The sequence below is a fragment of the Patiria miniata genome, unplaced genomic scaffold (assembly GCF_015706575.1).
Source record: "Patiria miniata isolate m_02_andy unplaced genomic scaffold, ASM1570657v1 HiC_scaffold_7, whole genome shotgun sequence".
NCBI lineage: Eukaryota > Metazoa > Echinodermata > Asteroidea > Valvatida > Asterinidae > Patiria > Patiria miniata.
In genome coordinates this window covers 2100550-2172638 of record NW_024037074.1, presented here as the reverse complement: position 1 = coordinate 2172638, position 72089 = coordinate 2100550, and the positions used below count along the sequence as shown (strand labels likewise).

The window sequence follows — 72089 nt, the reverse complement described above, 5'->3', positions numbered from 1 at the left end:
TTTATAGTTAATTTGTAACCACTAAAAAAGTGTGAAATTATGCTTAGTCCAACGTTACGGACTGCTGACTCTAAATCTGAAGGTTGCGGGTTCAAATCCAGGGTGGAAATTTTAGATTTTAAAATTCTATGTCTTTTGGGGTAAATTGAAACTTTATAGTTAATTTGTAACCACTAAAAAAGTGTGAAATTATGCTAAGTCCAATGGTACGGACAGCTGACTCAAATTCTGAAGGTTGTGGGTTCAAATCCAGGGTGGAAATTTTAGGTTTTAAAGTTTGATGTCTTTTTGGGTGAATTTAAACTTTATAGTTAATTTTGTAACCACTAAAAAGTGTGAAATTATGCTTAGTCCAATGGTATGGACTGCTGACTCTAAATCTGAAGGTTGTGGGTTCAAATCCAGGGTGGAATTTTTTGATTTTAAAATGTTATTTCTTTTTGGGTAAATTAAAACTTTATAGTTAATTTGTAACCACTAAAAAAAGTGTGTGAAATTATGCTCTAAATCTGAAGGTTGCGGGTTCAAATCCAGGTTGGAAATTTTAGATTTAAAATTTTATTTCTTTTTGGTTAAATTGAACATTTATTGTTTATTTGGTAAGAACTAAAAAGTGTGAAATCATGCTTAGTCCAGAGGTACGGACTGCTGACTCTAAATCTAAAGGTTGCAGGTTCAAATCCAGGGTGGAAATTTTAGATTTTAAAATTCTTTGTCTTTTAGGTTAAATTGAAACTTTATAGTTAATTTCTTAACCACTAAAAAGTGTGAAATTATAAAAGTCCAATGGTATGGACTGCTGACTCTAAATCTGAAGGTTGCGGGTTCAAATCCAGGGTGAATATTTTAGATTTTAAAATTCTATGTCTTTTTGGGTAAATTGAAACTTTATAGTTAATTTGTAACCACTAAAAAGTGTGAAATTATGCTTAGTCCAACGGTACGGACTGCTGACTCTAAATCTGAAGGTTGTGGGTTCAAATCCAGGGAGGAAATTTTAGATTTTAAAATGTTATTTCTTTTTGGATAAATTGTAACTTTATAGTTAATTTGTAACCACTAAAAAAGTGTGAAATTATGCTTAGTCCAACGGTACGGACTGCTGACTCTAAAGGTTGCAGGTTCAAATCCTGGGTGGAAATTTTAGATTTTAAAATTCTTTGTTTTTTACGTTAAATTGATACTTTATAGTTAATTTCTTAACCACTAAAAAGTGTGAAATTATAATAGTCTAAGGGTATGGACTGCTGCATTGAAAGCTGAAGGTTGTGGGTTCAAATCCAGGGTGGAAATTTTAGATTTTAAAATGTTATTTCTTTTTGGATAAATTGTAACTTTATAGTTAATTTGTAACCACTGAAAAAGTGTGAAATGATGCTTAGTCCAATGGTATGGACTGCTGACTCGAAATCTGAAGGTTGTGGGTTCAAATCCAGGGTGGAAATTTTAGATTTTAAAATTGTATTTCTTTTAAGGTAAATTGAAACTTTACAGTTAATTTGTAACCACTAAAAAGTGTGAAATTATGCTGTGTGCAATGGTATGGACTGCTGACTCTAAATCTGAAGGTTGCGGGTTCAAATCCAGGGTGGAAATTTTAGATTTTAAAATTTTATTTCTTTTTGGGTAAATTGAAACTTAATAGTTAATTTGTAACCACTAAGAAAGTGTGAAATTATGCTTAGTCCAATGATATGGACTGCTGACTCTAAATCTGAAGGTAGTGGGTTCAAATCCAGGGTGGAAATTTTAGATTTTAAAATACTATTCTTTTTGGATAAATTGTAACTTTATAGTTAATTTGTAACCACTAAAAAAGTGTGAAATTATGCTTAGTCCAACGGTACGGACTGCTGACTCTGAATCTAAAGGTTGTGGGTTCAAATCCTGGGAGGAAATTTTAGATTTTAAAATGTTATTGCTTTTTGGATAAATTGTAACTTTATAGTTAATTTGTAACCACTAAAAAAGTGTGAAATTATGTTAGTCCAACGGTACGGACTGCTGACTCTAAATCTGAAGGTTGTGGGTTCAAATCCAGGGTGGGAAATTTTAGATTTTAAAATTCTTTGTCTTTTTGGTTAAATTGAAACTTTATAGTTAATTTCTTAACCACTAAAAAGTGTGAAATTATGCTTAGTCCAACGGTACGGACTGCTGACTCTAAATCTGAAGGTTGCGGGTTCAAATCCAGGGAAGAAATTTTAGATTTTAAAATGTTATTTCTTTTTGGATAAATTGTAACTTTATAGTTAATTTGTAACCACTAAAAAAGTGTGAAATTATGCTTAGTCCAACGGTACGGACTGCTGACTCTAAATCTGAAGGTTGTGGGTTCAAATCCAGGGAGGAATTTTAGATTTTAAAATGTTATTCTTTTTGGATAAATTGTAACTTTATAGTTAATTTGTAACCACTAAAAGTGTGAAATTATGCTTAGTCCAACGGTACGGACTGCTGACTCTCAATCTAAAGGTTGCAGGTTCAAATCCTGGGTGGAAATTTTAGATTTTAAAATTCTTTGTTTTTTACGTTAAATTGATACTTTATAGTTAATTTCTTAACCACTAAAAAGTGTGAAATTATGCTATAATAGTCTAAGGGTATGGACTGCTGCATTGAAAGCTGAAGGTTGTGGGTTCAAATCCAGGGTGGAAAGTTTAGATTTTAAAATGTTATTTCTTTTTGGATAAATTGTAACTTTATAGTTAATTTGTAACCACTGAAAAAGTGTGAAATGATGCTTAGTCCAATGGTATGGACTGCTGACTCGAAATCTGAAGGTTGTGGGTTCAAATCCAGGGTGGAAATTTTAGATTTTAAAATTGTATTTCTTTTAGGTAAATTGAAACTTTACAGTTAATTTGTAACCACTAAAAAGTGTGAAATTATGCTGTGTGCAACGGTATGGACTGCTGACTCTAAATCTGAAGGTTGCGGGTTCAAATCCAGGGTGGAAATTTTAGATTTTAAAATTTATTTCTTTTTGGGTAAATTGAAACTTAATAGTTAATTTGTAACCACTAGAAAGTGTGAAATTATGCTTAGTCCAATGATATGGACTGCTGACTCTAAATCTGAAGGTAGTGGGTTCAAATCCAGGGTGGAAATTTTAGATTTTAAAATACTATTTCTTTTTGGATAAATTGTAACTTTATAGTTAATTTGTAACCACTAAAAAAGTGTGAAATTATGCTTAGTCCAACGGTACGGACTGCTGACTCTGAATCTAAGGTTGTGGGTTCAAATCCTGGGAGGAAATTTTAGATTTTAAAATGTTATTGTTTTTGGATAAATTGTAACTTTATAGTTAATTTGTAACCACTAAAAAAGTGTGAAATTATGGTTAGTCCAACGGTACGGACTGCTGACTCTAAATCTGAAGGTTGTGGGTTCAAATCCAGGGTGGGAATTTTAGATTTTAAAATTCTTTGTCTTTTTGGTTAAATTGAAACTTTATAGTTAATTTCTTAACCACTAAAAAGTGTGAAATTATGCTTAGTCCAACGGTACGGACTGCTGACTCTAAATCTGAAGGTTGCGGGTTCAAATCCAGGAAGAAATTTTAGATTTTAAAATGTTATTTCTTTTTGGATAAATTGTAACTTTATAGTTAATTTGTAACCACTAAAAAAGTGTGAAATTATGCTTAGTCCAACGGTACGGACTGCTGACTCTAAACCTGAAGGTTGTGGGTTCAAATCCAGGGTGGACATTTTAGTTTTAAAATTCTATGTCTTTTGGGGTAAATTGAATCTTTATTGTTAATTTGTAACCACTAAAAAGTGTGAAATTATGCTTAGTCCAACAGTACGGTCTGCTGACTCTAAATCTGAAGGTTGCGGGTTCAAATCCAGGGTGGAAATTTTAGATTTTAAAATTCTATGTCTTTTGGGTAAAATGAAACTTTATAGTTAATTGCGTAACCACTAAAAAGTGTGAAATTATGCTTAGTCCAATGGTATGGACTGCTGACTCTAAATCTGAAAGTTGTGGGTTCAAATCCAGGGTGGAAATTTTACATTTTAAAATTTTATTTCTTTTTGGGTAAATTGAAACTTAATACTTAATTTGTAACCACTAAGAGAGTGTGAAATTACGCTTAGTTCAATGATATGGACTGCTGACTCTAAATCTGAAGGTTGTGGGTTCAAATCCAGGGTGGGAATTTTAGATTTTAAAATTTTATTTCTTTTGGGTGAAATGAAACTTTATAGTTAATTGCGTAACCACTAAAAAGTGTGAAATTATGCTTAGTCCAATGGTATGGACTGCTGACTCGAAATCTGAAGGTTGTGGGTTCAAATCCAGGGTGGAAATTTTAGATTTTAAAATGTTATTTCTTTTTGGATGAATTGTAACTTATAGTTAATTTGTAACCACTAAAAAGTGTGTGAAATTATGCTTAGTCCAACGGTACGGACTGCTGACTCTAAATCTGAAGGTTGTGGGTTCAAATCCAGGGAGGAAATTTTAGATTTTAATATGTTATTGCTTTTTGGATAAATTGTAACTTTATAGTTAATTTGTAACCACTAAAAAAGTGTGAATTATGGTAAGTCCAACGGTACGGACTGCTGACTCTAAATCTGAAGGTTGTGGGTTCAAATCCAGGGTGGAAATTTTAGATTTTAAAATTTTATTCTTTTTGGGCAAATTGAAACTTTATAGTTAATTAGTAACCACTAAAAAGTGTGAAATTATGCTTAGTGTAATGGTATGGACTGCTGACTCTAAATCTGAAGGTTGTGGGTTCAAATCCAGGGTGGAAATTTTAGATTTTAAAATGTTATTTCTTTTTGGATGAATTGTAACTTTATAGTTAATTTGTAACCACTAAAAAGTGTGAAATTATGCTTAGTCCAACAGTACGGACTGCTGACTCTAAATCTGAAGGTTGTGGGTTCAAATCAGGGGAGAAAATTTGAGATTTTAAAATGTTATTGCTTTTTGGATAAATTGTAACTTTATAGTTAATTTGTAACCACTAAAAAAGTGTGAAATTATGGTTAGTCCAACGGTACGGTTTGCTGACTCTAAATCTGAAGGTTGTGGGTTCAAATCCAGGGTGGACATTTTAGATTTTAAAATTTATTTCTTTTTGGGTAAATTGAAACTTTATAGTTAATTTGTAACCACTAAAAAGTGTGAAATTATGCTTAGTGCAACGGTATGGACTGCTGACTCTAAATCTGAAGGTTGCGGGTTCAAATCCAGGGTGGAAATTTTAGATTTAAAAATTTATTTCTTTTTGGGTAAATTGAAACTTATAGTTAATTTGTAACCACTAAAAAGTGTGAAATTATGCTTAGTCCAATGATATGGACTGCTGACTCTCAATCTGAAGGTTGTGGGTTCAAATCCAGGGTGGAAATTTTAGATTTTAAAATGTTATTTCTTTTTGGGTAAAATGAAACTTTATAGTTAATTTGTAACCACTAAAAAAGTGTGAAATTCTGGTTAGTCCAACGGTACGGACTGCTGACTCTAAATCTGAAGGTTGTGGGTTCAAATCCAGGGTGGAAATTTTAGATTTTAAAATTTTCTTTCTTTTGGGTAAAATGAAACTTTATAGTTAATGCGTAACCACTAAAAAGTGTGAAATTATGCTTAGTCCAATGGTATGGACTGCTGACTCGAAATCTGAAGGTTGTGGGTTGAAATCCAGGGTGGAAATTTTAGATTTTAAAATGTTATTTCTTTTTGGATAAATTGTAACTTCATAGTTAATTTGTAACCACTAAAAAAGTGTGAAATTATGCTTAGTCCAACGGTACGGACTGCTGACTCTAAATCTGAAGGTTGCGGGTTCAAATCCAGGGTGGAAATTTTAGATTTTAAAATGTTATTTCTTTTTGGATAAATTGTAACTTTATAGTTAATTTGTAACCACTGAAAAAGTGTGAAATGATGCTTAGTCCAATGGTACAGACTGCTGACTCGAAATCTGAAGGTTGTGGGTTCAAATCCAGGGTGGAAATTTTAGATTTTAAAATTGTATTTCTTTTAAGGTAAATTGAAACTTTACAGTTAATTTGTAACCACTAAAAAGTGTGAAATTATGCTGTGTGCAACGGTATGGACTGCTGACTCTAAATCTGAAGGTTGCGGGTTCAAATCCAGGGTGGAAATTTTAGATTTTAAAATTTTATTTCTTTTTGGGTAAATTGAAACTTAATAGTTAATTTGTAACCACTAAAAAGTGTGAAATTATGCTTAGTCCAATGATATGGACTGCTGACTCTAAATCTGAAGGTAGTGGGTTCAAATCCAGGGTGGAAATTTTAGATTTTAAAATACTATTTCTTTTTGGATAAATTGTAACTTTATAGTTAATTTGTAACCACTAAAAAAGTGTGAAATTATGCTTAGTCCAATGGTATGGACTGCTGACTCGAAATCTGAAGGTTGTGGGTTCAAATCCAGGGTGGAAATTTTAGATTTTAAAATGTTATTTCTTTTTGGATAAATTGTAACTTCATAGTTAATTTGTAACCACTAAAAAGTGTGAAATTATGGTTAGTCCAACGGTAAGGACTGCTGACTCTAAATCTGAAGGTTGTGGGTTCAAATCCAGGGAGGAAATTTTAGATTTTAAAATGTTATTGCTTTTTGGATAAATTGTAACTTTATAGTTAATTTTGTAACCACTAAAAAAGTGTGAAATTATGCTTAGTCCAACGGTACGGACTGCTGACTCTAAATCTGAAGGTTGCGGGTTCAAATCCAGGGTGGAAATTTTAGATTTTAAAATGTTATTTCTTTTTGGATAAATTGTAAATTTATAGTTAATTTGTAACCACTGAAAAAGTGTGAAATGATGCTTAGTGTAATGGTATGGACTGCTGACTCGAAATCTGAAGGTTGTGGGTTCAAATCCAGGGTGGAAATTTTAGATTTTAAAATTGTATTTCTTTTAAGGTAAATTGAAACTTTTACAGTTAATTTGTAACCACTAAAAAGTGTGAAATTATGCTGTGTGCAACGGTATGGACTGCTGACTCTAAATCTGAAGGTTGCGGGTTCAAATCCAGGGTGGAAATTTTAGATTTTAAAATTTTATTTCTTTTTGGGTAAATTGAAACTTAATAGTTAATTTGTAACCACTAAGAAAGTGTGAAATTATGCTTAGTCCAATGATATGGACTGCTGACTCTAAATCTGAAGGTAGTGGGTTCAAATCCAGGGTGGAAATTTAGATTTTAAAATACTATTTCTTTTGGATAAATTGTAACTTTATAGTTAATTTGTAACCACTAAAAAAGTGTGAAATTATGCTTAGTCCAACGGTACGGACTGCTGACTCTGAATCTAAAGGTTGTGGGTTCAAATCCTGGGAGGAAATTTTAGATTTTAAAATGTTATTGCTTTTTGGATAAATTGTAACTTTATAGTTAATTTGTAACCACTAAAAAAGTGTGAAATTATGGTTAGTCCAACGGTACGGACTGCTGACTCTAAATCTGAAGGTTGTGGGTTCAAATCCAGGGGGAATTTTAGATTTTAAAATTCTTTGTCTTTTGGTTAAATTGAAACTTTATAGTTAATTTCTTAACCACTAAAAAGTGTGAAATTATGCTTAGTCCAACGGTACGGACTGCTGACTCTAAATCTGAAGGTTGCGGGTTCAAATCCAGGGAAGAAATTTTAGATTTTAAAATGTTATTTCTTTTTGGATGAATTGTAACTTTATAGTTAATTTGTAACCACTAAAAAAGTGTGAAATTATGCTTAGTCCAACGGTACGGACTGCTGACTCTAAATCTGAAGGTTGTGGGTTCAAATCCAGGGAGGAAATTTTAGATTTTAATATGTTATTGCTTTTTGGATAAATTGTAACTTTATAGTTAATTTGTAACCACTAAAAAAGTGTGAAATTATGGTAAGTCCAACGGTACGGACTGCTGACTCTAAATCTGAAGGTTGTGGGTTCAAATCCAGGGTGGGAAATTTTAGATTTTAAAATTTATTCTTTTTGGGCAAATTGAAACTTTATAGTTAATTAGTAACCACTAAAAAGTGTGAAATTATGCTTAGTGTAATGGTATGGACTGCTGACTCTAAATCTGAAGGTTGTGGGTTCAAATCCAGGGTGGAAATTTTAGATTTTAAAATGTTATTCTTTTTGGATGAATTGTAACTTTATAGTTAATTTGTAACCACTAAAAAAGTGTGAAATTATGCTTAGTCCAACAGTACGGACTGCTGACTCTAAATCTGAAGGTTGTGGGTTCAAATCCTGGGAGGAAATTTGAGATTTAAAAATGTTATTGCTTTTTGGATAAATTGTAACTTTATAGTTAATTTGTAACCACTAAAAAAGTGTGAAATTATGGTTAGTCCAACGGTACGGTTTGCTGACTCTAAATCTGAAGGTTGTGGGTTCAAATCCAGGGTGGACATTTTAGATTTTAAAATTTATTTCTTTTTGGGTAAATTGAAACTTTATAGTTAATTTGTAACCACTAAAAAGTGTGAAATTATGCTTAGTGCAACGGTATGGACTGCTGACTCTAAATCTGAAGGTTGCGGGTTCAAATCCAGGGTGGAAATTTTAGATTTTAAAATTTTATTTCTTTTTGGGTAAATTGAAACTTAATAGTTAATTTGTAACCACTAAAAAGTGTGAAATTATGCTTAGTCCAATGATATGGACTGCTGACTCTCAATCTGAAGGTTGTGGGTTCAAATCCAGGGTGGAAATTTTAGATTTTAAAATGTTATTTCTTTTTGGGTAAAATGAAACTTTATAGTTAATTTGTAACCACTAAAAAAGTGTGAAATTCTGGTTAGTCCAACGGTACGGACTGCTGACTCTAAATCTGAAGGTTGTGGGTTCAAATCCAGGGTGGAAATTTTAGATTTAAAATTTTCTTTCTTTTTGGGTAAATGAAACTTTATAGTTAATTGCGTAACCACTAAAAAGTGTGAAATTATGCTTAGTCCAATGGTATGGACTGCTGACTCGAAATCTGAAGGTTGTGGGTTGAAATCCAGGGTGGAAATTTTAGATTTTAAAATGTTATTTCTTTTTGGATAAATTGTAACTTCATAGTTAATTTGTAACCACTAAAAAAGTGTGAAATTATGCTTAGTCCAACGGTACGGACTGCTGACTCTAAATCTGAAGGTTGCGGGTTCAAATCCAGGGTGGAAATTTTAGATTTTAAAATGTTATTTCTTTTTGGATAAATTGTAACTTTATAGTTAATTTGTAACCACTGAAAAAGTGTGAAATGATGCTTAGTCCAATGGTACAGACTGCTGACTCGAAATCTGAAGGTTGTGGGTTCAAATCCAGGGTGGAAATTTTAGATTTTAAAATTGTATTTCTTTTAAGGTAAATTGAAACTTTACAGTTAATTTGTAACCACTAAAAAGTGTGAAATTATGCTGTGTGCAACGGTATGGACTGCTGACTCTAAATCTGAAGGTTGTGGGTTCAAATCCAGGGTGGAAATTTTAGATTTTAAAATTTTTCTTTTTGGGTAAATTGAAACTTAATAGTTAATTTGTAACCACTAAGAAAGTGTGAAATTATGCTTAGTCCAATGATATGGACTGCTGACTCTAAATCTGAAGGTAGTGGGTTCAAATCCAGGGTGGAAATTTTAGATTTTAAAATACTATTTTTCTTTTGGATAAATTGTAACTTTATAGTTAATTTGTAACCACTAAAAAAGTGTGAAATTATGCTTAGTCCAATGGTATGGACTGCTGACTCGAAATCTGAAGGTTGTGGGTTCAAATCCAGGGTGGAAATTTTAGATTTTAAAATGTTATTTCTTTTTGGATAAATTGTAACTTCATAGTTAATTTGTAACCACTAAAAAAGTGTGAAATTATGGTTAGTCCAACGGTAAGGACTGCTGACTCTAAATCTGAAGGTTGTGGTTCAAATCCAGGAGGAAATTTTAGATTTTAAAATGTTATTGCTTTTGGATAAATTGTAACTTTATAGTTAATTTGTAACCACTAAAAAAGTGTGAAATTATGCTTAGTCCAACGGTACGGACTGCTGACTCTAAATCTGAAGGTTGCGGGTTCAAATCCAGGGTGGAAATTTTAGATTTTAAAATGTTATTTCTTTTTGGATAAATTGTAAATTTATAGTTAATTTGTAACCACTAGAAAGTGTGAAATGATGCTTAGTGTAATGGTATGGACTGCTGACTCGAAATCTGAAGGTTGTGGGTTCAAATCCAGGGTGGAAATTTTAGATTTTAAATTTGTATTTCTTTTAAGGTAAATTGAAACTTTACAGTTAATTGTAATCCACTAAAAAGTGTGAAATTATGCTGTGTGCAACGGTATGGACTGCTGACTCTAAATCTGAAGGTTGCAGGTTCAAATCCAGGGTGGAAATTTTAGATTTTAAAATTTTATTTCTTTTTGGGTAAATTGAAACTTAATAGTTAATTTGTAACCACTAAGAAAGTGTGAAATTATGCTTAGTCCAATGATATGGACTGCTGACTCTAAATCTGAAGGTAGTGGGTTCAAATCCAGGGTGGAAATTTTAGATTTTAAAATACTATTTCTTTTTGGATAAATTGTAACTTTATAGTTAATTTGTAACCACTAAAAAAGTGTGAAATTATGCTTAGTCCAACGGTACGGACTGCTGACTCTGAATCTAAAGGTTGTGGGTTCAAATCCTGGGAGGAAATTTTAGATTTTAAAATGTTATTGCTTTTTGGATAAATTGTAACTTTATAGTTAATTTGTAACCACTAAAAAAGTGTGAAATTATGGTTAGTCCAACGGTACGGACTGCTGACTCTAAATCTGAAGGTTGTGGGTTCAAATCCAGGGTGGGAATTTTAGATTTTAAAATTCTTTGTCTTTTTGGTTAAATTGAAACTTTATAGTTAATTTCTTAACCACTAAAAAGTGTGAAATTATGCTTAGTCCAACGGTACGGACTGCTGACTCTAAATCTGAAGGTTGCGGGTTCAAATCCAGGGAAGAAATTTTAGATTTTAAAATGTTATTTCTTTTTGGATAAATTGTAACTTTATAGTTAATTTGTAACCACTAAAAAAGTGTGAAATTATGCTTAGTCCAACGGTACGGACTGCTGACTCTAAACCTGAAGGTTGTGGGTTCAAATCCAGGGTGGACATTTTAGTTTTTAAATTCTATGTCTTTTGGGGTAAATTGAAACTTTATTGTTAATTTGTAACCACTAAAAAAGTGTGAAATTATGCTTAGTCCAACAGTACGGTCTGCTGACTCTAAATCTGAAGGTTGCGGGTTCAAATCCAGGGTGGAAATTTTAGATTTTAAAATTCTATGTCTTTTTGGGTAAAATGAAACTTTATAGTTAATTGCGTAACCACTTAAAAGTGTGAAATTATGCTTAGTCCAACGGTACGGACTGCTGACTCTAAATCTGAAAGTTGTGGGTTCAAATCCAGGGTGGAAATTTTAGATTTTAAAATTTTATTTCTTTTTGGGTAAATTGAAACTTAATACTTAATTTGTAACCACTAAGAGAGTGTGAAATTACGCTTAGTTCAATGATATGGACTGCTGACTCTAAATCTGAAGGTTGTGGGTTCAAATCCAGGGTGGGAATTTTAGATTTTAAAATTTTATTTCTTTTTGGGTAAAATGAAACTTTATAGTTAATTGCATAACCACTAAAAAGTGTGAAATTATGCTTAGTCCAATGGTATGGACTGCTGACTCTAAATCTGAAGGTTGTGGGTTCAAATCCAGGGTGGAAATTTTAGATTTTAAAATGTTATTTCTTTTTGGATGAATTGTAACTTTATAGTTAATTTGTAACCACTAAAAAAGTGTGAAATTATGCTTAGTCCAACGGTACGGACTGCTGACTCTAAATCTGAAGGTTGTGGGTTCAAATCCAGGGAGGAAATTTTAGATTTTAATATGTTATTGCTTTTTGGATAAATTGTAACTTTATAGTTAATTTGTAACCACTAAAAAAGTGAGAAATTATGGTAAGTCGAACGGTACGGACTGCTGACTCTAAATCTGAAGGTTGTGGGTTCAAATCCAGGGTGGAAATTTTAGATTTTAAAATTTTATTCTTTTGGGCAAATTGAAACTTTATAGTTAATTAGTAACCACTAAAAAGTGTGAAATTATGCTTAGTCCAACAGTACGGACTGCTGACTCTAAATCTGAAGGTTGTGGGTTCAAATCCTGGGAGGAAATTTGAGATTTTAAAATGTTATTGCTTTTTGGATAAATTGTAACTTTATAGTTAATTTGTAACCACTAAAAAAGTGTGAAATTATGGTTAGTCCAACGGTACGGTTTGCTGACTCTAAATCTGAAGGTTGTGGATTCAAATCCAGGGTGGAAATTTTAGATTTTAAAATTCTTTGTCTTTTTGGTTAAATTGAAACTTTATAGTTAATTCTTAACCAAAAAAGTGTGAAATTATGCTTAGTCCAACGGTACGGACTGCTGACTCTAAATCTGAAGGTTGTGGGTTCAAATCCAGGGAGGAAATTTTAGATTTTAAAATGTTATTTCTTTTTGGATAAATTGTAACTTTATAGTTAATTTGTAACCACTAAAAAAGTGTGAAATTATGCTTAGTCCAACGGTACGGACTGCTGACTCTAAATCTGAAGGTTGTGGGTTCAAATCCAGGGTGGAAATTTTAGATTTTAAAATTTTATTTCTTTTTGGGTAAATTGAAACTTTATAGTTAATTTGTAACCACTAAAAAGTGTGAAATTATGCTTAGTGCAACGGTATGGACTGCTGACTCTAAATCTGAAGGTTGCGGGTTCAAATCCAGGGTGGAAATTTTAGATTTTAAAATTTTATTTCTTTTGGGTAAATTGAAACTTAATAGTTAATTTGTAACCACTAAAAAAGTGTGAAATTATGCTTAGTCCAACGGTACGGACTGCTGACTCTAAATCTGAAGGTTGTGGGTTCAAATCCAGGGTGGAAATTTTAGATTTTAAAATTTTATTTCTTTTTGGGTAAAATGAAACTTTATAGTTAATTTGTAACCACAAAAAAAGTTTGAAATTCTGGTTAGTCCAACGGTACGGACTGCTGACTCTAAATGTGAAGGTTGTGGGTTCAAATCCAGGGTGGAAATTTTAGATTTTAAAATTTTCTTTCTTTTGGGTAAAATGAAACTTTATAGTTAATTGCGTAACCACTAAAAAGTGTGAAATTATGCTTAGTCCAATGGTATGGACTGCTGACTCGAAATCTGAAGGTTGCGGGTTCAAATCCAGGGTGGAAATTTTAGATTTTAAAATGTTATTTCTTTTTGGATAAATTGTAACTTCATAGTTAATTTGTAACCACTAAAAAAGTGTGAAATTATGCTTAGTCCAACGGTACGGACTGCTGACTCTAAATCTGAAGGTTGCGGGTTCAAATCCAGGGTGGAAATTTTAGATTTTAAAATTCTATGTCTTTTTGGGTAAATTGAAACTTTAATAGTTAATTTGTAACCACTAAGAAAGTGTGAAATTATGCTTAGTCCCATGGTATGGACTGCTGACTCTAAATTTGAAGGTTGTGGGTTCAAATCCAGGGTGGGAATTTTAGATTTTAAAATTTTATTTCTTTTTGGGTAAAATGAAACTTTATAGTTAATTGCGTAACCACTAAAAAGTGTGAAATTATGCTTAGTCCAATGGTATGGACTGCTGACTCTAAATCTGAAGGTTGTGGGTTCAAATCCAGGAGGAAATTTTAGATTTTAAAATGTTATTGCTTTTTGGATAAATTGTAACTTGATAGTTAATTTGTAACCACTAAAAAGTGTGAAATTATGCTTTGTCCAACGGTATGGACTGCTGACTCTAAATCTGAAGGTTGCAGGTTCAAATCCAGGGTGGAAATTTTAGATTTAAAAATTCTATGTCTTTTTGTGTAAATTGAAACTTTATAGTTAATTTGTAACCACTAAGAAAGTGTGAAATTATGCTTAGTCCAATGGTATGGACTGCTGACTCTAAATCTGAAGGTTGCGGGTTCAAATCCAGGATGGACATTTTAGATTTTGAAATGTTATTTCTTTTTGGATAAATTGTAACTTTATAGTTAATTTTTAACCACTAAAAAAGTGTGAAATTATGCTTAGTCCAACGGTACGGACTGCTGACTCTAAATCTGAAGGTTGCGGGTTCAAATCCAGGGTGGAAATTTTAGATTTTAAAATTCTATGTCTTTTTGGGTAAAATGAAACTTTATAGTTAATTGCGTAACCACTTAAAAGTGTGAAATTATGCTTAGTCCAATGGTACGGTTGCTGACTCTAAAACTGAAGGTTGTGGGTTCAAATCCAGGGTGGAAATTTTAGATTTAAAATTGTATTTCTTTTTGGGTAAATTGAAACTTTGTAGTTAATTTGTAACCACTAAAAAGTGTGAAATTATGCTTAGTCCAACGGTATGGACTGCTGACTCTAAATCTGAAGGTTGTGGGTTCAAATCCAGGTTGGGATTTTAGGTTTTAAAATCTTATTTCTTTTGGGTAAAATGAAACTTTATAGTTAATTGCGTAACCACTAATAAGTGTGAAATTATGCTTAGTCCAACGGTATGGACTGCTGACTCTAAATCTGAAGGTTTTGGGTTCAAATCCAGGGTGGGAATTTTAGATTTTAAAATTCTTTGTCTTTTGGTTAAATTGAAACTTTATAGTTAATTGCGTAAACCACTTAAAAGTGTGAAATTATACTTAGTCCAATGGTATGGACTGCTGACTCGAAATCTGAAGGTAGTGGGTTCAAATCCAGGTTGGAAATTTTAGATTTTAAAATTTTATTTCTTTTTGGATAAATTGTAACTTTATAGTTAATTTGTAAACACTAAAAAAGTGTGAAATTATGCTTAGTCCAATGGTACGGACTGCTGACTCTAAATCTGAAGGTTGGGGTTCAAATCCAGGGTGGAAATTTTAGATTTTAAAATTCTATGTCTTTTTGGGTAAATTAAAACAAAACTTCATATTAATTTCGTAACCACTAAAAAGTGTGAAATTATGCTTAGTCCAATGGTACAGACTGCTGACTTGAAATCTGAAGGTTGTGGGTTCAAATCCAGGGTGAAAATTTTAGATTTTAAATTTTATTACTTTTTGGGTAAATTAAATATTATACATGTAGTTAATTTCGTAACCTTTAAATAGTGTGGAATTATGCTAAGTACAATGGTACGGACTGCTGACTTTAAATTTTAAGGTTGTGGGTTCAAATCCAGGGTGGAATTTTAGATTTTAAAATTTTATTTCTTTTTGGGTAAATTGAAACTTTATAGTTAATTCCGTAACCACTAAAAAGCATGAAATTATGCTTAGTGCAGTGGTTCAGACTGCTGACTCTAAATCTAAAGGTTGCAGGTTCCTTCCTACGCTGGGAATTTTAGATTTCAAAATTTTACTACTTTTTAGGTCAATTGAAACTTTACAGTTAATTTTGTAACCACAAAATAGTGTGAAGTTGTGCTTAATCAAGTAATACGGACTGATGACCCTAAATCTGAACTTCTGAAGGTTGCTGGTTCAAGTCCCACAGTTGGAGGTTTAGATTTTAAAATTTTATTAATTTTGAGGTCAATTGAAACTTTATATTTTTTTCAAGTTTGAAACCAGTCCACACTTCTAGTCTAGCAAAAGCCAAAAAGTAAAAAAGCAAATACTTTTAGCTTGAAGCAAATAGTGAAAGCATTTGCTCTCATTTTTATTCATGCAAATAAAAGTTAAGCTTAAAAATACGTAGTAAAAAAAAAAGCAAATGCTAGTTTTTATACATACGACCAAATGTTTCAATGTTAATCATAATTGCATCGTTTATGTTTCAGTAATAGATTTAAAGTGTTTGAGGACCTACGTGGATCTGTTTGGGCCTACAACGACGCCCATTCACTGAGCGGATTCAGGATTGCCCATCGAGAACTCAAAAAGATAGGAGAGAACAAGGCCAGTTGCTTTGGTAACATTTTCCTTCAGGTAAGACAAACTTCCATGAAGACGCAACTCATTAGTTCAAGTCCCCCCCCCCCCCCAACTAAGCCCTAAGACAACACTGAGTGTACACTATTTACAAAATAAGTCAGATTTGATTAGTTAAATGGCTTTCAGGCTGTTAGTTCTCCCACATTTTAATGGTGGTCCCTCATTTGACATGTTGTCATCAAACGTTTTTTTGTCGAAGCCGTCGGGGCAGAATATTTTTGGCGTGCTGTTGGAAAGAACCAATTTCAAACTTTTGTTCTTGTGAAAATCCTGTTGCGTGACATCACAGCCTGTGTTGTGATGTGAATGAGTTCTACCTGATTGATAAACGTGACCCGACTCACAGGTGTCATGTCTTGGTGACAGTCCCTCGCTTGTCAGCTGGTATAGAATGTCATTTGGTGACAACTGAATGTCCTTATCTAAAGGCAAGACATCGTGTCTCATGGTATCTCCAGGGTTATCCACGATGTTGCCAAGCGGCTCTGAATCCTCCTCCGACGTTATCGACATGACGACTGTCTGCTCCATGTTCCCAAGACTGTCCTCAGAGGACGACATCATGGCCATGTGTGAGATGTCCTGTGATTGGTCAGCCAGGTCTGGTACCAAGACTGTAGATTCAGCTGCAGATTCCTCGGGGGCTGATTTGGATAATGCGCAGGCCTGAGCGTACAGCCGTAGCTGTGCTAGATGGTGGTGCAGCAGCTGGGTGTGCTCCTCAGACATGTGTTGCAGTAACTCTTGCAAAATGGACTGGTTCTCGCTGTCGTTGGTCAGACGTTTCAAACTGGACGTGTGAATCATGGACAGCTGCTGCTTGAGTGACATGTTTGTGTTGGACCTGGAGGGCAAGAAGGATGGGCAGAGAAATTATTTGTTTACAGATGGAATTTTAATAGACCAATCCATTAGGCTCTGACCCATGATGTGTAACCAATCACAACCATGACAGCGCACACCAAAATCCGACATTTATGCACTTTATGATGTGTGCAGTTGGAGCATGAATGCTTAAGAAGGCACATGTGTTGTTACCCAGTTATTTAGTGCAACTAGAGTATGAGTGAAACCATGAATCCTCTACACAAGGATAAACAACACATCTGAGCTTGTGTACAAAATGTGTGGAACGGTTTGTCTGCATTTATCATAAGCAGCGTCAGCGCATAGAGCAACGTAGAACGTGTAGAAAATGTAGAGCAATGACAACAACAGTGCACACCATGATCGTCCACAGCCATGACAGCTGGCATCCTGACAGAAATCTGACCACTGAAAGAACGCAGTCGCATTAGTGTGCCTGCATTAGTTCTGATCAAGGTATGTCCCCCTCCCACTTTTGAGAAGCGATTGACGCCTTTGATACCTGTTGCATGCAGGGAACAAGATCCAAACTCATTCTTAGACCAAGACCAGATGGAATGCCCACTCACCTTTGTACGAAGCCTTTCTATAGTGCCTTTCATCCTGTGCTCTAGTCTGGGCCCACGTGGTCCGCTCCTCCTCAAGAGTCTTCTCCAGACGTTCCTTCTCCTGCAGCAGCAGCGACAAGTTGTGCTCTGTGTAGCAAGTCTCGTCCTCCAAATCCTCTTTGCTTCCTTCGTCTGGTATCTCAATAAGGACAACTGTTTACGAGAGGGAAAGGTTGAGTAATTATCCTGGATAATGATTCCTGTAATAATGAAAGTCGGTCATCAAAAGGTCACTCCAGGTGTGGGCTACACAAAGAGGGAAATGATGGGAGGAGTTTATGGAGTAGAAAGGTCGACATATATGTTGCGCTTGAATGGGACAGATGATATGTAGCGGTAAAAACAGGATACAGGCAAGAAAGTCCCCAGTGATGCAGTGTGTCAAGAACATGTAATTCCTTGTAACTGGGTGCAAGCAATCACTCACTTTTTCAAACCGTATTCCTAACATTAGGTGGGCAAGGTGAAGGACAAATGCCAATATTTAATTAATTGTTGAAATCAGCTCTCAAAATGTACTGCCACCCTGACTTATTAGATTTTTTTGTTGCTTAGAACCTTCCTGAATCCTCCAAAATTCAATCAACTTAAATAACGCCAATGGCACACCCTTTGCACCTTGTAATTTCAATTTGTAAAATCCACTGTCAATATTGGCCCTCACCTGCCGCAACCCCCTAAAGAAATGCTGAACTTTTGGTTGTTTGTTTTATTTATTTTATTGACCAAACAAGTGCAGGAGTGAAGACAACTGTATTAAACATGCTGTTGTCTACCCATTCCCTTCTTCCATATGGATTCACGATATATCAATTGAAACAAAGTGGGGGGGGGGGGGGTGGGGGGGGGGGGAAGAGTTCTTCCTTGCATCAAATGCCTCCCCCTTGGCTTTTTGGTCAGCTTCTTCTAATTATCCTTCACTGCTGGTGGCATTATCCACCTTAACCTCTGCGTAGATGCTGAAGGATTCTTGGAGGGTCAGGGTTAATATTCTTACCATCTTACCTTCCCCATTGGCAGTGCTCTGACTCGGATCATTGATGCAGGCATACTGGTACTCGATCTGCGGCTGCTGCCCATCAGTCTGCTCATAGCCCCGGGGATGATGTGTCTGTCTCCGATGGCTGCTGTGACTGGGGGACTATGAGGTGTGTTACCAGGCTGGTACTGTTGGGTGCTGGGTCAGTGTATGTGGTGAAGATCTGGTTGACATCCTGGGTAAAAATGGTGGAGTGCAGTCGTTAAGGTTGATAAAATGAGACTTAAACCTGTAAGGTAGCAAAAGATTCAATTTACGACACAAACATACAGTGATAAAATTAGGTTCACAATTAATTATTTTAAAAGGCACGAAGTGTTGGCATTTGACATAATCCACCCAAATCCTTGTAGAACTACCACACCTGCTCACAAGGTACATAAATTTCAACTGATTAAATTTATTCCATGGGTTTTTTTTCATGCAGATTGTACAAGGGGACCATTACATCACAGCAACGGCATACTCAGTTGTCTTGAAGCAGCACTGAAACTGTGAAGGTTAAAAATAAGTGCGCTTTCAAACACTTAAACCAAAAAGGTGTGTCTAATCATTCTCAAAAGAATGGATACTTGAGTCAAATGTTTGATTGTGAAATTTATTTCAGGGAGTCTTCTGACCCTAAATCTCTAGCATGATTTACTAGGAACCATACCCATCCTGGCAAATTCTAACACCATATGGGAAACTGCACACACACACATACTTCTGACTTAGTTTAGGGGTACTGTACCCATCCCGACAGAATCCAACAAAACATGGTGTTGGGGTTTCACGGGTCAAGTTCTGTTTGGGTGTAAGCTATAAATAAGTCTAATGAGTTTTGGAATTCAAGCATCAGAAATTTGAAACAGTTTCTGAGTGAACTATGGTAGTTTCACCAACCTGTGCCAATGTTTAACAGCTTATCACTGTTGACACAGTTTAATTGTAGTTTGCAGGTATTAAACATGCAGTCTGATGTGCCCACTGGAATAGAATGAAGTACATGTACATGATTGTAAAATTGACCATGACATACTGTACCCGATACATACTGTATCCGAGACAGGCTAGCTACATGACATATGTTGGCCCCATCATTGAGTACGCCGCTCCAGCCTGGGATCCCCACACTGAGAAAAATATCAAAAAACAGGAGCAAGTTCAGCACAGCAGCGCCCGCTACATCACCGGCAACTACGACCACACCTGCAGCGTAACATCAATGCTTAACGACTTGCACTAGAGTCCACTCAAGGCCAGGCCTCTCCAGTGCCGTCTAGGGATGCTTTATAGGATCCGCTTCAACTTGGTAGACATACACTGGAACACATCTAGTACTAGAGGTCACAGTTCACGGTTCTTCGTGCCCCATTGCACAACACTGGTCTATTCCTCATCATTCTTCCCACAAACTTGCAGAGACTGGAACTCCCTGACGTTGGACCCAGCCAGTCTACCGTCCCTCGATGCGTTCAAATCAGCATTGAGGGATGTTACTTACTAGCTTCAAGTTGTTCTGTTTTAACCTGCACTTCAGCACTACGTCACCGGCAACTACGACCGCACCTGCGTCCCGAGACACAGCTGGCGCTTGGGCATGGCCTGTGACAATTGAGTTTATTGAACACTGATATCTGCTAAGAATAACCAGCCCAGGTATCTGTCAATTTCATTAAACTACCACAAATGCCACTACCTTGTCCTGCTGTCCACTACCTTCAACTTATCTTAATTAACCCTAACCCTGCCACATGCAGCACAGTGCATCAGGTGGAAAAGTCTGGTGCACTTTGCTGCATTTCAGCTATCAACACCAGTGCATCAACAGCCAGTTCTGAAACAATGAGAGCTAATCCCATTGAACAATGCCTCAGTTGTATTCTGCTGCGTTCGAGGACCACAGACTCCGAGGCAATTTGGCTTTGAGACTTTTGACCTGATGGATCATGCTGCACTCGGCAGGCTTGTCACTTAGACAAGTGTTGCCTTCAACTCATATGGACCTTAAAAGTCATCTTGTAGCATGACCTGTGAAGAGAAAGTGAACAACATTGTCCTTTGGCTTAACCTAAAACATATTTCTGGGATCCAGTCACAAGTATGCGAGCGCTTGGTCTTGTTCCCAAATGCAAACTCACCCCCAAAGTTGATGCCTTTATCCACATGCTTCACCCTGTAGTGCGCCTTGAGGAGAATCTCATCAGTGAAGAGACTGTCCTGGGAGCAGAATGGACAGTGCAGATGCGGAGCCTTCATCAAGGAGTGGCTACACTCCCTGTCTGTGCATTGTATGGGCGTCCAGTCTGCCTCAGCGCCTTTCATCCGCACTGATGGATGCGCCTACAGACTTTGCGAAAAAAAAACATGAGAAAAACTGTCAAGTAAACATGTATGATGTAAAAAAAAAATGTGAATGTATAAAACGGCTACGTCAATAAAATCAGTAGAAAATCTCATTTTCTACTCAAATCCAAATCTTCACAGCAGTTTTCAAAGTGGTAGTTCATAAAAACCAGGCATAAAACATTTAACAAAGAAACCACTCGCAGATGGGATCTCTATTGAGGCGGTGGAAGAGGTTTTAGAAGGCTTTCTTGGGGAGCCAACAGTCACCTCGGAAAGAATGTTGCAACCTGACCCTACTTCAGTGGTTGTGTAAAAAGTCTATGGAGAGTCAAACAAAAATTCAGTATTTCCTAACAAAATTGGAAATGTTTCTCAGTCCCAGATTCATGTTTTATCATTTTTCCAATGACTGACCTTCATTGAGATGATTTATGAGGGAAAAAGCAGCATCAGGTTGCAACATTCTTTCCGTCACCTCTGATGCTGAACCAACACGAGGAAGTGATGTAGAATAGTAGGGAGTACTGAGAACTACCCTAGCAGTCACTCCTAGAACTATGATGCTCCGCGTAGCGGAGCCTCATGGACAGAGAACCTCGCAAAATTGTTTGCTACTACAAAACACCAATTAAGTACAAAAACGTTCATCAAAACTAGTCCGAGTAACTTGGACCCAACTTATCGCCTTTTTTAACATTTGGACATAGTCTGGCGATAGTAAGGTCCAAGCTAATACCGCGACCTAGACAACACAGTCCCAAAAACCAACATTTTCCAACAAAAAACATCAGATTTCACCTTCAAAATGGCCTCCAATTTACTAGATATGCCACCTGAGGTACAAGTAGACATCGATAATTAAGATGGTTGTACTGAAGTTTACTTACGATCCGGAAAAAAGGGAAATGTTCCGTTCATTTCGGAGAGCTCCCCTCGCGATCTTGAACACGTTAAATTTCCGATCGTGTTTATGTTTGAACGACGTTATTTCTTTTACATGCCCAGCGTACATTCGATGGTCCCCGTATCCCGAGTGCGATTCCGTTACCGAGCGCGCGCAATGCATCGATTATGATAATGAGTAGACTGGATCACGTTTGTAAACACATGTGCATTTCAAACGATAATAGGGAGTCGGGAACTAGCGCAGCTTTTATGGCGGGTACCAGTTCAAGCTGGTTCCCGATTCTCTTTTACAGTGCGAAATGCACATGTATGTGTTTACAAACGTGACTCATTATCATAATCGATGCATCGCGCGCGCTCGGTAACGGAATCGCACTCGGGATACGGGGACCATCGAATGTACGCTGGGCATGTAGAAGAAATCTCGTCGTTCAAACAATAAACACGATCGGAAATTTAACGTGTTCAAGATCGCGAGGGGAGCTCTCCGAAATGAACGGAAAATTTCACTTTTTTCCGGATCGTAAGTACACTTCAGTACAACCATCTTAATTATCGATGTCTACTTGTACCTCAGGTGGCATATCTAGTAATTTGGAGGCCGTTTTGAAGGTGAAATCTGATGTTTTTTGTTGGAAAATGTTGGTTTTCGGGACTGTGTTGTCTAGGTCGCGGTATTAGCTTGGACCTTACTATCGCCAGACCATGTCCAAATGTTAAAAAAGGCGATAAGTTGGGTCCAAGTTACTCGGACTACCTCAAAACATAGACATTTTCCACAGAACCACTGCACAATTTGCCCATAAACTCCATACAATACCTCATGACATATGCACGTAAGTTGCACCTAACAAACATCGCTGGATTCTGTCGGTATTTAGACCAACATGATGAAAAAATATGCCCTTTCCGCACTGAGCCAACCTGACTCTTGAAACGTGTACGCAGATTTGATCAAATTGATGATTTTTGGTTCGCTCTGAGCACGCCGCAAGCAAATGATACGCGCATGCGCACAAGTGCAAGTACCGTACCCCCTGCGGCATGCTCCAAGCGAACCGAAAATCAGTGATCGATCATTATCTTTGTACACGTTTCTAGTGTCAGGTTGGCTCAGTGCAGAAAGGGCATATTTTTCATCATTTTGGCCTAAAAACCGACAGAATCCACCAATGTTTGTTAGGCGCAACTTACATGAGTATCCTCGACTCATTATAATTGAGGCAGATAACGCTTGCAACACGCGCGTGTTGTCCAACGCAAATTGAATGCGAGTGCGTCAAAACATATCCTGGTCATTTTTGGTGGACTGACGATATGTCATGGTCATGAGGGATTGTGCTGCAATTAACCATTTTGTGGGGTTCTGTGTCTATGCGGCTCCGCTCACGCGGAGCATCATAGTTCTAGGAGAACCCCCGAATACCGTAGCAGCAGCCATTCAATATTCATTGTGAAGTGTCCGGAAACTGGACAATTTCACATTTTGCTTTCTTAAAATTACTTTTGCGACAAGGCGTCCAACTAAAGAATATAAACAATTTCCCACAATCTCTTGGGTACCTACCACATAGATAGCCATTTTCAATAACTCCTTTGTCTTGAATAATCACATAAATTCTGGGGCGGGGGGGGGGGAATTCAAGGGGAAAAACTCAAAAACATTGATCTCCATGGTCAGCGTAAACAGCGCCCTCCAGAAAAAATAGAAAACATGGGTTTAAAGGTTTTTTGAAAATTCGATTCATTCCCAGCTGCGGCTTTGTGTGCTATAATTATTTGAAGATTATGAAATTTCCTCACAGCTACTCAGAAAGCGTCAGTTGTCAAATAAGAATAGACAAATAGGTATTATTCGGCTTCCGTGACGGGAGACGTATGCGTCTCGTTAAAAAAAAGACGGATGCCAGTTCAATATATGAACCTGAAGCAGTTGTGAACTGCGATGGAGGCCGATGTTTCGAAAGAGCTTGCATGCCCATCGAACGACACATGAGGGCAGCATTCAACAACATAAACACGCGACTGTACGGCGCTGTCTTCCGAGTGGCTGAAACTGTACCTGTTGTTACCTTTGCCCCTTTCTTATTACTGGTACGTCAGTATTACTAATTTTATTTAACCATTTAATAAATGGTAACATTAATTTGGTTGTTTATATTAGCTATTGGTGAAATCTGCATTATTGTATTTAGTGAAACGTACTGCAAGAAGTGGCCATAGACGTACTGCGTTTATTGTATAGCGTGGCATCCATAGCCACGCACGGCGCGCTGAATCGCAAGGCACAAACCGCGCAGGAAAATCGTGGTTTCTATCCCAAAAAAACGTTCAAAATTGCACAACGGGTGTCATTAGAACTAAGGAAAAACTGCTTTGATTGTAAAGGTGATTTTTGAGCAATACCAAAAAAAAACCACTTTTGACTCCAATATGTACTCCTAGAACTATGAGGCTCCACGTAGTGGAGCCTCATAGGTTCAGAAGCCCGCAAAATTGTTGTCAGCACAAAACACTAATTAAGTACAAAAACGTCCATCCCAACCAGGCCGTATTTCACAGAACCGCTGCACAGTTTGCCCCTAAACTCCATACAATACCTCATGACATACTCACGTTATGTGCACCCAACAAACATCGGTGGATTCTGTCTGTTTTTCGGCAAAAATGATGAAAAATATGCCCTTTCTGCACTGAGCCAACTAGCCCGACTGCGTCTGGCCGTACAGTACTATCGCAAGCTCTGTAGTACGGCCAGACGCCCGATGCTTCCACAGAGACTGAATTTTGTTGGCCGCCGATGTAGCGATTTTGCTACATCTTTCGATCGCGATTATCTTTTCATCCAGGACCCAAATTTCCAAAGTTAAGGTTCTTAGTCGTAGAGCAACTCATACCTTTTCGAAAAAACGTTGTTTGGTCTCAATATTTTCATCCATCTGGCCACAAGACGAATTTCAGTCATCAGATTCCACAAATATCGTCCCCCATGCGATCCCCCATGCGATTTCAAAATGGCGGCCGCGCTGTAATGTATGCAATATGCAGGCGCGCCCGCGCAAACTCATGAATATGCATAAACAGTCTGTGACGTATGACCTCGTATTTTTGGACGTACGGCCCCGCCGCACGCACATCCAAAAACACGAGGTCATACGTCACAGACTGTTTATGCATATTCATGAGTTTGCGCGGGCGCGCCTGCATATTGCATACATTACAGCGCGGCCGCCATTTTGAAATCGCATGGGGGAATCACATGGGGGACGATATTTGTGGAATCTGATGACTGAAATTCGACTTGTGGCCAGATGGATGAAAATATTGAGACCAAACAACGTTTTTTCGAAAAGGTATGAGTTGCTCTACGACTAAGAACCTTAACTTTGGAAATTTGGGTCCTGGATGAAAAGATAATCGCGATCGAAAGATGTAGCAAAATCGCTACATCGGCGGCCAACAAAATTCAGTCTCTGTGGAAGCATCGGGCGTCTGGCCGTACTACAGAGCTTGCGATAGTACTGTACGGCCAGACGCAGTCGGGCTATGAGCCAACCTAACACTTGAAACGAGCACGCGTGCAGAATGATCGCAGTCATTTTCGGTTCGATCGCTCGGAGCGCGCCGCGGGGGGTATGGTGTAGGAGCGGAACGATAGTATGCACATGCGTACAAGTGCAAGTACGTACCCCCCGCGGCGCGCTCCGAGCGATCGAACCGAAAATGACTGCGATCATTCTGCACACGTGCTCGTTTCAAGTGTTAGGTTGGCTCAGTGCGGAAAGGGCATATTTTTCATCATTTTTGCCGAAAAACAGACAGAATCCACCGATGTTTGTTGGGTGCACATAACGTGAGTATGTCATGAGGTATTGTATGGAGTTTAGGGACAAACTGTGCAGCGGTTCTGTGGAAAACGGCCTGGTTGGGATGGACGTTTTTGTACTTAATTAGTGTTTTGTGCTGACAACAATTTTGCGGGCTTCTGAACCTATGAGGCTCCACTACGTGGAGCCTCATAGTTCTAGGAGTATCCAATATGACCAAAACAAAACAGGGGCCCTACACTTCATGATCGCCGTAATTTTTCCCTAAATGACCTAGGCCTATCATCAGCCATCTGAAAGTGATATTTTGTCCTAAAAAGTCTAAATTAGCAGTGACAAATTTTAAATTTTTACCGAGAAAACACTTACAAATTTTCAGACAAGTGATGGCCAGGTATGGGAATCTTTCCCAATTAACATCAAAGGAAAGATTCCCATATATGGCCATCACTTGCCACCCTGTGCACAAACCCTATGAGACTGGTCTGAAAGTGTTTTTCTCATTTAATACTTCAATATTTTCCTAGCTCTACTGAAAGGAACGCTGGAACTTCGGTACGCATTTTTCGTAAAAATTATTCACATTGCCAGGTTCATGGGCCGGTACGTATGGTAAACCTAGCCAACTGTGCAAATTGCAAAGTGACACGGTTCCTGTGCCGTGCTGACTGGCCAATGTGGCCGTCCGTACACGGTGACATTGTTGCAGTTTGCCATTTTTTAACGGCATTAGAGAATTACTTGCAAATATTACCGAACTGAATTTTTGCACTCTAAATATATTTCCATGCCAAACTGTGTAATTCTTGCTATTTTATTTTTGATTTTACGGATGATCCTGCGGTTTTCTGATGAACCATTGCGCTGCCCGAGAAACGATTGCTTGTCTGCAGTCCATCATGAATCGATGATGATGTCAATTCAAAAAGTCATAGTCAGCGATTTTGAAAGTTTACCTATGGCAAAAAGTCGGATTTAGTGATTTCAAAAGTTTACCTCTGGCAAAAAAAAAAATACCTTTAGGTTTCTTTAAGATAATGTACACTTTTAGAATTGATCAAATTAGGTTTTGCCCTTCACCGACGTATAAATACTGTATACTCAGTCTGTTACCTCCCGAGTGAAAGTTGGGAAAAATCACTCCGGTGGGACTCGAACCCACGATGTCCAGTGCTTTCTAGTGCAGATGTCTTACCACTCGACCACCGAGCTAACGGGATCTGTTGGCCGGTTCGATTTGAACTTTAGCAGCGGGTACCGCATTAACTATTTATTGCCAAATCACCCAGTATTGCTGTTCCAATGTGCAAGGAAACAGGTCATCTCGTCCATCATTTGCATGGACTGTACTTTGTTCGTTTGAAGCAACAAACGTGCTCAAAATCTAAAGAAGGGTACTGAACAACTAACGTGATGAACTTTCAGCTCAGCTTCAGCTGTACATTTCGAGTTAAACACCATTCTAGGATCTCGATTTCAAATCAAAAGATGCTGAATCTTGTTTTGAATTTGGCCTGAATTCAGTGTTGGAGACACGTTCTCACTGAGCTAATTGCAGTTATGCAATGTCACGCACTGATCTGACAAATTAAAGCAAGCGCGTGTGCGTCGTGTCAACACTTGCGCGCACTTCGCCAACTAACAAAAGACACTACTAATGAAAATTTCCAACCATGTGCCTTTAGACGCATCGTTGGAAATGCCTTCTTTCATTGATTTCTTCCCAATGACAGCATGCCAGAAAGAATAAGTTTACAGGGAGTTTAGTCCCCTTACTATCTTTCAACCAAGTAGTTATTCAACGCTAAATATCGTTTTGGATAGCTGCAAATGATGGACTGTAACTTTAAATGATCACTTAAACTTCTTGGCAGCAATAACAGAATATTGAGTGTATATTATGTATATAGCCACGTTCACGGGTCTATATTAAACCATATCTTATTTTTCTTCTGAAAACAACATTAAAATGTATACGTGTCATCAATAGCAGCCCCAATGCAGTATACAAGGTAGAAAAGCCACCAAAATCATACTGTTTTTCATATTTTAGTATAAAGCATAAATAATGAAATGTCTCTCCTGAAGAGAGTCGGAGCATACTGACCAGAACGTCGAGTTGATACCTCTGGTGCTTTTCAGAACCATTCTCTTAGTTGAGAAATTATTCTCCCATGGTGTTTCCGCAAACCTTTCATTATCTAGTATCTCCACCTTGCAAGGCCTCAACTCTTACTTACATTGTATAAAGCATAGTTCTGTTTCAAGTCGACCAAATGCTTCGTAAATGATTGCTGCATGGTGTGAAGTAAGTTTAATTTCATCTGGGTTTGGATAATAGGGGAAAAGGTAAAGTTTAGTATTTGCCAAATTTCACGGCCTCCGCCATTTTCGGACTGCTGGACAAAAACTAAATGTGCCTCAAGTTCTACATGTCAAATTCGTGATGAGCATTGGAGCTGGAGTTTCTCATCTCCATCTTGTATTGCAAGTTTTCAATACCTTAATATTTGGCACTCTCAGAGACAGTATTGAGAGTCCCAAATGTTTGGACTAGAGTTTCTTAAGCTAGAGCTGGGGGAACAACTATTGGAAAGAGTTCCACACCTGGACATCACTTGACACCCGGTGCACAAACCCTAAGACTGGTCTGAAAAATTTGAAGTGTTTTCTTCGTAAACGTTTCAATATTTTCCCTGCTAAATTTGACTTTTAAACATGTTATCCGTTTCTGATGGCTGATACATGTAGGTCACTGGAGGGAAATATTAGTGATGTGCATGCAATATGTATGGAATTCTTCCCCAACTATTTTTTCCCCAGCAGTCAGAAAATGACGGAGGCCATGAAAAATTGCCTGAAATTGTCCTTTTTCCCGATTATCCAAACCTAGGTGAGATTAAACTCACCTAAATACCATGCAGCAGTCATCACAAAGCAAAGGATCGACTGGAAACAGAACTACGCTGGCTAAAATATGGGGAAACAATGATGATTTTGGTGGCTTTTCAGATAGAACCGTCGCGTCGCAGCCGTGTTATGGCGACATTTACAGCTCGCATCTCATACTGGTATGGTATCCACATATACATCGCACTGCATAGAGACATGTACACGATATGGTTACCATACTATTTTCAGGTGCACGTTGTGATTTCAAATTTCGACCCCTCCCCCTAGATATCCCACTGGTCATGGCTTGCAATAGTATACAACTGCTTTATGTCAGTTTCTTTATATTTCCAGTGTGTTTTTGGTCCAACGTAATGACACCAAAATGGATGAGAAGCAGGGATCAACTTCTGATGATGTCCCAACTGGGGAGGTAGCGTCAACCACAGTTACAGAGGGTGATGTTGTCAAGATGCCAACAGATGTGGCCATCACTATGGATGCTATTCCCAATGAAGATGAGGACAAATCCAAAGGTGACTTGTTATTCTTTTACTTGGTGAAGACGTTTGCTCCTTTGCCAGGTCAGCTAAGTGTAATCTCATTCATGTTATTTTGTCCATTCTTGCTTATTGGAAACTTAATACTTTAACCCAGTGAAATTAATTTTGCTGCAAAATAGTTTTGTTGCTTTCCAGGTAATTTTTATGCCCCGCGGCGCAGCCGAAGGGGCATACTGTTTCCGCCTTGTCCTTCTGTGGGTGTGTGGGTGGGTGGGTGGGTGTGTGGGTGTGTGTGTCCGGACAAATCTTGTCAGCGCGATAACTTGAGAAATACTTAACATATGAACTTCAAATTTGGTTTGTGGATTGTCCTTGGTAATCCTAAGAAGCCTTTTGCATTTGAAGCCGAAAGGTCAAGGGTCAAGGTCACAGTGGCTGAAACAATAGAAATTTTGTCAGCACAATAACTTGAGAAATACTTAACATATGAACTTCAAATTTGGTTTGTGGATTGTCCTTGGTAATCCTAAGAAGCCTTTTGCATTTGGGGCCGAAAGGTCAAGGGTCAAGGTCACAGTGGCTGAAACAATAGAAATTTTGTCAGCGCGATAACTTGAGAAATACTTTACATATGAACTTCAAATTTGGTTTGTGGATTGTCCTTGGCAATTCTAAGAAGCCTTTTGCATTTGGGGCCAAAAGGTCAAGGGTCAAGGTCACAGTGGCTGAAACAATAGAAATTTTGTCAGCGTGATAACTTGAGATATACTTTACATATGAACTTCAAATTTGGTTTGTGGATTGTCCTTGGCAATCCTAAGAAGCCTATCGCATTGGGGGTCGAAAGGTCAAGGGTCAAGGTCACAGTGGCTAAAACAATAGAAATCTTGTATTTATTCTGAGATCATAGGAATTAGGGATTAATTCATATAAAACCTACAGAAGACACTAATGCTGTCAATGAACGTTCCATTTGACCAAGGTACATGTAAGTTGATGTTAGAGTGGTGTTATGTCATGGAAACAGTCACGGTTGCGGGGCATTTGTGTTTGTAAACACACCTGACTTGTTTTAAATTGGGGGAATGAGGGTTCAATTTCATAAAAACATTGCACCTTTACTTGGTACTTGGTACTTGGTGGTTATCCTGAATACTCCACGTGGAAGTCTAGCAAGGAGGCCTTGGGGAAGTGGAACTAAATTAAATCCTTAAAGGTGTTGTGGTTTAGGGCGTCTGTGGTGTCTTGAGGGAGCTTGTTCCATTTCCGGATAGTTCGGGGTAGGAATGACTGCATATAGATGTCTGTCCTTGCTGCAATTTCTGTGAACTGGTGGTTGTGAATTCTACGAGCCGGTGCTGGTTTGGGGACTATGGATGATGAGTTAATGTGAACTATGTTGTGTATTATTTTAGTAGGTAAGTAGGTAAGTTGGTTAACTTTCCTTCTCTCTTCCAGTGAAGACCAGCCTAGGGTTGTCAACATGTCGGTCACACTGCTCAGTCTGGAATAATCTCGCATTACGAAACGAGCAGCCCTCATCAGTTGCACTTTTTCCAGGGATGTTATGTTCTTAGCTATGTGAGGGTTCCAAGCAATGCTGCCATATTCTAGGTGTGGTCTGACTACTGCTAAGTACAGCTTTTCTTTGACTGATCTGGATGCAGAATGAAAATTTATTTTGATGAAGTTCAATATACGACTTGCTTTGGAAGTGGCATGTGCTGTTTGGTGATTCCAACTTAGGTTATTCTGAATGATTATTCCCAAATATGTGATGTTGGTTTTCTCTACAAGGTTGGATCCTAACATGGTGTAGTTAGTTTTGCCGGGGGCCCGCTTCCCGGAGATTCACATGATGTTACTTTGCTGGAGTTAAATTTCATTCCCCAGGTTTGCGCCCAGTGAGCCAAGTTGTCCAGGTCTTTTTGGAACATCAGTTCATCAGTTGATGAGCAGATCTTCTGATATAACAAGCAGTTGTCAGCGAAAAGGCGAGTTGTGCCAGTCACTGATTTGCTAATGTCAACGATGAAAAGTAAAAACCGATGGAGGCCAAGCACGGTGCCTTGTGGTACGCCACTGTCGACACTTTGCCATTTCAAAGATTTTCCATTTACCACAACTCTTTGTGACCTGTTGGTTAAGAATTCCCTGATCCATCTCTGTGTTTTTTCCCTTATCCCGTAGTAGTCTAATGTTTGGACCGGTTTCTGATGAGAAACTATGTCGAATGCTTTGGAGAAGTCAAGTACTGCCATGTCTGTGGTGATTTGTTACGAGTTGGGATTTGCAGGACATGCCTTTACGAAAAGCATGTTGGTTTTCGTTCAGGATGTCGTGTTCCTGGAGGTGTATCTTTTATTGGCTATCAATGATGTGCTCTAATAACTTAAAGCAAACAGAGGTCAACGACACAGGTCTGTAGTTTGCCGGGTCTGCACGAGAGCCTTTCTTAAAAATGGGTGTTTCGTTGGCTTTCTTCCAGTCAGATGGTAGAGAACCCAGGTCAAGTGATTGTTGGAATATGAATGCGAGTACTGGGGCAACTTCATTGGCAGCTAGTTTCAAGTTGAGCGACGTCAGTAACTTGAGGACTCCGCTAACAGACACGGTGATGTTTTGTCAAGTCTGAGTAGGGACTCGGTGGTAGAACTGGCTGCACATCGGTGTCATCCCTGCTGAAAACACTACAGAATTGGTCTTGTAGGGTTTCAGCTTTTTCTTGGTCAGATGTGATATTTTTCCCGTTGAGTTTTAGAACCTGAACCCCTGTGTTGTCTTTATGAGTGCTGTTTACGTAGCGCCAACATTTCTGGGGGTTACCTGTAGATGTAGTTTCTTGTAAATGTGTGCGTTTAGCCCTTCGGATTTCGCTGTTCACTTGCTTTTGCAAAAGTTTGAATGTAGACCGCTTGTTACTGCCTTCACATAGCTGCGCTCTTTCTTCCTGCAGCAACGGATTAGGACAGTAGTGAGCCATGAGGGTCTAGAATGTCCCTGGACTGGTTTTTGTGGTACTAATTCGTTAGTTTTCAGCCTGTCCCTAAAAATACTCCAATTTGCCTCAACTGTTCTGGTTTCTGGAGATGACTGCATGAATTCAGTCTTAAGCTCGAGGACAGATTTTTTCAGCTTGGATTCATCCACGTCATTCCACTTGAAGATGGTCCTAGGGGGCTTGACAGAGCGAGGTGCGGTGATGTTTATGTCAGCTAACACTGTTGCGTGATCGCTAATCCCGGAGTTGCTGTAAACATTACAAACCAGAGTTGGACATGTGGTGAAGAGCAAATCTAAGATGTTATCTGTTCCTGTAACTGGGTCTCTCCTTGTAGTAAAATTTGCCTTTTGTTGGCGATTGTAGTCATCTGCGATGTTGATAATTTTGGATTGAATACCATACATGTACCAGTCCTTGAGTTCCAAAGCATGCCCGGGATGTTGAAGTCTCCTCCAAGAATGATGAATGGGGAGTTTACCTGAGCCTGCAATTTACTCAGACTTCTGTCTAGGTTTTCTAGAGATTCTGGCCTGTAGGAGTCGGGGGCTCTGTAATATGCAGAGATGAAGATATCCTCTCCTTGCAGCTTGAGCGGTAGTTAGCACCAGAGTAATTCACAACCATCTTCAGAAAGTTCAATGGCTGAGAAACCATCCTTAACCAAGATAAAGACACCTCCGCCACGTCTGTCGTTTCCTCTGTCCTTGAACCTTCGTTCAACTGTCAAACTTGTGAATTTCTGATGAATGAATGCAAAGTTTACAAAGCCATTCATATCTTAAAACATTCATTCTTTTATAAAGCCTTGTCCGCACTGGACTTTTTTTGGTCAAACTTACCGAGACTATGGGTACTTTTCCCATTTTAAGTCCAGTGCGGACAGCCTAGGACGTTTTCCTCTCATTTCCTTTCCTGAGTCCAACGGTTACTTTTACTGGCCAATTGCTGCCCAGGAAAACTGACCACGCGCCCAGGAAAATTGACCAGGTCACTTTTCCCGAGACGATAAGTCCAGTGCGGACAGTGCGAGTCGGTAAAAGCGGCTCAGGAAAGTGAGATCCGGCCCGAGCACGAGTATCATGCATACAGAGACCGCATGATCCCACACGTGATGTGGCCGAACAATTTGTGGAAACACGTACCGGTACGCTGAGGTGTGTCAAGTCCGAGCGGTAAAATCTCGTTATAAATATATTTTAACGGAGAATACATTCACAGAAAATATCAAGATCACGTTCTGGGAAATACTTTGCAGTCCTTCTTTTTCTCCACCAATGTTTGTTTTGTATTTTCTACGATCCAAATTCGTCCTGTTACGCCGTGTAGTCTGCATGGCACTGTACGTAGGCCGCAGTCCCTGGTTCCGGTCCTACATCATAGCTTTGATTCTGTTAGCATGCGGTGGGAACCAGCGATTACCGATGGAACTGCTGCCGCATGGCTTCGATGTCGTCCATCACAAATGCGTCAGAATAGTAGGCATTTTGGTCAAGATTTATCGTGTCAAGATGAAATAACATCGTATGTTACGATTATATTGTGCATTTTAACCCTAACGTACCTGATTCCATCAAAATCCACCCCCCTGTTTCGGGGGATTTCGGCGGATTCAGGATACCTCCATATTGCACAAACTGGGGGATTTTGATGGATTCAGGATTGTAAGCCTAGGGGAGCTGCAGGATTTTGATGGATTCAGGATACCTCCATATTGAGCTGTTGGGGGACTTTGGTGGATTCAGGATCTCCACAGAATAACTCTTTGGCTATGTTTGTGGTCAAGTAAATACTGCTTGTAGCCCTGCCAGGTCTGTCACATGCTGTACAAAAATGTATGTACCGGGCGGTTGGGAGCTTGTGACTGCGGCTTATTAGGCCTCAGCATATAAACAATGGATTATGTACATAACCCATCCAGACAAAGCAATGCTGGGGTCGGACAATGGCTCATTGAAATAGCCCTTCCAGACAATGCAAACATCATAGTATAGGATTTGAAGGTTTGCATGGTGGAAAGATACTAAGACAAGATAAGTTTGCGGTAGCACCATGTGAATAATTCCAGTTCTTTTCAGAACCACACATATTTTTCAGAACCACACATATTCAGAACCACACATATTCAGAACCACACATATTCAGAACCACACATACTAAAAAAAGAGAGATTTATTCACATGGTGCTACCGCAAACTTATCTTGTCTTAGCATCATAGTATACACAATTACCCCCACAGCCCAAGTTGGATGGAAAAACAACCCACATCATATCCACCAGCAGTTGAACCATGCATTGGTGTATTTTGATGGATCCCATGCAACAACACACATCACAGTTTTCATGCGATCATAGTATCCTGAATCCGTCAAAATCCACCAGAAATTTAGGTGATGGATTTTGAAGACTCTATGCAAAAAACATGCTGTATTTTTTTTATGCCACCATGGTATCCTGAATCCGCCAGAATCCAGCGCGAGTTTTGCTGGTGGACTTTGGCGGATTCAGGATACCTCCAGTATCTTTACTGGGGGATTCTGATGGACTCAGGATACCAGCATTTTTTGCGTGACAAAATTGGTGGATTTCGGCGGATTCAGGATACTTTCTAGTAAAAGAGCCCCAGGAGTTAGGGTTAATGGTGTGTGTAATATTATACTGTGCGTATCGGGGGCTGAAAAAAATGTGATCGGCATTTTATTTCCTGTGCACGTGACTGTGACAGCTCGGTCACTTCTCCCACGCGGTCTGGGTAAAATTTCCCGTGTCGAAAGTCCAAGTGCGGACAGTGGTCACATTTGACCATTTCTCATTTTACCATCATCTCGGTAAAACCTTCCAAAAAAAAGTCCAGTGCGGACACGGCTTAAGATGGAATTTTGCGTCGGGGTGATGTAAATCAAATTGGGTTTTGCCCTTCACCGACTATCCATCTTATGAATAGTTAATGCAGTACCCGCTGCTATGTACATCAGATTTGAACCAACCAGCTCGGTGGTCGAGTGGTAAGATGTCTGCACTAGAAAGCAGGAGGTTGTGGGTTTGAGTCCCACCCGAGTGATTTTTTTCCAACTTTCACTCGGGAGGTACCACACTGAGTATACAGTGTTTATACGTTGGTGCAGGGCGAAACCTAATTTGATTCATTCTTTTGTTGATTAATACAAAGCCCATTTAAAAAGGCAAATAAAAATATCAAAATATTATGAGGCATCAATAAAGTATCAAGTATCAGAAAAGCATACTAGTTCAAATACCAGAATGGTGATAGTACATAGCATTATTTGTGCTTGGCAGTTTTGAATTACGCACACAAAAACAGCAGCTTGTAGAAATTGGTCATTTTTGGGAACCGTCCAAATTAAGATATTTATATATAGGTTTATCTCTAACTGTGTACAATTGTTGTACATCTATATTAACAGTATTCAACTTTGGGATGTTTCTTATTCAAAATTTGCAATTCATTGATCTGTTTGTCAGTGTGAACTGATTTTGTTGTGCAGTGTCTCACTTGAAAACTCATAATTAAACTTACAAATATCTCATGCTTAAAAAAAATCAAAGTAAATTTATTTTCTCTGATTGGAGTTGGTTTTTTAATTTGTTTGTTTTTGTCCATCAGGTCTTGACCCACAAGATAACCATTCCACCAGCACCTCTGACGTACCAGTGACTGGCGCTGCCATAACGGATCCTTATCACTATCTGATGCAACAGCACTTCACCTCAGAGATCTTCAAGATTGGGATCCAAAACCTCCCAAGACATTTTGGATTTGTGGTGAGTTTGCTTTCTAAGCATTCAACTCTCGATAATGATAATACAGTTTGTGCTCTATTAAGAGTTCACGATGTTATCCATGGTGAAGATTTCTCAGGGTCTTTATGTAATTTTGTATAACAGAATTTAAAGGCAATTGGATGAATTTCACTAAAACCTGGAAATATCCTAGCCTCATGTCTATATAAAAGTAATGGTAAACTGCATGTAAAAAGTTTTGATGGTGGGTGATATTGGTTGGTCATGAGTGAGAGCTCCCTCTTGCGGGGGTTATCGCTGCGGGGGTTATCTCGTATCAAACCATAATAACGTCTAGCCCCTAGACTAGGTATGTGGGGCTGTCTGATGAGATAGGCATTGGTGTCTGTGGTTATCACTTATTGCACCGTTGGTAAAAACCTAGCTTATTCTATGGCCACACACTGGAGTAATCTCTGTGCTAAGGGCCATACAAATGTGAGCACAGCAAGTTGGTAAAATGATGCATTTTTTTCATGGAAATATTTTGGCCTGATATTTGGCATAGGGGTTCTTTTTACCCAAGCGTCCCACTTTGTGCCGAAACCTCATATGGTTCAATACTTTGAGGTGTGCACTGGAACGTAAATTGTCAAACAATTGGCCATGCACAACGGCCAATTCAAGATCAACACACAGTCTGGCCTGTATGACTTCACAGACTTTTGTGTGTGTGCAAAAGCAGAATGTTACCCGGAGGTGAGTGGAGGCAATTTTGACCTTTTAACCCTAGAAAATCCATCAGCCCTGCCTGTGCATAAAAACAGCCAGTGCGTCTTATCACATCCTCTGATGCAAACTGGTTAAGATGTTACTTTTTATTGTCAAAAGAAGTCAATTTGGTATCTTTATTTTTTGTTGGTATTCAGGGAGACATCAGTTCCCAGCTCAACAGCTCCACCAGTGATCTTCCTGACCTCACCAGACAGTTTTTTTGTGTGGTCTGTTTCAAGTCGATCATTAGGCTCTGTGATTGACTGCTGAATCTACGAGGTATGTAAATGAAATCCGAGGTGGGATATTAGAGGTGAAAATGAACAATTTTTGAGAGGCCATCTTTTTAGGGTCTCTTGCTACCACACTCCAGCGATACATGTGAATGAATATTATGAGCATGTCAGCTGGAGTTACTCCAGCTAAGTTCTAGGGGTAATTGGCAATGACATAGTCCCATGATGTAACTTAGCCTGAGTAACTTCAGCTCTAATGCCTATCGCATTAGAGCTGGAGTCGAATGTCGGGCAAGTCGACTGTTGAGACAACTCGACTCGGGACAAGTCGACCGTTGAGACAACTCGACCCTTGAGACAAGTCGCCCGGTTTGACAACTCAACTCGGGACAACTCGACCCTTGAGACAGCTCGACTCAATGAAAATGTATACACGTGGAGCGGAAAAAGTTGCAATCTGTGGCAGAACCCGGGCACAGCACGGGCATACTCGATGCACAGAGGCGCGCTCCGATCCGGTGGCCGTCGTGTTGGGCCGGCGCGCCCCGCATGCGAGGACCGGGCCCGGCCCGGCACGCGGGCACATTGACCAGCGCGGCAAGTGGGCTTACAGGCCCGGCAAAAACAATGCCACCGTGCACGGCGCGGCCACATTGACCAGGGATGAGTGTGCGCACAGGCCCGGCAAAAACGATGTCACCATGCACGGTACGGCCATGTTGACCGGGGATGCGCGTGGCCCGGAAAAATGGACGATGTACACAGTCAATCACGCTGCGCTATATCGGCTCTGGGTTTTTTTGAGATGCAACAAAAAAACTCATGTGTCATAACTCCCAATCGGCGATCAGCCGCCGTCAAAATCCCCAGTACTATCCCCAAAACTAGGCCCCAAAACAAGTGAGTCGACTTGACTCAACGGTCAACTTGTCTCAACGGTAGATTTGTCTTTCCATTTATCATACATACGGTCGAGTTGTCTCAATGGTCGAGTTGTCTAAACGGTCGACTTGTCCCGAGTCGAGTTGTCTCAACGGTCCACTTGTCTGACCCCCCTGGAGTCACAACTACGTTAAAAGTACCGGGTCGTAAGAGTCCCGAAATCCCGGACTCTGTATCCCCAGTGCATTTCAAAAACGGTCCATTTTCCCTATATTATCCTGACCCAGATTCCATAATTCATACCTCATACAATGCAACAGACATTCACGAAGCTAGTAATCGACTTCAAACAGGACAATGAAGACTAAAATATGAAATTTTTCAATGATTTTGGTGGCGATTCTCGAGAAACCATGAGAAAAGTCGCGCGACACTATTCTGCCGACTGCCGTTGACCCCCCAAAAAACACAACTTTGGCAAATAAAAACATCAGATTTACCTCAAAACAGCCTTCAAATTACTAGATACGCCACCTGAGGTACAAGGAGAGATCGATGATTAAAATCAAGGTGCTGAAGTTTGCTTACGATTCGGATGAAAAGTGAAATTTCCCGTTCAATTCCGAGAGCTCCCCTCGCGATCTATTTAATTTGTGTATTTGTGATTTAATTTGTGTATTTGTGTAAGTCGGCAAAATGATGACTTGCAGCAGAAGCCGACATTCACGTAAGTCGTCACAAATTCTCTGGTCCCGTGAGTGCCGTCTTAGCTGGAGTTTATTGTAGGATAAGTAAACAATCCAAAACCTGAAATTTTTGGGGATTTCAGGACCTAGCGCCCCTTTAAAGTTTATTTTATTGGAATATTATTTGAAAATCTTAAATGGAATATTTGAGGGGAAAAAAATTATTCTAGAAATTAAAACACTGAAAATCGAACCGGGAGGTTTTCAGTAATGGAATTGTGCCAATTTGGTAGAAACAATAAAATTCACTTGTGATTTTGTGGTGTATATGAATAAAAAAAGAAAGAAGTCTGCACATTTAATGCTGTGTAGTGAATATTCATGTTTGAAAATGTATTTACAGAAATAGTGTATGATAACATTTGTTAATTTGTTTATTTTATCATATTCACCATTTTAGCTCAATGAATACAAAGCTGTCATCACGGCTACCAAGGGATTTGAAGCTTCTCTACGGAAAACAGGTCAGTCAGCAGTTACACAGCAAACCAAAACAAATAATCATACAGAATATTTATATAATATTGGATGGCTTTGAGGTGGATACAAGAATATATTGCATGAGCTATGACAATATTGCATGAGTCGAAGACAATATATTCTTGTATCCCCCCCCCAAAAGCCGTCCAATATTATTATTTTTTATATCGAGCTGACTTAATTCGCTAGAAATACAATTCAAGACACTGTCTTCATTTCTCCTTTTTCGTCAAACTATTTGAAGCTGCCATTGTAATTGTTGACAACAGTGCACGTATATCTGGCCTGCTGCTCGCTGCATGCTTGCTGCGTGGGCGTCTTTGTTCAACGGTACCGCGCACTACGCTCTGTTGAGTGGTTGACAACTGTGAGTTTCCAGCGAAAATGCCTGGATGAGGGCACGCCGGAGAATTTCCAAATTATTGCTATCTTGGTTCGTTTCACAAAAGCATACAATACGCTGATTTATTTTTGACCGCTGGAAGCCTCATATAAATAATAACATAAAACACTGCCTTGAAGCTGAATATTTGAAATAGCAGAGAATTTCTCTTATTCAGGGTTTATTGCAGAAACTGCTTCTCCACTGCTGACCTACGCCAGAGATGTCGATGTCCACTTTGCTAACAAAAAGGTGAATTATTTTTTTTAAGGTACTTCTCAATATGTTGTGGCAACATTTCTTTAATAGCAACATTCAGTTTGTTTGGACTTGTGACTGGACTTGTGATGGACTTGTGACTGGACTTGTGATTTACTTGTGACTGGACTTGTGATTTACATGTGACTGGACTTGTGACTGGACTTGTGATGTACTTGACTACATCCCTGACATTGTTTATGTTTGGTTTATTTCCTTTTTGCAAGTGTCAAGAGCTGATAGTTGAAGCCCGCAAGCTGATGAAGAGAGAGCTGCACAATACAAAGAGAGTCGGTACAATGAAGGTTGACAACAAGAACGTCAAAGATCAAAAACAAGATGCCAAGGGTAGAATTTGTTGGAAATTGTGTGCTTCAAGACTAAACTGGATTTGATTTTGTCATTCTAATCAGCCTTTAACTCTTTCGCTACGGCGAGCCGCTCACGGCGGCTCATACAAATTGTACAGGTCGTACGGAGAGCCGCTGGCAGCGGCTCGGTTGCGCCGCTGTGAATAAACAGGATGTCCCCATGACGTGGGCCATATCTACATAATTTATATCGTATAACCTCTGACCCTAGTTCGAGCCGCTGCCAGCGGCTCTCCGTCTGGCTGGGGTGCACTTTTTGTTATTGTGAGCAGTTTGTTTACGGAGATACATTCAAAGATGGCGGCGCCCACATCGACGCTCGGCGGAATTTTCAGCTTTGAATTATGTCCAGTTGGGACGAAAAAGGTAAATTAAATTCCGTAGCGAAAGAGTTAAGAGTTCTTGCAAGTTTAAAACATTAATTGAAATATTTATTGTTGAAATGTGTTGAATGAACCTATATTAAATATTCAATTTCACTTGAGGACACTTGCAATGCATACTTTCTTACTTCTTTCAGGACAAGTGCCACGTCAGCGAGGGTATCTTTGCACTACCTGAGTGTGCAGTCAGTGAAAGCATAGAGTGTCTTGTTAATCTAGCCTACCAGACATTACAAGAAGCTGCTAGTAATACACCACAATGGTGAGTTGGACATAGATTAATTTGGGGGGCTAATCATCCTTACTCGCAGCAGAAGCTGAATTGTAAAGGACACGGCTACAACGTGGTTGAGCCGAAGGCATGTTATGTACAAGCGCCTCAAGCAGCCGTCGTATGACCCTCGTGGCACAGGAGAGAATTAATGAGCAACTCTACTCACATATTACCCGATCCGGGAATCGAAACCAGGCCACAGCGGTGAGAGGCAAGTGCTTCACGCACTGCGCCACCCATGTCAACTGCATGATGTGATGTGTTTATAGTAAAGTAAAGTCTGTCGTGAGCCAATATGGCCCATCAGGCCACCATTTATCTATGGTTTCCTATCGATACCTATCGATTTAACGAGAAAATTCTAGCTCAAAGTGACGATAGGACCGGTACCAAATAACTTATGATTGTAACTATTCTGCCTGGTATCATTCAGAAGAAAATAATCAGTGAAGGTGCTATTAGAAAGTGTGCCCGCTGGCACATATTTTTCATGTGTTAGCAATGAAATCCAGTTATGAGACCCCTAAAATTGTGCAAACATTTTCTCTGTTTTCTCAAAATGTATAGTAACCACTGAGCTGAAATGTCAACAAGTTAGTTGTTATGCACCCTTCTTAAGATTTTGAGCAATATTGAGCCCCCCCCCCAAAAAAAAAATTCCACCAAAGGCAAATATTCCCATGTTCCTTAAACCAGTTCATGCCGGACGCCATGTATACACGCAAAGATGACAGATAAACACACAGGGAGCAAGGCCGGAAATATCTGTCAGCGACCCGCTTGCAGCAAGCGAGGCTGGAAATATGAGTGTGCTGCCCGTGGGTGATGGCTTCAACCCGCCTGGCTTGAGGTCGAGTGAAAATATATCCCGCTCTTCCTTCCGTTCTTGTCAAAATAATCTCAACTTGAACTTGTTAAAGCAAGGATGAAATCAACAACCAAAGTAATATTGATATTGTCTTACAATTGCTTTACAGAAATCTTGACTTCTGCATTATTTTTTCTCATTTTTCCTGTGAAACAGCAAAAGCTACCCCAGGTGTGCGCTCTCCACCACAACAACTGCATGTACATCGCCCATCACCTGCTGACGCTGGGCCATCAGTATCGTCAATCTTTACCCCCGCCCCTCTGTGACGGCACGTCCACGTTTGTCGACCTAATTTCTGTCTTCAGGAAGCTGGCATCCGAATGTTTCTTGGCTCAAATGGTAAAAAAAATAGCAGCCTATTTTTTCTCATTTGTACCCAGTCAACACATGTTGGGTTTCTACTGTACCTCCCAATATTTCAGTCGGACTAATCTTCAGCACTGAGTTTTTAGCAACGGCTAGCAGCTCAACAAATCATCATGTCTCTCCGTTAGTCCGTTCGCTAGTTAGTTTGTTCGTTTGTTAGTTAGTACCAAACGTTGACATTGTCTGTTGCTCCTACATACTTGGACAGATTTTAACCCAACTTTGTCAAAAGTATCAGTAGCCCAGCCCCACCATGTCACATGACCAAACTGGGGTTAAAGGTCATCATGGGTTCAAGGTTAAGATATTGTCAAATTCCAAATAAGCTCAAATGACAAAAGTAGCGCTGTCAACATGTTGGTTGTGGGTCAAACATTAAAAAATGTCCCTGGTGTCCTCTTCATCTGACCTACAGCTATGGGGTAAAAGGTCAAAATAAGTTGCACATGCATTTGTTGGCCCGCAGCCTCCAAGATCCGATCGAGCTTGTTTAATTATTGATGTAGAACTTAGCCGCTTGTTAACCCTAACACTGTACATCAGGTGTAATCCTCTGTGGGACCTTGCTGCACTGAGCCACCAACACCATTGCATAGACGGCCAATTCTAAAACAATCGAAGCTAGTCTCATTGAAAAATGCCACAGTTGTATCCTGCTGCATTCAGTGACCACAGACTCGGAGGCAGTTTTGACTGGAGATTTTTGACCTGATAGATCTTGCTGAAAGAGCAGACATGTCATTTTGACAAGTGTTACACATTGCTGCATTTAGCAGGGTTTCTAGCCTGACTACCCTGGAGGGTGAGGGTTAAGGCCAGTGTATCTTTCTTGGATTCGCCAATCCTAAGTTTTGACATCACAGCAGGTATTCTTGCTGCAGACCGCAGGAGTTGCAGATCAAGTCACCTGCAGCGAATTTGGCTTTGAATGTTATGTGATGTCAAATGTGCACATTCAAGCAAAATAACCTTCCTGATCGTGTTATTGTTACTGCTTCTATGTTGCAGAGAATTCAGCGAGATCAATTAGTGGAGAGTCTGTCTGGTGCTGAGGGCTTTGACCAAGTAGCGACTGACGACAACTTCTTGGCATGTGAGAGGGCCATTAAACAAGTAGGTTCGGCAACAATCAAAAATTTTAGGCCAAGTGAAAAATAAACCAGTTTCTTGCCATGGCCCACTTGGGTTTTTCCTGCTCGCTTCCTTTGTTGTGTTGTTTTTATTCATATATTTACAAAATAATTTACAAATGTATTGTCAATGTATTTGTTTCTAATGAAATTGTACCTTTGTAGAAGGGGTGACAGCTCCTTCAGACACAATTTTGTATCAGCAAAAGAGTCGAGAAAATGCATCGATCAATTCATCATCTTGGAAAATCAACCATCTTGGGGGGGGGGGGGGGTGCCCGCCTCCTTGATTTTTTTTCAAAGGGCTCGGACGATAAACTATTTTTGTTTTTTTTACTCGGCCTTATCTCGGACTTGGATTTCCACATAAGAATATTCAAATATTCAATTTTGTTGATAAAAATGAAGTCAAAGTAAAGTTTCACCTCTGCCTTTTGGGCTAGGAATCTGGCCATATCCTTTAAAGAAATCCTCCATTTTGCATTTCTGAAAATTACAGCAAAAGCAAATGTTGTATATTAAGCCTTTAACAGGCACGATTTTGTCTGAAATCAGACCTTTTGAATCTGAGAGAAAGACATTACCGGTCTCGAAAGGAATGCATCTTTCAGAGGCAATCTCATCCCTGTCTTTATCCCATTGCAGGTTGTCCATCAGTTGGGTCACCTCCAGCGAGTCTGGACCGACATCCTCCCCAGTAACATCTACACCAAGGCCATGTCTACACTCATCAACACGGTACTCATGCACATCGTGGAGAAAGTCTCGTCACTTGAGGTGAGAAGATCCCTCAAGTATTTGACTGTTTCATGCAGGTATGTCGTCAAGAACACACAACTGATTGAATTCTGTACAAACCTCTGGCGTCTTGGCATGGGCGTCAGGCGCCGTTGGCAATGCATTAGATTGTCCCTCCCAGTGGTCTCCCTGAACTCTCCTTTTGAAAGTGTGGAGGTGGTACTTGTGCATGGAGTGCATAGGCTGCCAACAAATTCCTAACTCAGCATGTTTGAGGGACTATTTTTAAGCTGTGGCAGGAGCTTCTACATGTCACTTGGTGGTCAGTTGGTCGGTCTGTCTGTCTGTCCCCAAAAATTGACCAAAAAGCGTTGACCAAAAATTGACAAAATACCATGCCGTTGTCAGTAAATGCACTCTTGACGAAAGTTATCGGAAAACGAGGTTTGTCTCGATCGATGCATATGCGCATCTATTTTGCATATGTCTGTCCTCGGAAAATTGAGCAAATGCTAGCTCCCTAAGTTTCCAATATAATGTAACTACAACATTTTCGCAAACAAAAACAGTGATATAGTTAACAAAAATTGTTTGTAACATTTTGTAAAGTTGTTTATGAAAATTTTGTAAAATGGAGGCAAGATAATGCTTAATAATGTTAATAGTCACGTAGTGTGTAGCCCGCTATTTTGATGGGAAACTTAGGGGGCTTATTTTGGTCAATTTTCAGCTCGTGATTTTCACGTGAGATGGCTGCCTGGGCTTGTTTTTATGCACAATCATTTCATGTTAGGTGACCAGAGCTTATTGTGCACTCACACTTGTTTCGTCTGTGATGTCCTTGTGGAATACTGCCACTAATTGGTTAGAACATTTTTTTTGGTTGCTCAACTTGACAGGACATCTCAGCTGATGATGCGCAGCAGTTACATTCGTTACTCTCGGGACTGCAAGACAGAATTCCACACTTGATCAAACCAGGAGAAGATGAGGTAAGAAAGCAATTCCTGAATCTAATTTGTTTGTTGTTGCAGAATTTGTTGATAAGATGTTAGGTGGCCCACGAAGTGATGTATATCATGTGTTGATTAATGCACAGTGTGTTGCTTTGTGCATACCAAACATAAACACAAATGTTGTTTTGTTTTTTTTGTAACAAGCACATTCTGTTGAATGCAAACCACACATTACCGTTGAGAGGTGCATTAGTTCACATTAAAAAAATGAATCACTGTGGTTTTTGTTAGGTGTGTAGCAGACTACTCCATAGCTTAGAAAAGTGTATGATCTCTGTATATATTGTTGCAGAGGATGGACACGACCGATAATGCATTGCTTGAACGATACGTGATTACCATTGCAAGCTTATGCTTCATTTGCTCATAAATTGCCCACAAATCCACTTTTCAAACAACTAGAAGTGCATGGGCGTCACGAGGGGGGGGGGGGCAAGGGGGGGCACTTGGTATTAGCACCGGAACGGCAATCCGAAGGTCACAGGTTCAACCCCTGCTCCAGTCAATTTCTTTGCTCAACTTTAAAATTAAAAACATTGTTTATGTTGGGAACTCCTCTTCTTGTCTAGTTGCTCTTTAAACATTTGAGACTGTGATTCTCTCCGTCACTCCAGGGACCACTCGCTATGGTGTTCAGCGCCAGTGACGTGAAGAGCCTGATACGGGCCATCTTCCAGAACACCGACAGACGAGCCACAGCGCTCGCCAAAATCAGATAGGACCAGCCGGGAAAGTAAGCTGAGTTCAAGGCATATAGGATCATTTGCCATCATTTCATGAACTGGACCAAATTTAAGGGCTAATAATTTATAGCTGACATCGTTCCACTGAGCTGTTCAATGTATTGTGTCTCCATGCTGAAAAACCACCAAAAAAAGCTGTTCTTTTTCAACCCTCAAAGTGCAGTTTGTAGAATCTGTCATGCATAGAACCCATAGGTCACAGGGAGTGCCTGAGTGCCAGCTCTGTCAGGGGAAAGTAATGCACAGATATATGTAGTGTACCCAAGCATATGCATGAAGTCAAAAGCCAACTGGCAGCTGTTAAGTGGATGTAGTATTTTAGATAACTGTCTGTTCTCAGCGATGGTTGGGGCCATATGATAGGCAGAGTGTGATATGGACCTTGGTATATGAGATATTATCTTCAAATAAACTTGAATCCTCGATCCTGATTGGTGAATCCATGGCAACAAGCCGTGCTACATATAACAATGTAGCACGGCCACAGTCCATACTGCACTCCGCATATTGCACTATTCTAAGATGCGCGCGCCATTCCATACGAACATGAACAGCGGCATGTGTGTTTCATCTTACTGTGCCTCAAGTTTGCTGAAAGATAAATTTGTTATCGCGCTCACGCTTGTGGAACACAAAAAATGCAGTGCATCTGTGTCCCACATACCACTCAGCCGAATGTGGGACACAGACACACTGCATTATTCCGTGTTCCACTCGCACTCGCGGGATAACTAATAATACCACATTGTTGCCATGGATCGACCAATCAGGAACTAGTCATGGCGCCTTTCATTTGCAAACATCAAAAACCAAAACTGCCAAGTTATTATGAATTATCTTGACTGTTAGTGAATAATAGTCTCAAGCATCCTGTGAAATAACGGCACCTGGTGTGCTGTCATTTTCAAGAAAAGTGGGATTTTGTATCAATTTCCACCGATGGTCAGCCCTGTTTGAGAGAGAAGCTTGACTTTCTGTCTGTTCCCATCCATCTACTGTTGCCGTATACCTAGATGTAGAACAAAAAGATATATTGCAATAGCTTTTTTTCCCACGTGCTGCATCTCTTTGGAATTCCTTGCTTGGTGCTTATTTCCCTCCAACCTATGATCTGTCCTGCTTCAAGAGGAGTGTGGAGTGCTGTGGCCTCGTGGTTAAGGGCGTTGGATTCGTGGTCTGCGGGTAAAGCTGCAGGTTGTGGGTTCGAGTCCAGCCTGGGGTTGTGGTGCGTGTGCCCCTGGGAAAAGCACTTTGTTACTCATTGCTTGTCCCCACCCAGGAGTAATAGGCTATCAGCTTTGGTCCAAATCTTGGGCCACCGGTACCAGACGATTGAAAAGAGCAAAGCTCATAGCGATTTTTTGAAAGGCATATCTAGAGTTGGAGAATGTGTGATAGCTTTGCAGTGTGAGTGGTGGCAGTTTTTTGGGTGTTATCACTTTTGATTTGTGTTTTCATTCAAAATGGCTGTACGTCAATATGCTTGAACCAAATAAATTATATGTGGTAATTACAAGCATGTTTTGGCCTCCATTTTAAAAAAGAAAACAAGGGACAGCGCCCAAAAAGCTGTCACCGCTGCAATGCTGTCGCATATTTTTTGACTAGAGGGGTGCATACCTTGCCAAACATCACAATGAGCATTATTCCCCTCATTTGATACTGACCAAACCCCCACACTGATGGCTTATAAGTGGGTACCTGTGAGGGCAGAGATGGTGTGGTTGATTTAGCTGCTTTGCGCCGACGTGTAGCCCTGTATATCTGGAGTGGCTTGTAGCCTTGTTCAGGGCGAATAGGCATAAAAAAAAACAAGTCTAAAACCCGGATGGGGATCTTTCTGTGCCTCCTAGACCACTTTTTTGGTGGGGAACACTTGGTTTTACCATGAATTAATTGGAGTGGGTTAATCGTTTCTCTTGTTTTCCCGATTTTTATGCTCATTCAGAGTGAGAAGATCAAGAATGACTACACGTGTCTCTGGTTGGCAAGATGCTGTGAGTATTACCGTCAGTTGTTAATGACGTTTCTTCTTCCAACTTCAAAGTTGCTAATTATGGGAACGAATCTACCTGTTAAGCCTCAACTCATAATGTATTGACCATGCACTCACAACTGTGACTGCACAAGCAAATGTCCAACTAAAGTCACGACACGTCGCGTGCATGCATTTCATGTACTGCTGGAAAATCCAGAGTGGCATTAGGGAGATGCACATGTTGCCCATGTGTGAGGTAGACTGACGTGTCTCTAACAATGACATAACCAGCATGCACTTGCCCTGATCATATATTAAGGATGTGACTTGGCGTTTTATTTTGTAAACCTTGAGCAAATATTTTACGAACTGTTTTAAACATTTAGCCATTGACAGTGGTTTTTGCATACCCATTTTGTCTGATCTGCAGAGCGGCGTGATTGACATGATAAATCAACAATGGTTGACATAGTAAATAGCGGGCAGTCGTTGATAAAGTAAACATGTTCTACCTGTTCCCCAAATGTAATCAATTATGAGGTGCTTCTAAGGTTTTGTAAATTAAGTAGGTTTGAAAACAACGTTAATTATTTGTGCTACATATATGTGTGGTTTTCTCAAAGGAAGATCGGGTGAACGGAGATCCCTTTTATATAATTCGGGTTTTGTTTAAATGTTTTGAAAAATTAGTAAACGGAGTAAAAAGTTTTTTTGTTTCATACGTGTAAACGTCACATCTTAATCCTATATTTGCCATGTTGGATTTGTTCTATCACATTTCAAGCAGATTGTACTACAGAAATTTGCTACATTGAACATCCCTCTTGGCTCCCAAATATTGTACACAGTTACACTGAGCATTGCTGGCCGAAAATTGCTGAAATGAGCATCCACTGAACCGAACCATCTTTTGTGGACCCAATGTGTTTTCTTACAGCAGTATCCTATGTATTTATAACCTTTCTTTGTGTTGTTTTCGTTGTTCAGACATCATGAATCGTAAGGCCAGACTAGCCTGGGAGTTGTACCTTAAGATGGAGACGTCTGGTGAATCGTTCAGCCTGCTGCAGCTCATTGCCAACGACGGCTACAAGGTAAATCATCATCCCCTATTTTAGTCCGTTGGATGTTTGGTCAAGATTTTGGCATTAGCCCCAAATTAGTATCCAGTCACTCAATCTCAACCTGCAGCCGATTTCACAAAACAGATTGGTCACTTCGTCCAAACGCAAATGGTAGAGGAGACATAAATCTAAATATAACGCATGTGTAGAAAAGAATGCAGTATCCAGACGCTACTTCAGCGGTTGTGTACAAAGTCTATGGAGAGTCAAGAAAACTTTCCAAGTATTTCTGAACCAAATTGGAAGTGTTTCTCAGTCCCAGATTCATGTTTGTGAAACATTTTTGCAATGACTGATCTTTATTGAGATGATGTGTGAAGACAAAAGTGGCGTCAGGTTGCAACATTGTTTCCCACGTGTAAAATCAACGAGAATACGAATCCCTGTCAAAAAAAGAAAAAATGATTCATTGCACATTTACCACTTTGTGTCATTAGCTTGAATAATGAAGGATGCACTTTTGTGTCCCAACTTTGGTAAGCATGTAGAGGGCATCATAAAATACTAGAATAGCCAAAAATCCCAAACTGCTTAAAATATTGATTTTTGGACAATTTCAACACGGTGGGATATGATCGAAAAATTCAGGCTTTTCATTCAAACTTCTGGTTTTTTTGCTCGACCTCAAATTGGAATTGTCAAGGTCTCCTCTCAATTTTCATATTCCAACTTTTCTGTCGGTAGATGGGCCAGTTCTACTATGCTTTCGATGTCCTGGAAAGATTGGACCCCAATCCTGAATACTGGGAAGGCAAGCGAGGGGCGTGCGTGGGCGTATTCCAGCAGATCATTGCTGGTCATGAACCAAGGTGGGTGTCATCTCTGTCAATCAGCAGTGCACACTGACCAATTAGATCTCAAATCTCAAATTCTGGTCAGGTGACTACAGTACATCAATCAAACAGTGCACACTGACCAATCAGATCTCAACCTTTGGTCAGGTGACAGTCAGGTGACTACAGTTCATCAATCAAACAGTGCGTACTGACCAATTACATCTCAATTAGTATATCACTCCGGTGCTCTACCAACTGAGCTATCCAGCCCAATGTTGGCGGTTCCCTAATTGTCAATGTCTCTGTCAAAGGGGTGCTAGTCAGAAGCCCTCAACCCGCATATGCCATGCAGCCAGGGATCACGCCCAAAGTCACGATGCAGACCTGGGAAATATAAAACGGGGATCACTCAGAGAGGATATGGCTTTTTATTACAAATTTTCATGAATACTTTTCAACTTCTTACCCCTTTAGTTCAAATTCATTGATCTTTATGGATTTTTCCTTTGTCCCCATATTCTATGAACAGCTTTCATTTTCACTATTAGGTTTTGCCCTTCACCGACTTATAAACACTGTTTACTCAGTGCGTTACCTCCCGAGTGAAAGTTGGAAAAAAATCACTCGGTTGGGACTCGAACCCATGACCTCCTGCTTTCTAGTGCAGACATCTTACCACTGGACCACCAATCTCGTAAACTCGGTGGTCGAGTCATGGGTTCAAATCCCACCCGAGTGATTTTTTTCTCCAACTTTCACTCGGGAGGTAACACACTAAGTATACAGTGTTTATACGTCGATGAAGGGCAAATCTTAATATTGAAATGCATCATCCCGACGCAAAGTCCATCTTGTTAATAGCTTTCATTTTTATGTGCACAAAACCCTGTGAAGTTCAAGCCACTAGATTTTTGTCATTTTTTTTCCTCTACAGAGAAACACTCTGCGAGACATCCTCCAAATCTTGCGCAACACCGGTAACCCGCAGGTGGAATACATCATCCGTGTCATGAAGAAGTGGGCCAAGGACAACAGGGTACCAGTTTCCTGAGGTGGTCCCTATCCTAGTCTTGAGATTGTTTAGATTTGTACATCCCAAATGTCCTGCTTCGCAAAGGGATTTTCCAAAGTATTTGTTCTTCACATTGGGAAATTTGCCTTGAAATATTTCTCTATTTAGCTTTGGCAAGATGGTTATGCAGGAGAAAACAACAGTTCTGGAGAGAGGCTTAAGTCTCTCATGGCATAAACAAAGTAGGCTTGCCTGGTTAAGCTGGACTGTGTGACTCGGTCAGTGACTCAGTCAACAACTCAGTGACTCGATCAGCGACTCAGTGATTCAGTCAGATTCAGTCAGTGACTCGTCAGTGACTCGTCAGTGATTCGGTCAATGTCTTCGTTAGTGAATCACTCAGTGACTCATTGAGCAACGTGGTGGCTGTCGTCAACTCAGTGACTTGGTCAGTGACTCCGTCAGTGCCTCATTGAGCGACTCAGTGACTCAGTCATGCAGTGACTCGGTGACTCGGTCAGTGTCTCATCCCGCAGTCAGTGATTCGGTCAGTGACTCGGTCAGTGCCTCATTGAGTGACTCAGTGACTCAGTCACGCAGTGACTCGGTGACTCGGTCAGTGTCTCATCCCGCAGTCAGTGATTCGGTCAGTGACTCGGTCAGTGCCTCATTGAGCGACTCAGTGACTCAGTCGTGCAGTGACCCGGTGACTCGGTCAGTGTCTCATCCCGCAGTCAGTGATTCGGTCAGTGACTCGGTCAGTGACTCGGTCAGTCAGTGACAATAGTGACTGCCTAGATCAGTTGATACTCAGTGACTCAGTCGGACAGTCCGTCAGGCAGCATTGAAATATTCATCATAATTGTGAATGTTCACGTCACAAATGTTGCAAATGTAGGACAACTCTGCAAGTTTGTTTTCTTGAAGTTTCTTGGGCCTGTTTAGAGACAACCCAACGGCATGAGAATGGGCCAGGAATGGTTATTCAAGGAGGGGGGTAGTCATCTGTACGTAATTTAATTATACTAAATAATGGTTTATATTGATATAAATATACATGTACAAGTTTTCAGAGCACGTTTGTCAAGCAATTTGGGTGTAAGGTCCAGAAGGCATGAAACAAATTGAAAATAAGTGATTTGAACAGGGCCCAATTTCATAGCGCTGCTAAGCACACAATTTCTGCCAGCAGAGCCTCTCTGTCTATATTATGGAGATCGTAAGCAGTAAACACAGCAAAAGGCACGCTAATACCTCAGAGGAACAATGTAACTTACCGTAAGCAGTAAACACAGCAAAAGGCATGCTAAAATACCTCAGAGGAACAATTTGCTTAGCTTTTGACGTGACAATGTACATGTAGATCTCAATGCGTGCTGAACCGTTAGCACATCCACGCCATGAGTGCTTAATAAGGATGGTACAATGTTCTGCTGTAGTAATGAGCACAGCTTTTCTGGTAACTGTTAAGCAACGCCATAAAATTGGGCCCAGATTGTATTCAAGTCCCGAGTCCACACAAATCCTTGAAAGTCAATCTTGTCATCCATGTCCCATGTCAGTTTCAGAAATTTCAATCCAACAGAATCTTTCTCAAAGGCAATCTATCACATTGTAAATACTATATTTTTTTCATGTACAATATTGGGAAAGAATGTTGTAACCTGATGCTGCTTTTTCTTCATATCGTGTCAATGAAGTCATTCATTGCAAAAATGATGATAATAGACATGAATCTGGGACTGAGAAATACTTAAGAGAACATTTTCTTGACGCTCCATACTTAACGCCGCTGAAGTGGCGTCAGGTTGCAACATTCTTTGCCAATATTGTGTGATAGTCTGACTTCATTTCTTTATTTCATCTGTAAAAACATTAAATGTTTACTGCCTTTCTTTAAAGGGAAGATACAACATTTGCAAACATCACAAAACGAAATGATCAAATTATCACGAAATACCTTACTGGATTGTTGGGGAATGAAAGTCTAAAGCATCCTGTAAAATTGTGGCTCCTGATGTGCTGACATTTTTAAGAAAAATGTTACTTTTCCAACGCTGGTCAGCCGACCAGCATTGGAGAAAACTGGCTATTTTTCAAAAATTGCTCCCAATTTTTTTATAATTAGTTATTCCGCATTTTCTTTGCAATTGATTACACACCTGTGAAGAGGTTTAAGTCTGCTAGACTGATTCTCTGACCTTTTGATTCCCCAAAGTCTATTAATTGCTCCGTTTTACCTTATAAGTGGGGTCACCAGACTGCAAATACATGACTGGTTTTCTTGGCTTTTCCAGCTTCTACAAGCCCAAACGTGAAAAAAGTCATTTTAACAATATTTGCTAAAACATACTAATCCTCCAAATCCATTTATTTCTGAAAATTGCAGCGAAAGCAAATGTTGTACATGCCCTTTAAGTACATGCCCTTTAAGTCCGATAAATCTTATCTTGCAGTGTAAATATTGTGTAGGTCAATTTTAAAAGTAAATGTGTACTTAAAATATTGTTGGAATGCTGTGCATAGTTCTTTGAATAAAGGGATATTAAATCAACACAATAAATGAAAGTGAAAAAAAATACCTGTTTGTTATTGTTTTGTTTGTTTTCTTGGAAGTTTGTTTGGGATTCTGAAAACAAAACTTCAGTTTATTTAAAAGATAAGTTCAGTAGATTTATGTTTGGGCATGGAGCTATAAAAAGTTGGGAAGGTAAGAAAAAAAATAATAATATAATTATGGTGGGACTCGAACCTGAGTCGCCTGATTGAGATCTCCTACACCGGTCCACAAGACCATTAAGGCACTCAAATGTTATACTAGTTCTGCTTAATTACAATTGTAAGATAGGCTTATCGTGGCTTTTCACGTTGACGCCCGTGCACGCTTAGACGTAAAACACAGTCTGACGATGTAAAACATTCGTTTGATTTTGGGTGTAGCTGTTCTAATTGATCTAAATGTAATTGGAAAATGGTAAAGGGTGTCAACTGAACTAAACTCCTGAAATTCAATGAAATAAAACTCGTACAATCCTTGGTTTCAGTACGAAACACACGTGTTCAACGGATGCAGAGAAGCCTATTTCTTTTGTTAAATTCCTTTGTTGAATCTGGCGTTAACAATAAAATGTTTCCATTGAGGGAAAAGGATTAAACGCCGCGATCTTTTTTCACGCTTGAGTGCATCTGAATGGGGAATATTGAAGCGGAAAATCACGATTTACAGCACTTAGGCAGCATTTTATCCCACATAATGATACTTTTTGAAGAGGAAATTGCATACTGAATACATCTATAGTTTCAAAATTCAAAAATTCGCGGTATTTAAAAAGTCCAGGAAATTTTTTTGGAAAAATTTCACCAAAACTTTCCTCATCCTAACGTAGGCGGCGCTATATATATATTTCCTTTTCAGTGCGCGCGATAGCCGCCGCCCGATCTGTGTATCACCTGTTTACCCAATCTCATTTTAGCATCACAATTTCAATTTATCTCACGAATAAAAGTTGAATAGGTCTAAAACTTAAATAATACATAATTAAGGTCAGTGAAAAAATGCAATCCGAATAAAAGTCAACTTTAATGGAACAAAAGTGACGCGTATCAGGATATTAATTAAAGGGCTCCGGTATACACATGAGCAAGAGGGAGGCGGGATTTTTTTTGTCGTGTGAGATGGGGGGGGGGGAACAAGCGAAATATATTTATTAAACTTGAAGTCGTAAGTGGAGACATGTTTTTTAAATAAAAGGGCTATAAACTGTATATGTATTCAAAAAAGGAAGCCAGCCCCGCCCCCATCCCCTTGCAATGCCATAACACACACACGCTAATGCGCTAGCCAACTCTGGATACGGTGCACGTGCGGGAATGAATATATATAGCGCCGCCTACGTTAAGATGAGGAAAGTTTTGGTGAAATTTTTCCTAAAAAATTACCTCGACTCTTTAAATACGGCGAATTTTTGAATTTTGAAACTATAGTTGTATTCAGTATGCAATTTCCTCTTCAAAAAGTATCATTATGTAGGATAAAATGCTGCCTAAGTGCTGTAATTCGTGATTTTCCGCTTCAATATTCCCCATTCAGATGCACTCAAGCGTGAAAAAAGATCGCGGCGTTTAATCCTTTCGCTTCAATGGAAACATTTTATTGTTAACGCCAGATTCAACAAAGGAATTTAACAAAAGAAATGGGCTTCTCTGCATCCGTTGAACACGTGTGTTTCGTACTGAAACCAAAGATTGTACGAGTTTTATTTCATTGAATTTCAGGAGTTTAGTTCAGTTGACACCCTACACCCTTTTCCAAATAAATTTAGATCAACTTGAACAGCTACACCCAAAATCAAACGAATGTTTTACATCGTCAGACTGTGTTTTACGTCTAAGCGTGCATGGGCGCAATGTGAAAAGCCACGATAAGCCTATCTTACAGTTATATTTAAGCAGAACTAGTCGAGCATTGAGCTCGTGGACTCGTCTTGTGGACTGGCATATGACTCCCGATCAGGCGACTCAGGTTCGAGTCCCACCATTATTTTATTGTTACTTAATTTTCTTCCCTTTTTTTTTTTTTACATTCCCGAGACATAAATTGACTGAACTTATGTTAGAAAAATTGAACTGTTGTTTTCAGAATCAAATATAATTAAAAATATAAATATTCTTTTTTTATGAATATTCCTCCATGATTGGACCAAGAATTGAAAACTATAGGAGAGACAAGTTTGGAAATAACACAGTGTTTCCTGAAAAGCATTTGAAATTTAGATTTTTCAACTTCGTTTAACAGTTTATATGAAACTTAACACAGAGTTATCACTGACTATGGTATTATTCTCGAACTAGTTGCAGAGCATTACACAAAATAAAACATATTTAACCAAAACATTTCACGCATGTCAGTACTGCAAGCGTAGAGTTTTAAAAACCAATGATATAGGCCTAATTTGTCTATTTTTCATGATAAATCACCTGGCCACTGTTCAATTTAATGCGTTACTTAATTTTTGAGATAGTTTGTCGGCCAGGACTATCGTTTTTTCGAGCAAAAAGTGAGAAAAATAGTATGTTTGGACTGGGACTGCATCCTATCTCCAAGTTTTTCTCTGCGTTGACACAAGACACTGTTAAGGGAAAGAAAAACAATATTTTGTCTAAATCTTCTGTCTAGTTTGTCTATTTTTCAGGATAAATCACCTGACCACCGTTCAATTTAATGCATTACTCAATTTTTGAGATAGTTTGTTGTCAAGAACTATCGTTTTCGGTCAAAAAGTGAGGAAAATAGTATGTTTGGACTGGGACTGCATCCTATCGCCACGTTTTTCTCTGCGTTGACACAAGACACTGTTGAGGAAAAGAACAAGTATATTTTGTCTAAATCTTCTGTCTAGTTTGTATATTTGTCATGATAAATCACCTGGCCACTGTTCAATTCAATGCATTACTAAATTTTTGAGAGAGTTTGTCGACCAGGACTATCGTTTTCGAGCTAAAAGTGAGGAAAATAGTATGTTTGGACTGGGACTGCATCCTATCTCCAAGTTTTTTCTCTGCGTTGACACAAGACACTGTTAAGGGAGAGAACAACAATATTTGTCTAAATCTTCTGTCTAGTTTGTCTATTTTTCATGATAAATCACCTGACCACCGTTCAATTTAATGCATTACTCAATTTTTGAGATAGTTTGTCGTCAAGGACTATCGTTTTCGAGCAAAAAGTGATGAAAATAGTATGTTTGGACTGAGACTGCATCCTATCGCCAAGTTTTTCTCCGTGTTGATACAAGACACTGTTGAGGAAGAGAATAACAATATTTTGTCTAAATCGTCTGTCTAGTTTGTCTTTTTTTTCAGGATAAATCACCTGGCCACCGTTCAATTTAATGCATTACTTAATTTTTGAGATAGTTTGTCGTCAGGGACTATCGTTTTCGAGCTAAAAGTGAGGAAAATAGTATGTTTGGACTGGGACTGCATCCTATCTCCAAGTTTTTCTCTGCGTTGACACCAGAAACTGTTGAGGGAGAGAAAAACAATATTTAGTCTAAATCTTCTGTCTAGTGTGTCTATTTGTCATGATAAATCACCTGGCCACTGTTCAATTTAATGCATTACTCAATTTTTGAGAGAGTTTGTCGACCAGGACTATCGTTTTCGAGCAAAAAGTGAGAAAAATAGTATGTTTGGACTGGGACTGCATCCTATCTCCAAGTTTTTCTCTGCGTTGACACCAGACACTGTTGAGGGAGAGAAAAACAATATTTTGTCTAAATCTTCTGTCTAATTTGTCTATTTTTCATGATAAATCACCTGGCCACCGTTCAATTTAATGCGTTACTTACTTTTTGAGATAGTTTGTCGTCAAGGACTATCGTTTTCGAGCAAAAAGTGAGAAAAATGGTATGATTGGACTGGGACTGCATCCTATCGCCAAGTTTTTCTCTGCGTTGACACAAGACACTGTTGAGGGAGAGAAAAACAATATTTTGTCTAAATCTTCTGTCTAGTTTGTCTATTTTTTATGATAAATCATCTGACATTCGTTCAATTTAATGCATTACTCAATTTTTGAGATAGTTTGTCGTCAAGGACTATCGTTTTCGAGCTAAAAGTGAGGAAAATAGTATGTTTGGACTGGGACTGCATCCTATCGCCAAGTTTGTCTCTGCGTTGACACAAGACACTGTTGAGGAAGAGAACAAGTATATTTTGTCTAAATCTTCTGTCTAGTTTGTCTATTTTTCATGATAAACTACCTGACTACCGTTCAATTTAATGCGTTACTTAATTTTTGAGATAGTTTGTCGTCAAGGACTATCGTTTTCGAGCAAAAAGTGAGGAAAATGGTATGTTTGGACTAGGACTGCATCATATCGCCAACTTTTTCTCAGTGTTGTACAAGACACTGTTGAGGAAGAGAACAACAATATTTTGTCTAAATCTTCTGTCTAGTTTGTCTATTTTTGATGATAAATCACCTGGCCACTGTTCAATTCAATGCATTACTCAAGTTTTGAGAGAGTTTGTCGTCAAGGACTATCGTTTTCGAGCTAAAAGTGAGGAAAATAGTATGTTTGGACTGGGACTGCATCCTACCGCCAAGTTTTTCTCTGCGTTGACACAAGACACTGTTGAGGAAGAGAACAACAATATTTTTTCTAAATCTTCTGTCTAGTTTGTCTATTTTTCATGATAAATCACCTGACCACCGTTCAATTTAATGCATTACTCAATTTTTGAGAGAGTTTGTCGACCAGGACTATCGTTTTCGAGCAAAAAGTGAGAAAAATAGTATGTTTGGACTGGGACTGCATCCTATCTCCAAGTTTTTCTCTGCGTTGACACCAGACACTGTTGAGGAAGAGAACAACAATATTTTGTCTAAATCTTCTGTCTAGTTTGTCGATTTTTCAGGATAAATCACCTGGCCACCGTTCAATTTAATGCATTACTCAATTTTTGAGATAGTTTGTCGACCAGGACTATCGTTTTCGAGCCAAAAGTGAGAAAAAAAGTGTTTGGACTGGGACTGCATCCTATCTCCAAGTTTTTCTCTGCGTTGACACCAGAAACTGTTGAGGGAGAGAAAAACAATATTTTGTTTTAATCTTCTGTCTAATTTGTCTATTTTTCATGATAAACCATCTGGCCACCGTTCAATTTAATGCATTACTCAATATTTGAGATAGATGTCTTCTTTTTACTCAAAAGTCGGACATCTGTGTTGACGCGGTACGAGTAGCGACCACTGTGCATGTGGCGCGCCCTCTATTGAAAGATTGGCTAAAAATTATATTTTTTTTATCAATTAGTCGGTGATTTTTTGCCCAAATCTTCAAAATAATGTGCTTGAATGTTGATAGATACTCATCTGATATCGAAAGAGGTTTCGGAGTCGTTTGGAGAAAAGTCTTTCTTTTTTTGGCCACGCATTTGAGAGAAACAAAATAATAAAAGTTAAATATTTCAAATGTCACACCTTATACACGAGCTTAGTAGTTGCACTCTGCAATTTTATTCAATCTATTCATTCCAGAAACCTTAAACTAGAAAATCATTTGAATCATAGCAAGAAATAAAACAACAAGACAAAGAAATCCAGTGTTAACCTTGTAACAATCACTGAGAAAATGCAATCATTTCCAAAAACCAGAGCGTGAATTTGGACACCAATATTTGTTAGACAAAATGAAACAATGTTAAAACAAATTATACTGTCACATGCAGTTCAAATTTCCTTTCGTAACTTTGACTGAACATACTTGTACATACTTTGAGCAGATCTATTGATATTAAAGAGGGCAATAACGTCTAAGTTTTGCAGTTACTAAATCGGACGCATGGCAAGTCTGTTCCAATAGATTTCTCGTCTACTTGTATTTTTCAAGTCGAGTTTAAGAGTACATGTTGCATCAATAAACCGCAGGCTGGTAGACATTTCTGAAAAAGCAGGTCAACAATGTCAATTCTGAGTACTGAAATAAAAAATATGTCTCTAAATCTTTGAACACGGATTTTTATCAGTGGGGAAATAACGGATAATTTGAACATAATTTTTCAATTTTCTTTTCATTATGAGGAGAAAAACATGTTTTGCATTTGAATGTTTTTGTTTTAGACAGTTACATACCCAGTTGAAAGGAAAGAAAGATACTTGAAGTGATATATGATAATATTTGACAAATAGTGCAGCTTAATGAGAAATGAAAGTAACTATTCAGCACTTGATTACAAGTACATATTATTGAGGATATTTTAGAAGGATTTCTTAACAAAACATGATAAAGTTCTAAGAAAGGACTTTTGTTTTAGAGAAATCGTCTTTTGGGAAAATTTTATTAAAAATGTATTCTATTTTAATTCTGGCAAAATTGTTTAAATTGCTTTAAACTTACAGGATACTTGTCTGAGGCCAAAAAAATAAGTCTTCGGTTTCTGGTACGGAGCTTGCCCAAAAATTGGTGCAGCGACGCAGCATTTAAAAAAAAAAATTTTTCTTCAAATGTCGGTGATGACTGCAAATGGTGACCGACTAAATTTAGTGCAAAATATATGTGAGCCTGCAGAGGCCACATAAAGCTTTTGCTCGATAGTAACCCCATCTAAAAACACATTAAACTTGTGTAGCAGCAGGATTCCAGTCAAACCAGTGAGTTGGGCGGTTTTGAGACATAATCTTACAATGAAAACACTTTTTAAGTTGGCTGTCGCGCATGGCTACAGTGACGCGCGCGCATACCAGAAACTGGAGCCTTTTGGGGGGGGGGGGGGGGGGGCCTAAAGTACTTGAGGCCCAATTCCAACACGATTTCTGGTCAGATATTCCATGCAACAGATAATCACATCAGAAATGTGGGAGAAATTGTGGTCACAAAAGATAACTTCTTTCCAATCAATAAACCGGTAATTTTTGCTCAAATCTTCATAAAAATGGATTTTTGAACACTGATTGAAACTCATCTTACATCGTAGGGAATTTCCGAGTCATTTGGAGGCAAGTCCTGTTTTGGCCAAATTTCATAAGAAATGTTAGGTTGAACCCTAGCAATTTGTTATGAGTTTTGGTAAAAAAAACCCAAAACTACTTGAAACTAAAAGAGCGAACTGTGAAGAAAGTTTAAAACTGCACCTTGAAGAGATACCTTACAATACAATGGCATAATTATCTCTAGAAATTTGGTCTTAGGGCATACAATCACCCCCCCCCCCACTTGATCAACCTAGCCCCACCCCTTATTAATCTTGATTTCCCACACTAAATATTAAGCAATGCTTAGAATCAAGAATTGAAGGCGACATGTTGACGCATCTATGGCATGCATCGTTTTATGAAGCGTGGGTAGAAGCAGACGTCCCTGATATGCATGCGGTTTAGGATCCAGGTCAAGAATCGTCCAGTCCGAGACCGTAGCCTCCGTGAGGACAGGTACCGTACTTCCTCTGTGGAGGGAATAAATACAAGAAATATTCAGTACGCACAAATTTGGCTAAACTGGGGGCCATTAGATGGAACCAGGTTCAATCAAGGACCATAGTATACAAATATGGAATGCTTGGAGTGGTGTAGTAAACCTAGCCGCCTCAGGTTATCAATGGACATCTATTTCCCTGAGGGGAAGCAAAGGCAAAATTGAATGCTCCATGGATCATCGACGGAGGCTAGTTTTACTTCACCACGAGATAAGGCATTCAATATTTGTTTCATAACACTTCACCCACAGATTCTGCTAGGTTTTTAATACCTTAAATTACATAAATCTGAACACAGTTAAAATGAACTTCTATTTCAATACAAAATTGATGGGAACTCTTCCAAACCACCCCTTCACAAAACGCTTGAATCCAACTCTGTGGCGCGCTCTCTTGGAAAGAATACGCACTACGCGCACGCCAGCATGCATTTGCACACAAAAACCGCACCATGGGCATAGTACTTTGGTTGCTAGTGGTATAGTACTTTGGTTGCTATGAGTGTAGTACTTTTGGCTGTGCTCTGAAAGATAGCAGAAATAGAAAGTACCATGTGACTCGCTCTCGGCCAATCAAGACACAGAATCTCTGGGTGAGGTATTTTAATTAATTATAGTTTGACTAACTCTGATGGAACGCACGCCAGTCAAAGATGATTGGACTAGTCTAGTCGACTATTCAGGACCAGCCTACCGCGGCTGGTCGGGCCACGATTTATAGCTGGTTATCAATAGCAATTTGTCATAACATTGGGCAGAGGGGATCAACTACGATATCGAACAAAATGGCAGAAAAACAGAAACTGTGAGTACTAAATTCCACTTTCATGGCATAGTTTTTCTTTGTTAGTTTAGGATTCTGTCACTATTGTCATCATTGTACAATAATAATGGTGATTATGTAAAGTGTCCTAAACTACGCAATCAATATTTCAATATTAGGCTTTGCTATGCCCCCCCCCCCCCCCCAGCGAAAGTGAAAAAAAATCATTCAGGCGGGACTTGAACCAACGACCTCCTGCTTTCTAGTGCAGATGTCTTACCATTCGACCACCGAGCTTAAAAGCTATTATTTGTGTAAATAAAACAGAAACATCAAGTGTTGAACAAATCTTCAGCGAATGTGCGAGCACCATTTTCTCATGGCTGTTGACATGTCAATAGTTTGACTAGAGTTGTACCCACTTTAATTTCAGTGCGCATGTGCTACGTACGTCACCAACCAACCACTATTCAACCATTGGTCCTAGATCCAACTTGCCTCTAGTGCACTCAACACTCCTTTTACCACTAAAGTTGCCGAGATCTGCAAGCGCATCTCAATTTAGTCACATTGGAAAATGACTCGGACTCGACCATGACTCCTCGAACTCGAGCTTGGTGACTTATGACTCGAGTCACGTAATTTCATCAAAAGAAAAAAAACTAACGCAGGGATGGGAAAGGATCATTGAGGAATAATGTTTGGATGATAAAACATGGAGGGAAGGGATGGAGGAGGATTTTGTAGGGATGGGAGTTAAAAGGAAAACACATTTTGGGTCTAAACAACATGTACACACAACATTATACACTGGGATTTACTGAAAAGACAGAATGGCTGATTAAAAATAATTTAAAAAAAAATGATTGGTTTGGTGAACAACTAAGAACAAGTGACTCGTGACTCAGACTCGAGGCTTGTAACTCGAGACTTGGACTTGGACTCGGGACTTGGACTCGATGTTGGACGGTGACTTGACTACAACACTGGTACTTGGTCACAGAGTCCACTGTACCTACCAGGTAATTCTGAGTTGACCACCCCAGGGCAGACAGGCAAAGGCCCCCATTAGGTGACGACATGAAGCTAGTCCCTCAGCTCAGGATGGCCCTTCATCTGTAAGGCTAGGGTGTTGGAGTTGATGCCTGTACCGTCTTCTGTTTTATTAAGGATCATCTGGATGGACTTCAGATGGGAACCTGGGCAGGAAAAAAAAATTTATGAGATGTAAATTAGCCTTTTTTATACTTGATTTTTGTTTGCCCTTCGCTGACATATTTAGTAAACACTGTGCGCTTAGTGTTGTCTGAAGGCTTAAGTGGGACTCAACCTAATGACCTCCTACACAAACAAAGTTGGGTTAAGCGCTGCTTCATCAGACTCCAAACGGCCAGCTCAATGTGTACAGTGTTTGTAAAAAACTTCCGGGAAGGGCAACAAAAAAAATACATATATGAAAAAGAAGATCAATAATTATTTGGATGAAATCGAATAAAGTTGATTCCTACTTTCTAATTCACAATTTCGAATTTCACAACAATCCACATAGAATTGAGATGCAGACCAAAGCAAATGAGTCTTCACAGATGTTTGTCTTACCTGACTGGATAATTTTACCGAAGAAACTGGCCTTGTTCTCTCCTATCTTTTCGAGTCCTCGATTGGTAATCCCGAATCCGCTCAGTGAATGGACGTAGTTGTAGGCCCAAACAGATCCACGTAGGTCCTCAAACACTTTATATCTATCTTAAAATTAATGTGGCCTGACGTTGCGAACTTAGCAAGTTCTTCTTCAGAGGCTAAAACAGAAATGACAGAGATACATACATTAACATGGGGGTGCACACAAACATGCAGGGCTGAAAGAAGAAACACAAAAGGAGGATTAGGAGGGAAAGGTGTGGAAAGATGCAGGGGAGGGTGGATGAGAGAACAAAGAAACAAAGGGAGATGGCAAACCACAAGGGGTCTGGTGTAAACAGGGGAGGGACCAGAAAGGGGAAGGATCAAAGGTCACAGGGAGTGGGAACGGACAAAAGAGTGTGAGAGTGAAGGGATGATGCGGGGGGGGGGGGGGGGGCAGTATAGAGGTGGAAAGGGATGAAAGATGGCGGGAGATGTGTTAACACAAACAAGGAAGACCAGATGGATTATCTGTAACAGAGGACAATGGAGGAAGAAAAGGATTAATCATTTCCAAGTTGGATGTTGAGACCATGTGGTTGAATAGTTCGAAGACGATTCATCCACACCTTCTCTCTGCTGAGGCGAACTGACTCTTTGCGATGGCCAAGAGATTCAATGCCCTGCAAAATCATATCAGAAATGGAGTGGTTAGGCAGGTTGAAGTGATGACCAACAGGGGTGTCTAGTTTCTTGGTGTTGACCGTTGACCGATGGGCATAGAAACGCTTCTTGAGCGTATTCTTAGTCTCACCTACATACTGCACTCCACAGACCCTGCAAGAAATGAGATATATGACATTAGAGGTGTTACAAGTGATGTTACCAATGGTTCTGTGGGTAGTGACAGAAGAGTGGCCAGAAAAGGAGTCAGACTCCTGGATATGAATCTGGCAGACAACACATCTGGAACTGCACTTGAAAGTACCATGCTGGGTGGGAGGGGATGCATCTAAGGATGGGACTTCAGCTCGAACAATCAAGTCCCGTAGATTTCGAGGACGCCTGTAAGCCAATGTGGGGCCGTTGGGGATGGCGCGGGCAAGGCGATCTGAAGTATGGAGGATATGATGATTGTCATTAGTGATTTTGCGGAGGGGAGGGAGATTGGGGTGAAACGTGGTAACCAAGGGAATCATGGGTTTGGCCATGGCATCAGGGGCCTTTCCCGTGAGAGCTTGATTTCTGGGGATAGATTTAGCTCTGGCAATGGCACGATGAACTTGGCGAGAGCTGTGACCCCTGGCCACCAAGTTGTTCTTCAGTATCTGTGTATGGCGGGAGAAATCGGAATCATTAGAACAAATTCTTCTGAGTCTGAGTGCCTGGCTAAACGCTATGCCAGTTTTGCAGTGCCTGGGGTGACAGCTGGAGGAGTGGAGGTACTGGTGGGTGTCTGTGGGTTTGGAATACAGGTCAGTGGTTAGTGAGTTGCCTTGCTTGCGGACGGTGACATCCAGAAAGTGGGTTTGGTGAGCCGAGAACTCCGATGTGAATTTGATGGTTCTGTGGAAGGAATTGATGTGGTTAGTGAAGGTCAAGAGACTGTCCTCATCACTGGTCCAGATGAAGAAAACATCATCAATATATCTCCACCAGATCCAAGGGCGACATGGGGCCGAGGCAAGAATGCGTTCTTCGAGGTCACCCATGAAGAGGCAAGCCATCGACGGGGCCATGCGAGTGCCCATTGCAGTGCCGTGTACCTGTAGATAGTGTTCACCAAGGAAGGAAAAATTGTTCTTCGTTAGTATAAGTCTCATGAGGGTGCCAACATCACTGATGGGAGGAGTCGTGTGTCCTGCCTTGGCCAGAGCCAAGGAGCAAGCACGAACTCCCTCCTCATGTGGGATGTTGGTGTACAGAGATGAGACGTCGAAAGTCCCAATGATGGCTGTGCTGGGAATCTGGTCCTTGATTCCTTCAAGCTTGCGTAGGAAGTCTGGGGTGTCGTGAATGTATGACGAAATCTGTGGGACAAGGGGTTTGAGAAAACTGTCAATGAACAGGGAGATGCGTTCCGTGGGTGAGCCATTACCGGAGATGATGGGTCTACCGGGGTTGCCAGCCTTGTGAATCTTGGGTAGCAGGTAAAATCTGGCAGTCCTACAATCACAGGGAGAAAGAAATTTGTGAGCTTTCTTCGACAACTGGTCACGTGATCGCATATCGTCAAGTACCTGTTGTATATCTTGACAGAAAGTGCCTGTGGGGTCAGAGTCAAGGCGGGTATAGTTAGTGCGATTATCCAACTGGCGGTGGGCCTCATCAATGTACTGCTGACGATCCATGATGACCACAGCTGAACCTTTATCTGCTGGCTTGATGATGATGTCGGTGCGTGAGCGCAAGGAGTTGAGAGCCAGGCGCTCCTCTCTGGGGAGATTATCATGAGTCCTGTGGGGGAAGTTGTCCGGGTTAGTGACTTGGGAATTGATAACTTGAACGTATGTCTCTATGGCTGGCACACGATTCTTGGGGGGTACCCATATCTATCATTGAAATATCATCAATACAATAATGATTAGCTTAGAATCAGGGGCTGGGGGGGGGGGTGGGGGGTGGATGTCAGGGGAAGAAAAGGGTTGAGATTATATTCCCCCCCCCCCCAAACAAAAATGGACAAGCACACTTTCCCCTTCCCAATTGTCACATTTGTGGAAGACAGTGTTCTAGTGAAGGTTTGCAGTTTGCAGTAACACCATGTAGGCATGTAGAGTCTCTTTTGGGAAGATGTGTGGTTCTGAAAAGAACCACACATCTTCCCAAAAAAGACTTCTACATGGTGGTACCGCAAACTTTTACTAAACCATGCCACCACGTAATTAGACCAAGTAGTTAGCCCTTGCAAATTGTCTTGCAAAGATGTTCAATCAACAAAACTGAGAACATGACAACATCAACTTGATCGTAAGGCAAGGCAGAGACTGATTTCAAATAATATAATAATAATAACGGAAATTTATACTGCGCCATTATCCGCCATAAATGACACTCATGGCGCAAACAAACATTATATCAAATCAGAAATAACAAAACAATTAAATGTAACTAAACCAGAACATTCTGAGTGTTCTGAAACACATAGGTCTTTAGGGCAACTTTAAATTCAGAAAGCGATGAGATATTGCGAATGGCGAGGGGTAGTTTGTTCCAAAGATGAGGACCTGCGTGAGAAAATGATCGATCACCCCAAGATGTGTGAGTGTGAGGGACAACCAGCAAAGAAGCATCAGAAGATCTCAATCGCCTGGATGGATTGTAAGGAGTAAATAGGTCTAGGTTGTATTCAGGAGCTGAATCATGAAGGCGATGAAAAACAAGCAGTAACAGTTTGTAGTTAATCCGGTCAGCAATGACAACAACCCCAGAAAGTGAAGAAGAAACTCTGATCAGATGACAACCAACATTTGCCCAGGAAAGAAAAAAAAGGCAACTGATGAACAGAAATCAAATTGTGATTCGTGAATAAAAACTTCCATTTGACTTCATTCCTTATCAGATCAAATTGAATATCAAACAGAAGGGAAGTACAGAATTGTTGTATGGGTAAATAAATCAACATCCAGGGGAAGAACACAATGGAACGATCCAGTAAGCACCGCCCCATGGTGTTCAGACCAATCACAGCCGTGATTTATGTCCGACGTGCGTGCACTAAAGTCCGACATGCGTGCACGCGCGTATGATGCGCGCGGAAAGAAAATGCAGTGTGGCATTGGAGAGGAGCATGTATTAATTTGCCCACGTGCGCACTGGGCGGAGCTTACTGGATCGGTCCATTCATTATGGGCAAAAAGACAAGAAGGATTGATAGAAAAGAAAATCTCCTCCTTTTTTGCTGTTGTCTACATCTACATATACCTTTGTACAAAGTAATATTAGTGCTTAAAGATGTTTTGAGTGAATGTTACTTTCCGTCATCAGTAACATGACCAAATTGAAACCAACTACCAACTACCTGCTCCTCCGTCCAATCACATCCATATACTGTCATTATCCCCAAAGCCATTTTCAGGATGTATTCATCAAGTTTATTCCCACGTGACCAGTTGAACCAATTACAGGATGAGTCAAAAAGAAAGTGACCGAATTTGAAAAAAAATGTTTAAAATATTTGGCTTGTTCTATGTTAATAAAAAACACGGATAAAGTACATCTTATCAGACTTGTATGACTCGTGACTCGGACTTGGACTCGAGTCCAACTCGAGTCACATTTTAAATGACTCGGACTGGGTGGGACTCGAGTCACTTTGACTTACGACTCGGACTGGGACTCAAGGCTACAGACTCGGACTTGAACTGACTTGTGACTCGACGGAAATTAACGCACTGCACACGCGCACATATATAATTTGATCGTTTTCTTTACTGTGCAATACATGTACAGGGCGCTCGATGTGGTGCGTGCGTGGCCTTGGCCTGTTACCGATATGTTGACTTATAAATCAATGTACTGAAACTTGTACCCCGCCATCAACACGCAATACTGCATTGGTGCAAGATTGAAAGGGTAAGGTACCAGACTTTTCTTGTCAGACGTCCTGTCGTTCACATGTGTATTGCTGTCGAATCGCGATAACGCGATATGAATAGTCTGCTGATCTGCCCGCTTCGGTAACGTTACATGCAAAGTTGCAACGTACATAGATCATGATGGCATCCACTCCAAAAATTGTCAATTTAGGATATCTTAACTTCAAGAGAAATGCCAATGGAAGATCAAGTGCAGAATGCAAGTTCTGCAGGAAGAAAATAGAGGAGAAAACTGGCACTACGTCCAACTTCAATCGCCACCTTTCACGTATATAGAAGTCTAAAAAAAGATATTTGAAACGCCTGAACTTTAAATGCAAAAGTTAGGCCAATACCAGTTTTGTCTGAATTGCCTTTAAAATTTGTTTTTGCAAATGAACTCCTCATTTCCAGAAAAAAAATTAGAGAAAAGCTGTGGGGAAAAATAAAAATTTACAGCACCTGAAATGTACGTATTTCCATACTATATCAAAGGTGACTCTGAATCTCTGAATTCCCTAAAATGTACGTTTTTTGATACAAAGAGGTGACTCATGACTCGGACTTGTACTCAACCTACATGTATGTGACTCTCTGACTCGGACTTGACCTGGAGGACTCGGGACTCAGACTCGATGTTTTGTGACTCGAATACAAGTCTGCATCTTATTGACTATTAACTGTGAAAATTTCACTTAAATTGCAAACTCTATTCCCAATTCATGTCTATTTCAATAAAACGATCACAAAACTTGGCTGTCCACCACTTATCAATTACCGTGCTGCGAACTGATAATACATCTCCCAATGAGGATAATGAAACATCAATTGTTTTCCCACCTCCATGAATGAACGAGAACTTGCAAAGGATGAGATACAAAAATCACCATCGATATTTCGAAGAAAAAAGAGAGTTAACTTGCTTCTCATATTCAAAACACACAACCTGATAGTAAAAATTCTCTTGATTTCAGTTATTAAAATCTCATTTACATTTGTGTAATCTGTAATTTTCACTTAGCTCATTTAGCTTTCAATATTGTCGCATTCCTTGGACAGCTACACAAACGGGTTCTTTTTAGTAAAACGTGCATAACTTTGGATGGCATGATCAAATTTAGTGATTGGGTTTTTTTCAGATGAGTGGAAGAACATGCTCTTTTAAGACATATTTCTTCGGTGTATCTAATTTGATTGCTTAAGTAAAAAAAAAATCTGAGTGCGGGTCACTTTTTTTTTAATCACCCTGTATAAACACAATGTGAACATGCATCTCTCATACACACTAAACTTAATTGTCTTCATTTTCTATCATCCTCTTTTTTTCCTGTCTTTTCTTCTTGTGCGGTAGCCCTCACATTGAGTGGCAGTTATGCCTTGTGAAGGAACGACTTGTATAAAAAGAACAATTACATGTACACAATACGCTGTTTAATCTGGAGCCAATCATTAAAACTGAAACAAATTCAATTCTCAGATTTCATGTCAGTGCAAGTAGTGAAACTGACTCACATGCATCTGCTTTGGTTACAGGAACTGATACCGCAAGATAGTCACATGCATTAAAATCGGACAGAAATGTTGGGGGAAAAAGAAGGAAAAGAACAAAAAATCTTTCTGTTTCAATTCCACTTTGCTCAAGGTCTTACAATCCCTGTAAGTATAAATCTGGAGTGATCTTGAAATAGAGAAGAACATTCTTTGCTGCATCTGAACAACATGTGGCTCACGGAGCTCAATGCTACATTGTGCATGAACTATGGGTGATGGCTACCAAAACACCTCCACTCCATCAACTGGGTGGAAAACTGACGTTGAAAAGCATCTTGAGAACCTTTACATGAGTGGAGAAAGAACTTATCAAATAACATGGTTAAGTGCTGAAATCATTGCACCAATCGGCCTCTGCTTAAACTTTGTCTTTCTCTTCACAGTCATTCGAGTGAAGTCCATGCGTACAATCATCAACATCTACTTATCCAATCTGGCTGTGGCTGACTCCCTCTACCTTATAACTTACTTCATAATTGCACTGTTTTCACCTATAGAGTCCAACTTATTGGTCAGAAAGGCAATATCAAGTTTCCAAAACACGTTCCGCACTACTTCTTATTTCTTTGTGGTTACCATAGCAGCTGAGAGATTCTCTGCAGTGCGCAATCCTATAACGTTCAAAGAAAAAGCCTCTAAATCTCGAGCAGCAAAGATATCAGCAGGACTCTGGGTGCCAACAATTATTGTTTGGGTGATTCTGATTTTCTTACCATTAACAGACGCTGTCTTCAATGATGTCAACCTTGGGATTCTTTCCACTATTAGCATTGCCTCTTTGATAGCAACTCTTGCTTTGTACATCTATGTAGTATGGAAAGTATGCAAGCAATCAGCCCTGTTGCCGAACCGTCCCAAGCGAGCAGGCAAGGTCCTCTGCATGGTCACCATCAACACTGCTGTTTTCTTCATTCTGAACTCACTGTACACTGCAGCTATAATTATGGCAATACATGTAGTGGCATCCGATAATACTTCACCTGCTCAGATTGTTGCCAATCTGGAACTTGGAGAGACAATACTTATTCTGACTATATGCATTGAAATTTTGCAACTGATCAATAGCTCAATTAATTCCCTAGTCTACAGTGTCACAAATGCTGACTTTCGTGAAGCTGTAGTCAAGGCTTTCTCATTCCTGAAACTGTGCTGTCGTTGTTGCCCAAGACAGAATCCCAGCCGACCATCGCAGCCAGGGAAGCAGATTGAGCTTTGTGTGATTCCACAGGCAGAAAATGACCAAGAGCACCGTGCTGCCAGGCCAAGCAGCAGCAAGCCACCAAGCCAAGGGCATGCACAACACACAGCGAGTCAGCAGTCACTGGACAGCTGTCAAGAACAATGTTCCAGGCCAAGCAGCAGCAAGGCATCCATGTACAGTCAGCAGCATGTTCAAGTGCATGTTGAGGTACATGCAGAACCAGCAGGGACCCCAGCGCCTGCAAGTTCTCATTAGGAACAATGCTCTAGTCTGACTGACTGCAAGCTATCCATGCAAGGGGAACAGTGTGTACATCCAGAACCAGCAGAGAGCCAGCAGTCACTTGCAAGTACTCAGGAACAATGTCCTGGGCTGACTGGCACCGAGCCATCAGCACAAGGGCAGCAGTATGCACATCCAGAACCAGAAGGGATTTAATCTTTGGAAAGGTGTCAAGAACAATGTTCACTGGTACCTGATAAGTGCAAGCTGTCTTTAAGGGCAGCAGTGTGTAGAGTGAGTGCTGCTTTTGAACTTGCTGTGTTCAAAGTGTAGAGCAGATTTAAGGCCGTTTCATACATCTTCTTCATTGGAATGCCAATGAAGTAGATTTAACATAGAGAAACATTAACAACACAATATGCTGGAGTTGAAATGTGTTTTACTTCAGCGAATTGCCAATACATGTACGCACCATGACATCAGTAATGTGCAGGCCTGCCCAGAGCAGATTGCTACCAACTATCAGTAAAGGGAACAGCTGGTATTCATGCAATGTATGTATGTAAAAGGTTCAGAAATTAACAAATCCCAAATACATGTAGTTTAATCAAACTTTTGTTCGTGTTTAAAGGTAGAGTAGATCATTTGCAACTATCAGAAAAGTAACTGACAAAATTATTGTTAAAGGGCTTTTGGTTTTAATGGCACTAAACTCCCTGTGAAATCATTCTTTCTGGCATGCTGTCATTTTGAAGGAAACAATGAAAGAAAGCTATTTCCAAAGATGCATCATGTTAGTTCATGTAGTTGGTTTGTAAATTCGGTGAATCCATGAATATGTGCGCGCAAGCGTTGACACGACGCACACGCACACTAGGTTGCTATTATTCATCAGTTCAGTGCATGACATCGCGTAGCTGCAATTGACTGAATGAGAATGTGTCCCTGGGGTTGAATTCGGAGGCAATATAAAACATGACTCAGCAACTTTTGAATTGAACCCGAGCTCCTAGAATATAGTTTTGGAATATACTGCATTCACAGAGCTAAAACTTCATCGTGTTAGTTGTTAAGCACCCGTTTTTAGATTTTGAGCACTTTCATTGCTTCCAAAAAAAAAATGCACAAATGACAAATGATCTACCCTTCCTTTAAATGAGCAAGTTTGTTATATTTTCAGTGTGAAAGTATACAAGTATTAGTACTAACATATGGATAACCCTGAAATTTTTCACTGTAAATAAATTTTTTTTTAAATGCCTTTGAAACAGATTTGGAGGTTTTAATTTTAGGAAATGCACCTCTGTATTCCAAGTCTTTGGATGTTTCAGGCTTTTACATATTTTCATGATGGTGCCAAGGTGCATATTCATGAGAAATACAGTGAAGTCATGAGCTGGAACTTCAGTGTCACTGCTGTTTGAGGGGAAAGGAATGTTAACAAAAGTGTTTTGATCAAGTTTGATGTGACTGTTGCGTTCATTAGCACATAGCATGCAGCCAGTGAGATGCTTAAATGTACAAACCTTTACACATGTACAATGCAATGAATTTTAGGTTCATAAATTATACAGAAAACCCCAAAGCTGTGAAGTGTAAAATACCTAAATCGACATCACAGCAACATTAGAAACAATTGCGAACATGTGCACGGGCAATGCAAAAAAGTGTGCGTAAAATGTGGTCACTACTTTCATACAAACACAGGGCTGGGATATTTCATGTTTTAGTGAAATTCATTTTACAGCCTTTTGATGCTGTTATTAACAGACCTTGACAAACCCCAAGCATGGAGCACAATACATACATACTCCTAAAAAGGCACAAACTGTATGGTTATTGTTATTGAGGGTTCAATATTTAGGGAGCAAACTCACCGCAAATCCAAAATGTCTTGGGAGGTTTTGGATCTCAATCTTGAAGATCTCTGAGGTGAAGTGCTGTTGCATCAGA

The 72089-nt window shown here is 39.6% G+C and overlaps 2 protein-coding genes and 2 long non-coding RNA genes across 8 annotated transcripts; 2 read left to right on the top strand and 2 right to left on the bottom strand.

Annotated features, from left to right (window-relative positions):
• Positions 1–16033: 16033 nt before the first annotated feature.
• On the bottom strand, positions 16034–23403 carry LOC119746235. 5 transcript variants are annotated; one of them, XM_038223060.1, is made up of 5 exons: positions 23285–23400; positions 20604–20812; positions 18439–18655; positions 17403–17594; positions 16034–16810 (listed from the first exon to the last, which is right to left on the bottom strand). In XM_038223060.1, exon 5 carries the CDS (start codon positions 16795–16797, stop codon positions 16078–16080), a length of 720 nt encoding a protein of 239 aa, XP_038078988.1. In that variant the 5' UTR covers positions 16798–16810; positions 17403–17594; positions 18439–18655; positions 20604–20812; positions 23285–23400; the 3' UTR covers positions 16034–16077. The 5 variants fall into 5 exon arrangements, with proteins under 5 accessions (XP_038078988.1, XP_038078986.1, XP_038078987.1 ...); XM_038223058.1 differs by having other exon boundaries at positions 18447–18655; positions 23285–23399; XM_038223059.1 differs by having other exon boundaries at positions 18447–18655; positions 20604–20805; positions 23285–23399.
• Positions 23404–28821: 5418 nt separating this feature from the next.
• LOC119718796 (centromere/kinetochore protein zw10 homolog) lies at positions 28822–45317 on the top strand. Its single transcript, XM_038188218.1, has 11 exons — positions 28822–29031; positions 38721–38784; positions 39361–39434; positions 39668–39788; positions 40333–40456; positions 40570–40672; positions 41493–41678; positions 42714–42818; positions 43481–43612; positions 44473–44565; positions 45204–45317. Exons 1-11 carry the CDS (start codon positions 28822–28824, stop codon positions 45306–45308), a joined length of 1317 nt encoding a protein of 438 aa, XP_038044146.1. The 3' UTR covers positions 45309–45317.
• A 3037-nt stretch (positions 45318–48354) lies between these two features.
• Positions 48355–50777, top strand: LOC119744475. Its single transcript, XR_005273569.1, has 3 exons — positions 48355–48404; positions 49119–49243; positions 50145–50777. It is a non-coding gene; the product is annotated as an uncharacterized LOC119744475 (long non-coding RNA).
• Positions 50778–59490: 8713 nt separating this feature from the next.
• On the bottom strand, positions 59491–62599 carry LOC119746497. The gene is made up of 3 exons (XR_005273757.1): positions 62562–62599; positions 61982–62161; positions 59491–60170 (listed from the first exon to the last, which is right to left on the bottom strand). It is a non-coding gene; the product is annotated as an uncharacterized LOC119746497 (long non-coding RNA).
• Positions 62600–72089: the final 9490 nt, after the last annotated feature.

What these genes read in the sequence shown, in the direction of transcription:
- LOC119746235 (XM_038223062.1), bottom strand. Translation starts at nt 16,797, where the DNA reads ATGTCACTCAAGCAGCAGCTGTCCATGATTCACACGTCCAGTTTGAAA.
- LOC119718796 (XM_038188218.1), top strand. Translation starts at nt 28,822, where the DNA reads ATGGATGAGAAGCAGGGATCAACTTCTGATGATGTCCCAACTGGGGAG. An exon ending in GTGAGAGGGCCATTAAACAA is followed by an intron (nt 42,819 to 43,480) that starts GTAGGTTCGGCA and finishes ATCCCATTGCAG; the next exon opens with GTTGTCCATCAGTTGGGTCA. An exon ending in AGAAAGTCTCGTCACTTGAG is followed by an intron (nt 43,613 to 44,472) that starts GTGAGAAGATCC and finishes TCAACTTGACAG; the next exon opens with GACATCTCAGCTGATGATGC.